Below are 72,089 nucleotides of genomic sequence, written 5' to 3' on the forward strand. Positions count from 1 at the left end.
CAACGAGATCACCCCGTCGACACCATCCTCGGCGACATTCATAAGGGGGTAACCACTAGATCTCGTGTTGCACATTTTTGTGAGCATTACTCTTTTGTTTCCTCTATTGAGCCACACAGGGTAGAGGAAGCACTACAAGATTCGGATTGGGTGGTGGCGATGCAAGAGGAGCTCAACAACTTCACTAGGAACGAGGTATGGCATTTGGTTCCACGTCCTAATCAAAATGTTGTAGGAACCAAGTGGGTCTTCCGCAACAAGCAAGATGAGCATGGTGTGGTGACAAGGAACAAAGCCCGACTTGTGGCCAAGGGCTACTCACAAGTCGAAGGTTTGGATTTCGGTGAAACCTATGCACCCGTAGCTAGGCTTGAGACAATTTGTATATTACTTGCCTATGCTACTTACCATGGCTTTAAGCTCTACCAAATGGATGTGAAAAGAGCCTTCCTCAACGGACCAATCAAGGAAGAGGTCTATGTTGAGCAACCTCCCGGCTTTGAAGATAGTGAGTACCCTAACCATGTTTATAAACTCTCTAAGGCGCTTTATGGGCTCAAGCAAGCCCCAAGAGCATGGTATGAATGCCTAAGAGATTTTCTTATCACTAATGGCTTCAAAGTCGAAAAGGCCGATCCTACTTTATTTACTAAAACTCTTGACAATGATTTGTTTGTATGCCAAATTTATGTTGATGATATTATATTTGGGTCTACTAACGAATCTACATGTGAGGAATTTAGTAGGATCATGACATAAAAATTCGAGATGTCTATGATGGGGGAGTTGAAGTACTTCTTGGGATTTCAAGTGAAGCAACTCCAAGAAGGCACCTTCATTAACTAAACGAAGTATATTCAAGATATTTTAAACAAGTTTGGGATGAAGGATGCCAAGCCCATCAAGACACCCATGGGAACCAATGGGCATCTCGACCTCGACACTGGAGGTAAATCCGTCGATCGAAAGATATACCGGTCGATGATAGGCTCTTTACTCTATTTATGTGCATCTCGACCAGACATTATGCTTTCCGTATGCATGTGTGCAAGATTCCAAGCCGACCCTAAGGAAGCTCACCTTACGGCCGTAAAACGAATCTTGAGATATTTAGTTTATACTCCTAAGTTTGGGCTTTGGTACCCTCGAGGATCCACATTTGATTTAATTAGTTATTCGGATGCCGATTGGGCGGGGTGTAAGATCAATAGAAAGAGCACATCGGGGACTTGCCAGTTCTTGGGAAGATCCTTGGTGTCTTGGGCTTCAAAGAAGCAAAATTCTGTAGCTCTTTCTACCGCCGAAGTCGAGTATATTGCCACAGGTCATTGTTGCGCGTAACTACTTTGGATGAGGCAAACCCTTAGGGACTACGGTTACAAATTAACCAAAGTTCCTCTTCTATGTGATAATGAGAGTGCAATCCGCATGGCGGATAATCCCGTTGAGCATAGCCGCACTAAACACATAGCCATTCGGTATCATTTTCTAAGGGATCACCAACAAAAGGGAGATATCGAGATTGCATACATCAACACTAAAGATCAATTAGCCGATATCTTTACCAAGCCACTAGATGAACAAACTTTTAACAAACTTAGGCATGAGCTAAATATTCTTGATTCTAGGAATTTCTTTTGATGTTTTGCACACATAGCTCATTAATATACCTTTGATCATGTCTCTTTTATATGCTATGACTAATGTGTTTTCAAGTAAATTTCAAACCAAGTCATAGGTGTATTGAAAGGGAATTGGAGTCTTCGGCGAAGACAAAGGCTTCCACTCCAGTCCATAACTCATCCTTCGCCGTCACTCCGAGCAACTCTTCGTCTTTGGTATAATATTCACTCATATGTTATTTACCAAAGGGGGAGAAAGTAGTTTAAGAGGGCTCTAATGATTCCATTTTTGGCGATTTATGCCAAAGGGGGAGAGAGCATGAGCCCAAAGCAAAAGGACCGCACCTCCACCAAATTCAAAATTTTAGTCTTTCAATTTGGTTTTAAAGAAGTATTTTCAAATTGGTACCTTATTTGTGATATAATTGGTATACCCTCTTCAAAATTAACATCAAAACCCTCTTGAACACTAAGAGGAGGATTTCATTAAGGGGGAGTTTTGTTTTAGTCAAAGGAAAAGCATTTCAAATAGGAGGAGAAAATTTCAAATCTTGAAAATGCTTCTCAAAATCTTATTCATTTACCTTTGACTATTTGCAAAAGAACTTTGAAAAGAATTTACAAAAGAATTTGCAAAAACAAAACAAGTGGTGCAAGCGTGGTCCAAAATGATGAAAATATAAAGAAACAATCCATGCATATCTTATGAATTTATATTGGCTCAATTCTAAGTAACCTTTGCACTTACAATTATGCAAACTAGTTCAATTATGCACTTCTATATTTGCTTTGGTTTGTGTTGGCATCAATCACCAAAAAGGGGGAGATTGAAAGGGAATTAGGCTTACACCTATTTCCTAATTGATTTTGGTGGTTGAATTGCCCAACACAAATAATTGGACTAACTAGTTTGCTCTAGTCTATAAGTTCTACAGGTGCCAAAGGTTCACAATAAGCCAATAAAAAGACCAAGAAAAGGGTTCAAACAAGAGAGCAAGGGATAACCGAAGTGTGCCCTGGTCTGGCACACCGGACTGTCCGGTGCACCAGGGAACTCGACGCCCAACTCTTCACCTTCGGGAATTTTCAGAGGAGCTCCGCTATAATTCACCGGACTGTTCGGTGCACCACCGGACAGTGTCCGGTGCCCCAAGGAAGAGCAACTCTGAACTCGCCAGCTTCAGAAATCCGCTCTGCTAAAAGTCACCAGACAGTGTCCGGTGCACACCGGACTGTCCGGTGTGACAGCGGAGCAACGGCTACTTTGCGCGCAACGGTCGACTGCAAAGCATTAAATGCGCGCCTGCGCGCGCAGAGGAGCAGTGCACGAGCGGGTGGCACACCAGACAGCCTACAGGGCCTGTCTGGTGCTCCACCGGACAGCCAGGCGGGCCCACAAGACAGAGCTCCAACGGTCGAACCCCAACGGTCTGCTGACGTGGCTGGCGCACCAGACTGTCCGGTGCGCCATGCGACTGTAGCCTTCCAGTGGCCACTTTGTGGTGGTTGGGGCTATAAATACCCCAACCACCCCACATTCATTGGCATCCAAGTTTTCCACCTTCCAACTACTTACAAGAGCTCTAGCATTCAATTCTAGACACAACCAAATAGATCAAATCCTCTCCCAACTCCACACAAAGCTTTAGTGATTAGAGAGAGTGATTTGTTGTGTTCATTTGAGCTCTTGTGCTTGGATTGCTTCTTTTCTTTCTCATTCTTTCTTGTGATCAAAACTCAATTGTAACCGAGGCAAGAGACACCAATTGTGTGGTGGTCCTTGCGGGAACTTTGTGTTCCGATTGATTGAGAAGAGAAGCTCACTCGGTCTAGGTGACCGTTTGAGAGAGGGAAAGGGTTGAAAGAGACCCGGTCTTTGTGACCACCTCAACGGGGAGTAGGTTTGCAAGAACCGAACCTCGGTAAAACAAATCATCGTGTCTCGCTCTTTATTCGCTCACGATTTGTTTTGCGCCCTCTCTCTCTCGGACTCGTTTATATTTCTAACGCTAACCCGGCTTGTAGTTGTGATTAAGTTTGTAAATTTCAGATTCGCCCTATTCACCCCCCCTCTAGGTGACTTTCAGTAACGGCGTGGAGCAGGCGACGGAGGGGGGGCAAACCGGTCGGGCTCGACCATCGGTGAGGTTCACGACGGTTCTCTGCTGGGAGCCCGGTTTTGCGATGGAGGAGTGGTGGCGAGGCATGGGCGGGGGTAGGGGATCATGGGGGTAGGGCCAATTTGGCCGGAGGGTGCCTGGGGTGGCCGGTCCATGGCACGGTGGTGGGCGCTCGCGGCGGTGAGGTCGCCGGCGAGGCTGCCGAGCGCAATAGGAGGTGGGGATGGGTGCATTGTTTTTGTGAGGGAATGGCGAAGCTCAAGAACTATATGAATTAGACTGGAACTTAGCAGAGGGAGAAGGGCGAGGCTCACCGGAGCAGGGGAAGGACACGGCGACGCTGGCTCAATCAAGCTCGGGGAAGAAGGAAGAGGGTGGCCGAGGCTGGTGTGAGGGATTGGGGAGCTTGGGGTGGTCCTTTTATAGGCGCCCAGGGTGGGGAAGGGGCGAGAGGTGGCGTGCACCGGCGAGCTCGCCACGGCGGGGATGGTGGCGCACAGTGGTGACGACGAGACGACTCGGGCAGGGGGGTGACGAGATGGCTCGGCTGGCGCAAGGGGACAGAGGCGCAAGGCGCCAACCGGGCAGGCGAGCGAGTAATGGCGAGACGACGGGGCGGTGGCGACCGACGACGATCGCGTCGCTAGCCCCGATCACGGGCGAGAGGAAGGCGCGGACAGGCGGGGCCCGCTTGCCAGGGAGGGAGAGATCGCGAGGGAGGGGAGCGCGGGCTGATGGGTGGGGCTGAGCCGACAGCGGGAGAGCGACGAGAGAGGGAGAGGGGGGCAGCTGACGGGTGGGGGCGGGATGTCAGTGGCGGCACGGGCGCGCGGCGATGGGCCGCTTGGGCCGCGGAGGGTAGAGGAGTGCGGGCGCGCGCGCGAGGGAGGGAGAGGCCTGGGCCGGAAGCAGCCCAGCCGGGGGGGGGGGGTTTCCTTTTTTTCTTTTTCTATTTCTTATTTCTATTTTCTATTTCTATTTCTTTTATCTCCTTTTCTTTTGAACAAATAAATAGCTAAATAATCTTGGGTGCTAGAAAAATAATAATCTATGTGAGGTGCTTCTAACAATCAAGTGTATGCATATGATGAGATGACCTATGGGGTGGAATTTAGGGAGAGATAAAAAAGGGGGGTTAGGAGATTAGGGTTCCAAACCTCGGGTTGAAATTTTGGGATGTTAGAAACCTACCCCACTTAAAGGAATCTTGCCCTTTAGATTCAGATGGGGCTCGAGAAAAGGTAAGGGTATTCCCTCCTCAAAGAGTCCTCACTTTCCCAGGTAGCTTCCTCTTCTCCTTCTCTGCTCCACTGAACTTTACAGAGTCTCACTTCTGAGTTGCGGGTCTTTCGGACTGCTGAGTCAAGAATCTTTATTGGCTTTTCTCGGTACTGAAGATCTTTCTGAATCTGGATTGTCTCTTCTTCGATGTGACTTTCTGGTACTTGCAGGCATTTGCGGAGTTGGGACACATGAAACACATTGTGGATATCAGACATGGATTCTGGTAATTCAAGACGGTATGTTGTGGGTCCCACTCTGCCAATGATGGGATAGGGGTCGACGAATCGTGGTGCTAGATTTCCTTTCACTTGGAACCTTTTGACACCACGCATCGGGGAGACCTTGAGGTAGACGAAGTCTCCTTCCTCAAATCTGAGTTCTCTCCGCCTGTTGTCCGCAAAACTTTTCTGCCGACTCTGAGCTTCAAGTAATCTTTTGCGGATCAGGGCAACTTTCTCTTCAGCCTCTTTAACAAAGGCAGGTCCTTCCAGTGTCTTTTCCCCTACGTTGGACCAAATGAGAGGGGTCTGGCACTTTCGTCCATACAATGCTTCGAACGGTGACATCTTGATACTGGCCTGATGGCTGTTGTTATATGAGAACTCTACATAAGGCAAACTGGACTCCCAGTTTCTGTCGAACGTTAACACACAGGCTCTTAATAAATCTTCGAGGACCTTGTTGACCCTTTCTGTCTGACCATCTGACTGGGGGTGATAGGCGGTGCTGAAGTCTAGCTTGGTGCCCATAGCTTGCTGAAGGCTCATCCAAAATTTGGAGGTGAACTGGGTTCCCCTATCTGACACTATCTTCCTTGGAATACCATGGAGTCTGACTATCTCTTTAAGATAAATCCGGGCAAGGGTGGCTCCTCCAAAGGTAGTTTTCACTGGAATGAAGTGGGCTACCTTGGTAAGACGGTCTATTATTACCCAGATAGAGTCGTTCCCTTTTTGTGTCCGGGGTAGTCCGGTTACAAAATCCATGCCTATTTCTTCCCACTTCCATTCGGGCACTGGAAGGGGTTGCAATAGGCCTGCGGGCTTCTGGTGCTCGGCTTTCGTTCGCTGGCAAGTGTCACACTGGGCCACATACTATGCTATCTCTTTCTTCATCCCTCTCCACTAATATCTGGTTTTGAGGTCTAGATACATCTTGGTGGTTCCTGGGTGGATGGAGTAGGCTGAGTTGTGAGCTTCATCGAGCAGGACTTCTCGTGCCTCTCCTTTTGGTACACACAGACGGTTCTTGAACCAAAGGACTCCTTCATCTGTCCTGAGGTCCGGAAGTTATCCTTTGCGAGCTTTTTCCATAAATCTTGCTGTCTCCGTGTCCAAGTGTTGAGCCTTGCATATGAGGTCTTCTAGCATTGGCTTGACTTCTAGGCTGCCGTTGTTTCCCAGACATGCGTTCAGCTGAGCTGATTCCTTCTTCCAATCTTCTAAAAAGTTGATCCCCTTCATCCCGAAAGGTTTTCGGCTGAGGGCGTCTGCTACTACGTTGGCCTTTCCGGGGTGATAATGGATCTCAAGGTCATAATCTTTGATCAGTTCCAGCCATCTTCTCTGACGAAGGTTGAGGTCTGGATGAGTGAAGATATACTTCAGACTCTTGTGATCAGTGAAGATGTGACATTTGTTCCCAATTAGGTAGTGCCTCCATATTTTTAGGGCATGCACTATGGCTGCCAATTCCAAATCGTGGGTGGGATAATTCTGCTCATGCGGCTTGAGTAAGCGTGATGCATAAGCAATGACTTTCTCATTTTGCATCAGAACACACCCTAAGCCTTGCCTTGAAGCATCACAGAAGACGACGAAATCCTGGTGTATATCCGGTAGTGTCAAAACGGGCGCGGTCGTGAGCTTCTTCTTTATGATCTGGAAACTTTCCTCACACTTCGGGGTCCACACGAACTTATTGTCTTTCTTGAGGAGCTCGGTCATATGTCTTGCTATGCTGGAGAATCCCTTGATAAAGCGGCGATAATATCCTGCCATTCCCAGAAAGCTTCGAACTTCACTAACGTTGGATGGCTGCTTCCATTTTGATACTGCTTCTACCTTGGACGGGTCTACTTATATACCTTCTGCAGTCAAGATATGTCTAAGGAAAGCTATCTTTTCTAACCAGAATTCACATTTGCTGAGCTTAGCATAGAGTTGATGTGCCCTAAGTCTTCCGAGGACGATCAGGAGGTGACGCTCATGATCTTCGCGATTCTTGGAGTAGATAAGTATGTCGTCAATGAAGACTACAACAAACTTATACAGTTCTTCCATGAATACCTTATTCATGAGGTTCATGAAAAAGGCGGGTGCGTTCGTTAGTCCGAAAGGCATTACTGTGAACTCATATTGTCCGTACCGGGTGACAAATGCAGTCTTCTGAATATCTGCTTCCTTGATTCTCAGCTGGTGATAACCAGACCTTAGGTCTATCTTGGAGAAATATTTGGCCCCTTGAAGCTGGTCGAAGAGGTCGTCGATTCGAGGGAGTGGATACTTGTTTTTTATTGTAACTTTATTTAAAGATCGGTAATCAATACACATCCTCATACTTCCATCCTTTTTGGTGACGAAAAGGACTGGTGCTCCCCAAGGAGATGAGCTGGGACGGATGTACCCTTTTTGTTGAAGCTCTACGATTTGGAGTTTTAATTCTGCTAACTCGGTAGGAGCCATGCGGTATGGTCTCTTTGCGATAGGTGACATGCCAGGGATCAGATCTATGTAGAACTCCACTTCTCTTTCTGGCGGCATTCCTAGCAACTCTTCTGGGAATACATCCATGAATTCTTCTACGACTGACATGCTTTCTGTTGCTAGATTACACACCATTGGATCATTGGCGGGTGGCTGAGCCTGACAAGAGTCTAACTTTCCTTGGTGGTCCGTGAGAAGGACTATCTTGTTTGCGCAACTTATGATGCCTTTGTTCTTGGTTAACCAATCCATTCCTAAGATCACATCAATCCCTTAGGATGGCAAGACGGTTAAGTCTACCAAGAACACTACCCCACTTAAAAGAATTCTGACTTGGGAGCATTTGAGCTGGCATAGAAGGTCTGACCCTAGGTTTGGGTGACATTTCTAGATGGGTAGAGGGGATGCCATGCTTTTCCACAAAACTAGTGGCTATAAAAGAATGGGATGCTCCTGAATCAAAAAGTATAGTAGCGGGAGTAAATTCAACAAGGAACTCACCGAGCACTACCCCCGGAGCTTGTTGAGCCTCCTGAGCATCGACGTGGTTTACTCGTGCCCTTCCTTGATACTGGGTCTTGTTCTGCTGGCTGATGGAGGAGGGTGCCTTGGGGGCGGGTGCTGAGGTATTCTTGGGGCCATTCACCGAGTTGGAGTAAGCAAGTCCTGATGCCTTCAACTGGGGGCAGTTGTTCTTGAAGTGACTGGGGTCTCCGCAGTGCCAACAGGCATTTGCTGGTGGTTGGTTGCTTGCAACTGAGGGGGCCTGAAAGGAGCTATGACTCCGCTGGCTGAAACGTGACGGAGTGGGTCCAGCTGGTCTATTGAAGCTTGGTCCCTTGGGTGGAAACCCAAAGGATCGAGTTCTCTGGTGCTGGTCTTGCTGCTGAGCTCGGAGGACTTGGAATTTCCTCTTGAGGTGATCTTTTCTTCTTCCCTTGCCCTTTCCACTTGTATGGCTTTGTTTGAGAGGTGCGAGAAGTTGAGGAAATCTTGGCTAGCTAGGATGGTCTTGAGTTCTGGTCTGAGCCCTTTTAGAAAGCGGGCCATCTTCTTGGCTTCTGTGCTGACGTCATCAGGCGCGTAGCGAGCCAATTCTGTGAATTTGTGCACGTACTCACTGACAGATCTTTCACCTTGAGTTAGTTCCCGAAATTCATCTTCCTTGAGTTGAACGATTCCTTGGGGCACATGGTGCTCTCAGAAAGCAGTTTCAAACTCTGTCCAGGTAGCATCTCTGACGGCAGTGCTGAAGGTATCCCACCATGCTAGGGCCATCCCGGAAAGTTGATGAGCAGCCAAATGAACACGCTGATTCTCTGGGCATCCGATGGCTTCTAACTTCCTTTTAATCGTGTGTATCCAGTCATCAACATCGAGGGGATTGCTGGATCCAGCGAATGTGGGAGGCTTGAGTCTCAGAAAATCTCCCATCCTGTCCTATGGTCTTCCACCATTCGGGCGCTGATTCTCCAGATTTCTAGTGAGGACCTCAATGAGTTGGGTTTGGTTGGCTAGAACTTGGGCTAAATCTAATGGTAGCTCCGGAGGTGCGGGGAGGTGGGTCTCACTCCCTTCTCCACCGGCTTCTCCTTAAGCTCCTAGGGGAAACCCTGCTCCAATCCCGGAGGCGGTAGGCGTGGTTTTATCCGAAGCCATCTGCCAGGGGGAGAGAGTTACTACTATATATATACGCATATGCCAATTTTTTGCAACCAAGTTATTTTATTCATTACACTAGTTCATTACAAGCATACAGTTACCACAAGTCGCACTACACGTGAGCGCTTTCTAAGGTACTTCCGAACTCCTTTTTCTAAGGTGTCCCCAAATTCCTTGAGAAGGTCATCAAGGCTAGCTAGGGACATATCCTCGACGTCGAACAAATTTTCTATCCTGGAGAGAGGTGGTGCTGGGGGGACTTTCTTTTTCCACTCAGTCTAGCATCCTTGGCTCTCGGTCTTCTTTTGGATTTTCTTTGTGGGGGCGAGCTTCTTTAGCTTCTTATCGTAATCCATCTTCAGGGTTCTGTAGGCTTCACGAGTGTTGGCCTCTTCGCCTTCTGCTATATTGAGACTCTCTTGGAGGGATGCCTTCTCCTTTTTAAGTTCCTTGACCTGCTACTCTAAGCTTTCCACCCAGGAGTTTAGGTGGGTGCAGTGGGAGGAAAGGTCATCATAGTGGTTATCGAGAGTGTGGAGATATCCGGCCATGTAGACGATGGTGGGGTCATCCTCAGTAGGATCTCTTCCTGACAGGGCCTGAAGTCTTTTCCTCCAGGTAGGGGTATTTTTGTTGCTAGGTGGGAAGTAACGAAGGGGGGTTTCAAAAACTTCTTTGCTGTAGTTTTGGCATAGCTGACGGAGGGCTTTTCGAGCAACATTTTGGCGCGTGTCTAGAAAGTGGTGTCCAGTGAAGGTAACTTGGAAAGGAGGGTGGTTTGGGTAACTTCGGCTTTCTCCCAGGTAGACTGCCATAGAGCACTTCTCAATTCTGTTGTCGCGGTATTCTTTCCAGACACACTCTGGCTTCTTGCGGATCCCCATGCGAAGCACGCAACTCTGCAAGAGATGAAGGAATCCTTCCTCCTCTGAGCAGTAGGATGTCCTAATGACCCAAGAGCCTTCCATCTGGTAGAAGAAAAGAAGGGTCTGTTAATATCGGAGGAAAGGAGAGGAGATTTTTCTTAGGGGTAAGAGGTGTTTTCTTGTTAAGGCAAACTTTTAAGGTCGGGGCTGCGATCTACGGCCAGTCCTATGGCTCCGATACCACCTGAAGCGTCCCGATCCTTTGGGACTCAAATGTGATACAATTACTAGTCCCAGGAGGCTAGTAACCACATTTCTTACTTCAAATAGTACAGAGTTCGAATACAAGTTATTACAATACCAGAGTACAAGCTCGAGAGAGAGCCAGAAATACAAAGTGCAGTAGGAGATAAACTAGCCCAAGCCACAGGCAGAACTAGGTGCAGACACAGCCCCCTCAATCAAGCATAGCAGAAAGAAGTCTTCAGCTGCTAAAAACATAAATAAATCTGGGTGAATACACTAGGTATTCCGCAAGCCCATCCCGCTCCCGTAAAGAGAAAGGGACCTATATCATACATGCTTTATATGGTGGAGTTGAAGTCACTCTTCTTTTTCTCAGAGAAAGGCAATACTTTTAGGGTTTTTCCCAAAGAAATAGAAGTAACACATTACTCAACCACCACTGAGCTTCCCGCTCCCGTGGCATCGTTTTCATTTCCAAAAAAACACACTCACACACACATTTCCCTGCTCACGGAGGTTGTAAAACACTAATTATCATACCACACCAGACTCGTCCATTCAAGTGGACACGAACTATTCGAATAGGTTTGAACTCTGCGCAGAGGGGTACACTTTACCCACTAGTCTGGTTTCTGCGATCTCATGGCCAATGAGATTCGAATCCGAATCTCTTTCTTTCCTCGCACGTCCTAACCTTAACGGTTATACCAGAAGGAGTCAGGCCACCGCCATGTCCAAACCGGACAAAACATTCCCCCTCCTTATCCTCCTGGTGCTCCCTAGCCTTCATAACCCTAGGGTTTGGACCGTACGAGTTCAGATTGAGTGATTGCCCATACAGTCTCAAGTGGTTGTACTTATCATGAGTACATGTAGTGAAGGATGACAAATCGGTCCTTATATGAGGGGACAATCCTTCTGCTCACACCTAAACCAGTTGAGCCATCACCTTAGGCCCTCCCCTAAACTAGGGAGTCCCTGATTATCCCACTCACAAGGTGATGAGGGTGAATACCCTTCATCATACACTTTTTGAAAACATCGCTTAGTCAAAACACTGCCCTTTTCCCATCCCACATTTTGTACTCAAAAGATGTTTGTTAATGCGGGCTATCTCTTTGCTCACAATGCAAATGTTCCATCCCTTAATCCTGGCTTAGGTAGTGGTAGAAAGAATAGGTAAATTATGCATCAAGGGAAGGATGGACTTGCCTTCGTCGAAGCTTTCCTGGCACAAAAGATTTATTTCAGAGGGGTCGGGTTCCTGCCCTTCTTCTGGAGCTACAGATTCTGGAGGATCGGATCCCTCTTCCGCTAACAAACACAGATAAAGAACAATACATCATTCATGGTGACTTGGTGGGGTGTGCCAATTATTACACATTATTATTTTTGTGCCCTATAATTTATTTAAACTATTTTTGGTGCATAAAATATCAATATATAAATATATATATGAAATTAGGAAAAAGAAATGGAAAAAGGAAAAAGAAAGGGAATTCTCAGCTAACTGGGCCGAGGGGGAGGATTTCGGCCCAGCGAGCGCGGGCGCGGGCAGGCGACCCAGCCGGCCCACGGAGAAGCAGAGCGACGCGGGCGGACACCGTGGGTGCGGGCCCATGCGTCAGCGAGAGGAGGGGGTAACGACGTGGAGCGAGCGACGGAGGGGGGCGAACCGGTCGGGCTCGACCACCGGTGAGGTTTGCGGCGGTTCTCCGCCGGGAGCCCGGTTTTGCGACAGAGGAGTGGTGGCGAGGCACGGGCGGGGGTAGGGGATCATGGGGGTAGGGCCAATTTGGCCGGAGGGTGCCTGGGGTGGCCGGTCCACGGTGCGGTGGTGGGCGCTCGTGGCAGTGAGGTCGCCGGCGAGGCTGCCGAGCGCAATAGGAGGCGAGGATGGGTGCATTGTGTTTGTGAGGGAATGGCGAAGCTCAAGAACTATATGAATTAGACTGGAACTTAGCAGAGGGAGAAGGGAAAGGCTCACCGGAGCAGGGGAAGGACGCGGCGGCGCTGGCTCAATCGAGCTCGGGGAAGGAGGAAGAGGGCGGTCGAGGCTGGTGTGAGGGATTAGGGAGCTCGGGGTGGTCCTTTTATAGGCGCTCAGGGCGGGGAAGGGGCGAGAGGTGGCGTGTACTAGCGAGCTCGCCACGGCAGGGATGGTGGCGCACAGTGGCGACGACGAGACGGCTCGGGCAGGGGGTGACGGGATGGCTCGGCTGGCGCAAGGGGACAGAGGCGCAAGGCGCCAACCGGGCAGGCGAGCGAGTAATGGCAAGACGACGGGGCGGTGGCGACGGCGGCGATCGCGTCGCTAGCCCCAGTCACGGGCGCAAGGAAGGCGCTGACGGGCGGGGCCCGCTTGCCAGGGAGGGAGAGATCGCGAGGGAGGGGAGCGCGGGCTGATGGGTGGGGTCGAGCCGACAGCGGGAGAGCGATGAGAGAGGGAGAGGGGGCAGCTGATGGGTGGGGGGATGTCAGTGGCAGGCGCGGGCGCGCGGTGATGGGCCGCTTGGGCCGCGGAGGGGAGACGAGTGCGGGCACGCGCGTGAGGGAGGGAGAGGCCTGGGCTGGAAGCGGCCCAGCCGGGGGGATTTCCTTTTCCTTTTTTTCTTTTTCTATTTCTTATTCCTATTTTTATTTATTTTATCTCCTTTTCTTATGAACAAATAAATAGCTAAATAATCTTGGGTGCTAGAAAAATAATAATCTATGTGAGGTGCTTCTAACAATCAAGTGTATGCATATGATGAGATGACCTATCGGGTGGAATTTAGGGAGAGATAAAAAGGGGAGGTTAGGAGATTAGGGTTCCAAACCTCGGGTTGAAATTTTGGGATGTTACATCCGCTCCCTACACACCACAGCAAAACAGTGTTGTAGAGAGGAAGAACAGTACGCTTATCGACATGGCGAGAACGATGCTTGGAGAATTCAAGACGCCCGAGCGGTTTTGGTCGAAAGCTGTGAACATAGCTTGTCATGCCATAAACCGGCTCTACCTACATCGCCTTCTCAAGAAGACCTCGTATGAACTCCTTACCGGTAACAAACCCAATGTTTCTTATTTTCGTGTATTTGGGAGCAAATGTTACATTTTGGTGAAGAAAGGTAGACATTCCAAATTTGCTCCCAAGGCAGTAGAAGGGTTTTTACTAGGGTATGACTCAAATACAAAGGCGTATAGAGTCTTCAACAAATCATCGGGTTTGGTTGAAGTCTCTAGCGACGTTGTATTTGGTGAGACTAATGGCTCTCCAAGAGAGCAAGTTGATCTTGATGACATAGATGAAGATGATGTTCCGACGGCCGCAATGCGCACGATGGCGATAGGTGATGTGCGACCACAGGAACAACAAGAGCAAGATCAGCCATCTTCCTCCACAATGGTGCATCCTCCAACTCAAGACGGTGAACAGGTACGTCAAGAAGAGGGACAAGGTCAAGGGGGAGCACAGGAAGAACAAATAATGGAGAAAGAAGCACCACGGGTGAAGGTGATCTTTTTGTGTGCCAAATTTATGTCGATGACATAATATTTGGTTCTACTAATCAAAAGTATTGTGAGGAGTTTAGCAGGGTGATGACACAAAAGTTCGAGATGTCGATGATGGGCGAGTTGACCTACTTCCTTGGGTTCCAAGTGAAGCAACTCAAGGACGGCACCTTCCTCTCCCAAACGAAGTACACTCAAGATCTTCTCAAGAGGTTTGGGATGAAGGATGCCAAGCCCGCAAAGACACCGATGGGAACCGACGGGCATGTCGACCTCAACAAAGGAGGTAAGTCCGTTGATCAAAAGGCATACCGCTCTATGATAGGGTCATTACTTTATTTATGTGCTAGTAGACCGGACATTATGCTAAGCGTATGCATGTGTGCTAGATATCAATCCGACCCAAGGAATGTCACCTTGTGGCTGTTAAGCGAATTCTTAGATATTTAGTTGCTACGCCTTGCTTCGGGATCTGGTATCCAAAGGGGTCTACCTTTGACTTGATTGGATATTCAGACTCCGATTATGCCGGGTGCAAGGTTGATAGGAAGAGTACATCAGGGACGTGCCAATTTCTAGGAAGGTCCCTAGTGTCCTGGAGTTCAAAGAAACAAACATCCGTTGCCCTATCCACCGTTGAGGCCGAGTATGTTGCCGCAGGACAGTGTTGCGCGCAACTACTTTGGATGAGGCAAACCCTCCAAGACTTTGGCTACAATCTGAGCAAAATCCCACTCCTATGTGGCAATGAGAGTGCAATCCGCATGGCGGATAATCCTGTTGAACACAGCCGCACTAAGCACATAGACATCCGGTATCACTTCCTGAGAGACCACCAGCAAAAGGGAGATATCGAGGTGTACCATATTAGCACCAAGAACCAGCTAGCCGATATCTTTACCAAGCCGTTCGATGAGAAAACTTTTTGCAGGTTGCGTAGTGAGCTAAATGTCTTAGATTCGCGTAACTTGGATTGATCTATAGCATACATGTGTTCTATGCCTTTGATCATGTTACTTTATGCATTTAAATCTCTTATTGGTTATTTGTGGTGCTCAAGTTGTACAAGACCTCCCCGGACCTCACAAGTCCATATGCGAATGATGCACATATTTAGGGGGAGATGTGCTACAACTTGACCCTTTGAGACTAACCTTTGTGTTTGAGTATACATGATTGTCGGGAACCATAATTAGGGGTACCCTCAAAGCTCCTAATTCTCAGCTGGTAACCCCCATCAGCACGAAACTGCAAAGGCCTGATGGGTGCGATTAAGTCAGGGATCAGTCCATTCGAGGGACTCGATCACGCCTCGCCCGAGCCTAGCCTCGGGCAAGGGCAGCCGACCCCGGAGGATCTCCGCCTCGCCCGAGGCCCCCCTCCAGCGACGAACATACTTCCGGCTTGCCCGAGGCCCTGTCTTCGCCAAGAAGCAACCCTGACCAAATCGTCGCACCGACCGACCAAATCGCAGGAGCATTTAATGCAAAGGTGGCCTGACACCTTTATCCTGACGCGCGCCCTTCAGTCAACAGAGCCGAAGTGACCGCAGTCACTTTGCGGCTCCACTGATCGACCTGACAGAAGGACAGGCCACCTGACAGAGTGAGGCTGATAGGCAGTCAGGCCCGACCTCAGGCACCATAGGAAGCTCCGCTCCGCCCGACCCAGGGCTCGGACTCGGGCTAAGCCCCGGAAGATGGCGAACTCCGCTCCGCCCGACCCAGGGCTCGGACTTGGGCTAAGCCCCGGAAGACGGCGAACTCCGCTCCGCCTGACCCAGGGCTCGGACTTGGGCTCAGCCCCAGAAGACAACGAACTCCGCTCCGCCCGACCCAGGGCTCGGACTTCGGCTAAGCCCCGGAAGACGGCGAACTCCGCTCCGCCCGACCCAGGGCTCGGACTTGGGCACAACCCCAGAAGACGACGAACTCCGCTTCGCCCGACCCCAGGGCTCGGACTCAGCCCTGGCCTCAGCCGACGGTCTCCGCCTCGCCCGACCCAGGGGCTCGGACTCGACCACGACCACGGAAGACAGACTCGACCTCAACTTCGGAGGAGCCTCCACATCGCCCAACCTAGGGCGCGGATCGACCACGTCGACAGGAAGCGCCATCATTACCCTACCCCAAGCTGACTCAGGCTACGGGGAACAAGACCGGCGTCCCATCTGGCTCGCTCCGCCAGATAGGCAATGATGGCGCCCTGCACGCTCTGTGACGACGGCGGCTCTCAGCCCCCTTACGGAAGCAAGAGGACGTCAGCAAGGACTCGACAGCCCCGACAGCTGTCCTTCCGCCAGGCTCCAGCGCTCTCCGACGGCCACGACACCACACGAACCGGGTGCCAAAACAAATCCGGCTGCCACGACGGCATGTACTTAGGGCGCTAGCTCTCCTCCGCTAGATACGTAGCACTCTGCTACACCCCCCATTGTACACCTAGATCCTCTCCTTACGCCTATAAAAGGAAGGACCAGGGCCCTCTTATAGAAGGTTGGCCGCGCGGGGACGAGGACGAGACAGGCGCTCGCTTGAAGCCGCTCGCTCCCTCTCCCGCGTGGACGCTTGTAATCCCCTACTGCAAGCGCACCCGACCTGGGCGCGGGACGAACACGAAGGCCGCGGGATTTCCACCTCTCTCACGCCTGTCTCCGACCACCTTTCTCCCCCCTTCGCGCTCGGCCTCGCGCCGACCCATTTGGGCTGGGGCACGCGACGACATTTCACTCACCGGCCCAAGGACCCCCCGGTCTCGAAACGCTGACAGTTGGCGCGCCAGATAGGGGCCTGCTGCGTGTTGACGAACAGCTTCTTGTCAAGCTCCAGATGGGCAGTCTCCAGCAACCTCTCCGGCCCGGGACGGTGCTCCGTTTCGGGAGTCTTGAGTTCATGTCCCTCGATGGCAGCTACGACATGATACTCCTTCCCCCGCCGTGCGACAGCGACAATGGCGGCCGACAGCCCGCCCGCCGGTGGCGGAATCGACGACGTCTTCCCCGCGTGGTGGAAGAACAACATTCGAGCTCACCCCGTCCTCTCCCCCGCCGACGGAGGAGAAGGCGGGGCAACCAAGGCCAAGCAGGAGGCAGCACCTCGTCGGCTGTCGAGCGAGTCGACGGCGCCAGCGCCCCAACGGGGGGCGCGTCGGGCATCAACCTCGCGTTTGAGACGAAGACGAGCGTCGTCTCCCCGCAATACGCCGATTCTGAGCAAACGGACGACGCCAGCACGCTCGTGAAAGGCTTGCTGGATGTCACCCTCGTACCTGAGACGACGGAGCAGTCAGTCCCCGACGCGACTTCATCACCGCCCGTCGACCAAGAGGTACCGACCGATTCCCATCTCATGCCCCTTGGATTCAGCCTCGACCCGCCAAGCGGCTTCGCTTTGGCGGATGCTCTCGTAGAGGCGAGTCCAAACCCTCTAGGGTTTCGTGTGCGGTCATCCTGGGACCGACTAACGGACGGCTCGACCTACGGGCCCTCGGGGTTCGAGGAAGATGACGAGCCCGACTCCTGTTGGGATTTCTCTGGACTTGGCGACCCCAGTGCCACGCGGGACTTCATGACCGCATGCGATTGCTGCCTTTCCGGCTGTTCCGATGGAAGCCGCAGCCTCGGCGACGAGGACTGTGGCCCAAGCCGCGAATGTTTCCACGTCGATCTAGGGGGTCCCTCCGAAGGCAACCATCTCGGTATGCCAGAGGACGGTGATCTCCCTAGGCCGGTGCCTCGCGTTGACATCCTACGGGAGCTAGCTGTGGTCCCCGTTCAGGCGGGGGGGCATGACCCACAGCTCGAGCAAGTCCGCGGGGTGTGGGCCAGGCTCGACAAGGGAGCAGGAGCGCTTGAGCCGATCCGCCGGGACGTCGGGCAGGAATGGGTGGGCCAACCTCCGGCCGGAGAAATGCGTCATCTACCCCAGGGCTTCCAGCACCGCATCGCTGACGATGCCAGGATGAGGCCGCCACCCGCTTCCAGTGGGGTCGGCCAGAACCTGGCTGCAGCAGCAATGCTTCTCCGTGCGATGCCAGAGCCATCAACCACCGAGGGGCAGCGAATCCAGGGAGAACTCAAGAATCTCCTGGAGGGCGCCGCGGTACAGCGGGCCGAAAGCTCCGCCTCCCGAAGGCAGGGGCACCCCTCGGAACATCGCGCTGCGACTTCCCGATTCATGCGGGAAGCCTCGATCTACACCGGGCGCACGCGCAACACAGCGCCTGTGGCCCCGGGACGCCTCGGCAACGAGCACCATCACCACGACCGTCGGGCCCGCCTCGACGAGAGGGTGCGTCGAGGCTACCACCCCAGGCGTGGGGGACGCTACGACAGCGGGGAGGATCGGAGTTCCTCGCCCGAACCACCCGTTCCGCAGGCCTTCAGCCGGGCCATACGACGGGCGCCGTTCCCGACCCGGTTCCGACCCCCGGCTACTATCACAAAGTACTTGGGGGAGACGAGACCGGAGCTGTGGCTCGCGAACTACCGGCTGGCCTGCCAACTGGGTGGAACGGACGATGACAACCTCATCATCCGCAACCTCCCCCTGTTCCTCTCCGACACCGCTCGCGCCTGGTTGGAGCACCTGCCTCCGAGGCAGATCTCCAACTGGGACGACCTGGTCCAAGACTTCGCCGGCAATTTCCAGGGCACGTACGTGCGCCCTGGGAATTCCTGGGACCTCCGAAGCTGCCAACAGCAGCCGGGAGAGTCTCTTCGGGACTAAATCCGGCGATTCTCGAAGCAGCGCACCGAGCTACCCAACATCACCGACTCGGATGTCATCGGCGCGTTCCTCGCCGGCACCACCTGTCGCGACCTGGTGAGCAAGCTGGGTCGCAAGACCCCCACCAGGGCGAGCGAGCTGATGGACATCGCCACGAAGTTCGCCTGTGGCCAGGAGGCGGTCGAGGCTATCTTCCGGACGGAAAAGTAGCCCCAGGGCCGCCCACCGGAAGATGCCCCCGAGGCGTCAACTCAGCGCGGCGCCAAGAAGAAGGGCAAGAAGAAGTCGCAAGCGAAACGCGACGCCGCCGACGCGGACCTTGTTGCCGCCGCCGAGTACAAGAACCCTCGGAAACCCCCCGAAGGTGCCAACCTCTTCGACAAGATGCTCAAGGAGCCGTGCCCCTATCACCAGGGGCCCGTCAAGCACACCCTTGAGGAGTGCGCCATGCTTCGGCGCCACTTCCACAGGGCCGGGCCACCCGCGGAGGGTGGCAGGGCTCGCGACGATGACAAGAAGGAAGATCACCAGGCAGGAGAGTTCCCCGAGGTTCGCGACTGCTTCATGATCTACGGTGGGCAAGCGGCGAACGCCTCGGCTCGGCACCGTAAGCAAGAGCGTCGGGAGGTCTGTTCGGTGAAGGTGGCGGCGCCAGTCTACCTAGACTGGTCTGACAAGCCCATCACCTTCGACCAAGCCGACCACCCCGACCATGTGCCGAGCCCGGGGAAATACCCGCTCGTTGTCGACCCCATCATCGGCGACGTCAGGCTCACCAAGGTCCTCATGGACGGAGGCAGCAGCCTCAACATCATCTACGCCGAGACCCTCGGGCTCCTGCGTGTCGATCTGTCCTCGGTCCGGGCAGGCGCTGCGCCTTTCCATGGGATCATCCCCGGGAAGCGCGTCCAGCCCCTCAGACAACTCGACCTCCCCGTCTGCTTCAGAACGCCCTCCAACTTCCGAAGGGAGACCCTGACGTTCGAGGTGGTCGGGTTCCGAGGAACCTACCACGCGGTACTGGGAAGGCCATGCTACGCGAAGTTCATGGCTGTCCCCGACTACACCTACCTCAAGCTTAAGATGTCGGGCCCCAACAGGGTCATCACCGTCCGCCCCACGTACAAACACGCGTTCGAATGCGACGTGGAGTGCGTGGAGTACGCCGAGGCCCTCGCCGAGTCTGAGGCCCTCATCGCCGACCTGGAGAGCCTCTCTAAGGAGGTGCCAGACGTGAAGCGTCATGCCGGCAACTTCGAGCCAGCGGAGACGGTTAAGTCCGTCCCCCTCGACCCCAGCAGCGACGCCTCCAAGCAAGTCCGGATCGGCTCCGAGCTCGATCCCAAATAGGAAGCAGTGCTCGTCGACTTTCTCTACGCGAACGCCGACGTCTTCGGGTGGAGTCCCTCGGACATGCCCGGCATACCGAGGGATGTCGCCGAGCACTCGCTAGACATCCGAGCCGGAGCCCGACCCGTCAAGCAGCCTCTGCGCCGATTCGACGAAGAGAAGCGCAGAGCCATAGGCGAGGAGATCCACAAGCTAATGGCGGCAGGGTTCATCAAAGAGGTATTCCATCCCGAATGGCTTGCCAACCCTGTGCTTGTGAGAAAGAAAGGAGGGAAATGGCGGATGTGTGTAGACTACACTGGTCTAAACAAAGCATGTCCGAAGGTTCCCTACCCTCTGCCTCGCATCAATCAAATCGTGGATTCCACTGCTGGGTGCGAAACCCTGTCTTTCCTCGATGCCTACTCAGGGTATCACCAAATCAGGATGAAAGAGTCCGACCAGCTCGCGACTTCTTTCATCACACCCTTCGGCATGTACTGCTATGTCACCATGTCGTTCGGCTTGAGGAATGCGGGCGCGACGTACCAGCGGTGCATGAACCATGTGTTCGGCGAACACATTGGCCGGACGGTCGAGGCCTACGTCGATGACATCATAGTCAAGACGAGGAAGGCCTCCGACCTCCTTTCCGACCTTGAAGTGACATTCCGATGTCTCAAGGCGAAAGGTGTGAAGCTTAATCCCGAAAAGTGTGTCTTCGGGGTACCCCGAGGCATGCTCTTGGGGTTCATCGTCTCCGAGCGGGGCATCGAAGCCAACCCGGAGAAGATCGCCGCCATCACCAGCATGGGGCCCATCAAGGACTTGAAGGACGTACAGAGGGTCATGGGATGTCTCGCGGCTCTGAGCCGCTTCATCTCACGCCTCGGCGAAAGAGGTCTGCCTCTGTACCGCCTCTTAAGGAAGGCCGAGAGCTTCACTTGGACCCCTGAGGCCGAGGAAGCCCTCGGGAACCTGAAGGCGCTCCTCACGAATGCGCCTATCTTGGTGCCCCCAACTGCTGGAGAAGCCCTCTTGATCTACGTCGCCGCGACCACTCAGGTGGTTAGCGCCACGATTGTGGTCGAGAGACGAGAAGAGGGGCATGCATTGCCCGTTCAGAGGCCAGTCTACTTCATCAGCGAGGTACTGTCCGAAACCAAGATCCGCTACCCACAAGTTCAGAAGCTGTTATACGCGGTGATCCTGACACGACGGAACCTGCGACACTACTTCGAGTCTCATCCGGTAACTGTGGTGTCATCCTTCCCCCTGGGAGATCATCCAGTGTCGAGAGGCCTCGGGTAGGATTGCAAAGTGGGCGGTGGAAATTATGGGCGAAGCAATCTCGTTCGCCCCTCGGAAGGCCATCAAGTCCAAGGTCTTGGTGGACTTCGTGGCTGAATGGGTCGACACCGAGCTCCCAACAGCTCCGATCCAGCCGAAGCTCTGGACCATGTTCTTCGACGGGTCGCTGATGAAGACGGGAGTCGGCGCAGGTCTACTCTTCATCTCGCCCCTCGGGAAGAACCTACGCTACGTGCTACGCCTCCATTTCCCGGTGTCCAACAATGTGGCTGAGTACGAGGCTCTGGTCAACGGGTTGCGGATCGCCATCGAGCTGGGGGTCCGACGCCTCGACGCTCGCGGTGACTCGCAGCTCGTCATCGACCAAGTCATGAAGAACTCCCACTGACGTGACCCAAAGATGGAGGCCTACTGCGATGAGGTTCGGCGCCTGGAAGACAAGTTCTACGGGCTCGAGCTCAACCACATCGCCCGGCGCTACAACGAGACTGCGGACGAGCTGGCCAAAATAGCCTCGGGGCGAACAACGGTTCCCCTGGACGTCTTCTCCCGAGACCTGCATCAACCCTCCATCAAGACCGACGACACACCCGAGCCCGAGGCGCCCTCGGCTCAGTCTGAGGCACCCTCGGCTCGGCCCGAGGCATCCCCGGTTCAGCCCGAGGTACCCTCGGTCCCTGAGGGCGAGACACTGCACGTCGAGGAGGAGCGAAGCGGGGTCACGCCTAATCAAAACTGGCAGACCCCGTACCTGAAATATCTCCACCAAGGAGAGCTACCCCTTGACTGAGCCGAGGCTCGGCGGTTGGCGCGACGCGCCAAGTCGTTCGTCTTGCTGGGAGATGGGAAGGAGCTCTACCACCGATGCCCCTCAGGCATCCTCCAGCGATGCATCTCCATCGCCGAAGGTCAGGAACTCCTACGAGAGATACACTCGGGGGGCTTGCGGCCATCACGCAGCACCTCGAGCCCTTGTTGGAAACGCCTTCCGACAAGGTTTCTACTGGCCGACGGCGGTGGCCGACGCCACTGGAATTGTCCGCACTTGTGAAGGGTGTCAATTCTATGCAAGGCAGACCCACCTGCCTGCCCAGGCTCTACAGACGATACCCATCACTTGGCCTTTTGCCGTGTGGGGTCTGGACCTCGTCGGCCCCTTGCAGAAGGCACCCGGGGGCTACACGCACCTGTTGGTCGCCATCGACAAATTCTCCAAGTGGATCGAGGTCCGACCCCTAAACAGCATCAGGTCCGAGCAGGCGGTGGCGTTCTTCACCAACATCATCCATCGTTTCGGGGTCCCGAACTCCATCATCACCGACAACGGCACCCAGTTCACCGGCAGAAAGTTCCTGGACTTCTGCGAGGATCACCACATCCGGGTGGACTGGGCCGCCGTGGCTCACCCCATGACGAATGGGCAAGTAGAGCGTGCCAACGGCATGATTCTACAAGGACTCAAGCCTCGGATCTACAACGACCTCAACAAGTTCGGCAAGCGATGGATGAAGGAACTCCCCTCGGTGGTCTGGAGCCTGAGGACAACGCCGAGCCGAGCCACGGGCTTCACGCCGTTCTTTCTAGTCTATGGGGCCGAGGCCATCTTGCCCATAGACTTAGAATACGGTTCCCCGAGGACGAGGGCCTATGCTGACCAAAGCAACCAAGTTAATCGAGAAGACTCGCTGGACCAGCTGGAAGAGGCTCGGGACAAGGCCTTGCTGCACTCGGCGTGGTACCAGCAGTCCCTGCGACGCTACCATGCCCGAGGGGTCCGGTCCCGAGACCTCCAGGTGGGCAACCTGGTGCTTCAGCTGCGACAAGACGCCCGAGGGAGGCACAAGCTCACGCCCCCCTGGGAGGGGCCGTTCGTCATCGCCAAAGTTCTGAAGCCCGGAACGTACAAGCTGGCCAACAGTCAAGGCGAGGTCTACAGCAACGCTTGGAACATCCAACAGCTACGTCGCTTCTACCCTTAAGATGTTTTCAAGTTGTTCATATACCTCCCTCCCACGCAAAGTTTAGTCATCAAGGAAGGGTCGGCTTGCCTCGGCAAAGCCCGACCCTCCCTCGGGGGCTAGAAGGGGGGAACCCCCTCTGCGTCGAATTTTTTCCTCGAAAAAAGATCCTTTCTGCCAGAATGTCTTTCGTGCTTTTCGACTACTTCGAAAGTGGATCCCGAAAACGACGGAGTACACGTAAGCAGCCAAGGTTGACCGAGCCGAGGGACTCCTACGCCTCCGGGATACGGATACCTCACTCATCACCTTCTGCGATAAGTAACTCACGTTCAGATAAGTGATTCCGCGGACCGAACAAGTCTTCACGTTCGAAAGCTCCTCTGCCGAAGCGATTCTTCGAGCCTTCTCGACTACGTCGGTGACAGAACCCTATGGACGGGTAAGAGTGCGCGTAAGCGGCAAGGCCGACCGAGCCGAGGGACTCCTACGCCTCCGGGATATGGATACCTCACTCATCACCTTCCGCGAGAAGCAACTCTCGCTCACACAGACAATTCTGTTACCGACGAAAAAGTCCAGATACTCGAAACAAGAGGAAAAGAAACGCAACTTTACAACACGGCGAGGGTGTGTTTGGGCCTCGGCGGCCGCAGAAAACACACACTACAAGATAATCCGATCCTACAGGCTCGGATCTTGACGGTTGAAGGGAGCAGCAGCACCCTCGGCGTCAGCTACACCTTCGGCGAGGTCCGACCTGGCCTCGGACGGCGACGCAGTCCGAGGGTCTCCACTCTAAAAGATGACTTCGTCATCACGCCCGGGCCATCGCCGACCGGGTCTTCTCCGAGAATCCGGCCCGAGCAGGCGGCTCGGCTGGTCACCCCAAGGCCTTGGCCAGCTGTCCCTCGAAGACATCAGCCCGACCCGAGGCCTCGGCAGATCAACTCCGGCGTCGGTCCCGCTAACGGACGACCCAGCTAGGCTCCGGCCGACCAAGTCTTCTTTTCGAGCCAACTCTGCCTCTGCCCGTGCTGACACCACTACCCCTGGCCTCGGCTCATCGAAGAGCGGCCGAGGGGTTCCTTTAACTAAGCAAGAGAAGCCTCGGACAGCAAGGCCGACCGAGCCGAGGGACTCCTACGCCTCCGGGATACGGATACCTCACTCGTCACCTTTACACAGGGCAACTCACGCTTGGTGAAGCGGTTCAGACAACCAACAGGCGAGTCTTAGTGCTCGAAAATGAGGAAAAACACAGCTCCGTGCCCAAAATTACATACATGTTCAGGCCTCGGCAGCCACAATGAACAAAAACACTGGCATTCAAAGTGCCATTACAAACGGAACTCCGGTTCCACCTCCGCAGGTACGAGCAACCCCGCTCGATGGGGGGGCCTGCGGAGCAACAGAAGACCGACGAACGACACGCCGTCACCCGCTCCAGCAGCGACGACGACGACGACTTCTGCTCCGGGGGGCCAAACAGCGGCAGCGATGACCTCAGGGCGGATGCTGCTGCCAGGAGGCCCCCGCCCATGCCCAAACTCGTGAGGCAAGGACGGGCAGAAGGCCGTAGAGTTGGAGGTCGGTCCGTAGGCGGCCCCGGCTATCTCGTCGGCGAAAGAACCTCTTCCAGCTGCCGTGGCGGGAGCCGGCGCCGAGAGCGGCTCCGAAGCCACTCGGGTCTGAGAGCCAGGCACGCGGCAGCTGCCAGCGCCACGGACGACAACCGCCCTTCCACCCGATCACTGAGGGAAGGAGCGGGCCACCGCCCACGCAGGGGCCGACCCCAACTCGGTACACTCCCCTCCCCAGCACTGGTGATGAAAATCCTTGAGGCTGAGGGAGGGGCAGAGGCCGCAGCCCGGCTTGCTTTCCCCCCGCCATCGAACTGGAGGTCACCATCTTGGGTGACCGCCGGCGGAGGGATGCAGCCGGGCTGCATGATGAAAATCCTTGAAGCCGAACGATGGCTGAAAGGTACCAACTCCCATGGAGTTGCGTTCCCCCCCCCCCACGACAAGGCGGAAGGACTGCGGGCATCCCCCATCCGGGGGCTCGGAAGGTGGAAAGACACAATGCATAAGGGAGCACGAAGACATGGTCGCCTTTCGAGGGGGTCACCCTCCTTTTAAAGGTGACTCTCCCTACTTGCGTCCCCAGCCATCACGGGCCGAGTCTTCTCCAACACGCTCCAAGGTCCTCCCCCTGCGGCGCGGGGGCTGGGTCTCACGCGTCATGCAAGCTGGCCCAGAGCAGAAGAAGCCAAACCGCCGCGCGCGGTGCATGCAACCGCCCAGCGGTTACAAGCGGCCCTCCACTTTTGCCCAGACCAACGGGCGAAAGGGCGGGCAGCCATGCAGGCGGCATGCAAACCGCGCCAAGTGGGCACACTTCTCCGACTTCCAACACGCCCAGCATGGAGGCCCAGGCCCACGCGTCATGCAACCGGCGCGCCGGATGCTGCGTGCGAGCGACTGCACCGCCACCCGCGCCACTACCGCGCCTCCTCGACTGCGGAACCAATGCCGCGACTCGAGGCGACCCAGCAGCGCCAGCCTGGCGCGACGGTCAATGCGGCCAAAAATGGGCCGGCAGTAATAGCGGTGGCAGGCAGGCAGCAGCAGCGGTCACGTCGTCAGCCAGGCTTACATCCTATCCAGGGGCAGCGAGAGAACCCTCTCTCACGGCGTGAAGACGACGCGCCCGTGTTCCGTTCCTCGAATGGCCCGCGCACGCGCAACGGCCGCCCCGCGAACCACCCGCCCCGTCGCATTAACTCCGCGGCGGGACAGGCGGCGCCTCTGGCAGGAGAAGCAAGCGACGCTTCGCCTTCGCCATAATGACCGCGTCAAAAAAGGTACGCCGCGTCGTTCGATTTCGTATCCTTTTCCTTTTTTTCCTCTTTCTCTCTCTTACAACAGGGACCGGGAAAGGGGGATACCCCGAAAAGGATCCTTCTCCGTGAAGGAACCAGGCTCCGAGCCTCCCTACTGATCAGAGGTTCGAAGGCTGGCCCCTCGGAAAGGCTCAATAGCCGCCTCAGAGCGCGTGGGCTCCACACCCACTACTGGTCAGAGGTTCGAAGGCCGGCACCTCGGAAGGGTTCAACGACCGCCTCAGGCTACTCGGGCTCCGCGCCCACTACTGATTAGGGGTTCGAAGGCTGGCCCTCGGAGGGTTCACAACTGCCTCAGACACAGAGCGAGGGATGACCATGGGTACGTTCGATACATAACCAAGGCTCGGGCTGCGCTCCCGAGGTACCCTAGGACATTTCCGAGACCAGCGGGAACGATCTTGTAACAGAATCCCATCAGAGGGAGGCATCGAGCCCTCGGACCCCGTCGACAGGGGACCGGGTCCGGCAGATCACCCGCAGGTACTTTTGGGCGCGCCTCTGGGCCTCTAGCCGACCCCTAGCAAATGGGGCACGGACGTCCGCTCGGATTACCCGCCAGCAGCTCACCGGAGACACCATGTTCGGCGCCCCCCGAGGGCAACATGGCGCTTCCCCCCTCCTCCTCCTTGCGGAAAGGCGACACAGGGGCGTATGTAAAAAAGTCGAGTCTGTCCCTGATCGTCCTCTCGCCCTGTGTAGAGGCTCGGGGGCTGCTCTCGCAAACCCAGCTCCGGCCAAACCGTTGACAGCGTCAACATACCAGCCCGAGAACTTGGGACCCGACCGTGCACCCGGGCTACGGCCAGCTCGCATGAGGGAACGACCAGACCAGCCGAAGCATTACGCGAGGCATTAAGACCTCGGAGGAGTCAAACCACTCCTCCGAGGCCTCGGGGGCTACACCCGGCGGGTGCGCTCGCGCGCACTCACCGGAACAAAACGCAACCGAGAAAGGCTGGTCCCCTTGCAAAAAAGTGCGACAAAAGCCTCCAAGCGAATGTTAACACTCCCTTCGAGGCTCGGGGGCTACTGTCGGGGACCATAATTAGGGGTACCCTCAAAGCTCCTAATTCTCAGCTGGTAACCCCCATCAGCACGAAGCTGCAAAGGCCTGATGGGTGCGATTAAGTCAGGGATCGGTCCATTCGAGGGACTCGATCACGCCTCGCCCGAGCCTAGCCTCGGGCAAGGGCAGCCGACCCCGGAGGATCTCCGCCTCCCCCGAGGCCCCCCTCCAGCGACGAACATACTTCCGGCTTGCCCGAGGCCCTGTCTTCGCCAAGAAGCAACCCTGACCAAATCGCCGCACCGACCGACCAAATCGCAGGAGCATTTAATGCAAAGGTGGCCTGACACCTTTATCCTGACGCGCGCCCTTCAGTCAACAGAGCCGAAGTGACCGCAGTCACTTCGCCGCTCCACTGACCGACCTGACAGAAGGACAGCGCCGCCTGCGCCGCACCGACTGCAGTGCCACTTGACAGAGTGAGGCTGACAGGCAGTCAGGCCCGACCTCAGGCACCATAGGAAGCTCCGCTCCGCCCGACCCAGGGCTCGGACTCGGGCTAAGCCCCGAAAGACGGCGAACTCCGCTCCGCCCGACCCAGGGCTCGGACTTGGGCTAAGCCCCGGAAGACGGCGAACTCCGCTCCGCCCGACCCAGGGCTCGGACTTGGGCTCAGCCCCAGAAGACGACGAACTCCGCTCCGCCCGACCCAGGGCTCGGACTTGGGCTAAGCCCCGAAAGACGGAGAACTCCGCTCCGCCCGACCCAGGGCTCGGACTTGGGCACAACCCCAGAAGACGACGAACTCCGCTTCGCCCGACCCCAGGGCTCGGACTCAGCCCTGGCCTCAGCCGACGGTCTCCGCCTCGCCTGACCTAGGGGCTCGGACTCGACCACGGCCACGGAAGATAGACTCGACCTCGACCTCGGAGGAGCCTCCACATCGCCCAACCTAGGGCGCGGACCGACCACGTCGACAGAAAGCGCCATCATTACCCTACCCCAAGCTGACTCAGGCTACGGGGAACAAGACCGGCGTCCCATCTGGCTCGCTCCGCTAGATAGGCAATGATGGCGCCCCGCACGCTTTGTGACGACGGCGGCTCTCAGCCCCCTTATGGAAGCAAGAGGATGTCAGCAAGGACTCGACAGCCCCGACAGCTGTCCTTCCGCCAGGCTCCAGCGCTCCTCCGACGGCCACGACACCACACGAACCGGGTGCCAAAACCTCTCCGGCTGCCACGACGGCATGTACTTAGGGCGCTAGCTCTCCTCCGCTAGACACGTAGCACTCTGCTACACCCCCCATTGTACACCTGGATCCTCTCCTTACGCCTATAAAAGGAAGGACTAGGGCCCTCTTACAGAAGGTTGGCCACGCGGGGACGGGGACGAGACATGCGCTCACTTGAAGTCGCTCGCTCCCTCTCCCGCGTGGACGCTTGTAATCCCCTACTGCAAGCGCACCCGACCTGGGCGCGGGATGAACACGAAGGCCGCGGGATTTCCACCTCTCTCACGCCTGTCTCCGGCCACCTTTCTCCCCCCTTCGCGCTCGGCCTCGCGCCGACCCATCTGGGCTGGGGCACGCGGCGACATTTCACTCGTCGGCCCAGGGACCCCCCCGGTCTCGAAATGCCGACAATGATGTAGTCTCAAAAGTGCATTGAAAGGGAAAGGTGAACTTGGACACTGCAAAGACTTCCACTGCACTTCGGTATTAGTGTACTCACCTCCAAGTTCATACTTATGCTCTCATTGCCTTTTTGCTCTAAATTGACATTTTTGGTGAGGCAATGGGGTTAAAGGGCCAAGAATGATCCTGTTTTGGTGCTTAATGCCAAAGGGGGAGAAATTAAGGCAAAAGCAAATGGATCAGCTACCACTTGTGAATTTTGAAAACAATAGAGTTAGAACTTTTGATTTGTCAAAAATGCTCTTATTGCAAAATTTGGTCTCTTGTGGGGGAGAATTTTTTATCATGGGAAAAGGGGGAGTTTTTGGTACTTGATCAATTTTTCTCTTGGAACATCTCTTGATTTGCCCAAACAAGTGAGTTTGACTTAGAGATAGGAAAATGAATTTGATTTGCAAAAATAAACCAAGTGGTGGCAAAGAATGATCCAAATATGCCAAATTATAGTCTAAAACAATTTGGTCCTCATTTGCATTGATGTTGCACTTGTTTTGGTTGCTTTTTGATGTGTTGGCATAAATCACCAAAAAGGGGGAGATTGAAAGGAAAATGTGTCATTGGGCCATTTCTATAATGTTTTGGTGATTAAGTGTCCAACACATAGTAAGTGAGTTGCTATGTGTCAAACAAGCAAGAAGTGCAAATCATATAACAAGGTATGTTTCTAGACTTAGTAATTGGTTTTTGTATACTAATGTATTTGTCTAAGTGTTAGAAACAGAGCAGAGAAGAAAAGAAACGAATTGCAAAAGACTTGGCTGTGTGCAGCCAAAGTCCAGCTCGGCCTAGCACACCGGACTGTCTGGTGCGCCAGGCTGGTCTCCGGCGAAATGGCTGCTCTCGGGAATCGACAGTGGTGTACGGCTATAATTCACCGGACTGTCCGGTGAGTCATCCGCGGCGAACTCGTCGCCCTCGGGAAAAGCAAAGGGGCGACGTGGCTATAATTCACCGGATTGTCCGGTGGTGCACCGGACTGTCCGGTGAGCCAACGGTCGCCTGCGCCAACGGTCGACCGCACAATCTTCGCGCGACACGTGGACTGCTCCAACGGTCAGCTGGTGCACCGGACTGTCCGGTGGGCACCAGACAATGTCCGGTGCGCCAATCAGCCTAGAGGAGCAACGGTCGGATATGCCATTTTTGAAAGGAGATCACGCACCGGACTGTCTACAGGACCTGTCTGGTGCGCCACTCGACAGAAGGCAAGGATGGCCTTCCAAGTTTGTCTTCAACGGCTCCTAGCTGCTTTGGGGATATAAAAGGGACCCCTAGGCGCATGGAGGAGTCATCCAAGCATTCACTAAGTATTCTAAGGCATCCAGACTCTGCTCCCGTGCATTCGCTTTGTTGTGTTAGAGATTTGAGCTCCATTCGAGTCGTGAACTCCCTGTGTTGTCATTTGAGCTCGAGTCTTCACTTGTGTGCGTGGGTGTGCTGCGTATTTGAGTCTTGTGTGCGTTGCTCTTCCCAACCTTACTCTATGCTTTCTTTGTGATATCTATTGTAAGGGCGAGAGGCTCCAAATTGTGGAGATTCCTCGCAAACGGGAAAACACTTGAAAGGAAAAGACCGTGGTATTCAAGTTGATCATCGGATCACTTGAAAGGGGTTGAGTGCAACCCTCGTCCATTAGGACACCACAACATGGAAGTAGGCAAGTGTTACTTGGCCGAACCACGGGATAAAAATCGTGTGTCTCTTGTGTTGCTCCTCTCTGTGATTGTTTGTGTTCGCAAGAGCTCGCCTCATAGACTTGATTAACTTGCACTAATATCTCTTTAATCAAGCTTGTTGGAATTTAGTGTTGAATTTTACTGGATCACCTATTCACCCCCCCTCTAGGTGCTCTCAACATCTTGTGCAGAGAAAAGCACCTTTTGGGCTTGAGTTGAGCCATATTGCACACCCTGCAGAAACTATAAGAAAAAGGTATGTTTTCTACACTTAGTCAATTGGATTAAGTGCTAACTAAGTTTGTCTAAATCTTAGGGAAGCTACCAAGGACAACCAAAAAGTTTTGGAAGAGTTTGGCTTAAACTAACCAAAGTTGGCCTGGTCTGGGTTGCAGCGGACTGTTCCGGTGGTGCACCGCACCGAGTCCATGCGACCTGGCTGTACTGATCACTCTTAGGAATTTTATTATAAAATTCACTGGACCATGAATAATATCGGTCTGGTGTGCACCGGACCTGTCGGGTACCATAATTAGGGGTACCCCCAACACTCCTAAACTCGGCTGGTAATCACCATCAGCGCAAACTGCAGAGACTGATGGGCGCAATTCAGGTCAAGGCCTCGTCTACTCAAGGGACGCAATCTCGCCTCCCCCGAGCCCGGCCTCGGGCGAGAACAGTAGTCCCAGGCGAATTCACGCCTCGCCCGAGGGCCTCCTCAGCAACGGGCGCACCCTTTACTCGCCCGAAGCCCAGCTCGGGCAGGCTTCGTAGTGAAGCAACCTTGGCCAAATCGCCTCACCAACCGACCGTATCGCAGGCGCATTCAATGCAAGGATCGCCTGGCGCCTTATCCTGACACGCGTGCCTCAGTCGGCAAGGTCGAAGTGACCGCAGTCACTTCGCCCTCCCACTGACTGACCTGACAGGAAAACAGCGCCACTCGCCCCTCTCCGACTGTTGTGTCACCCGCCAGGGTGAGGCTGACAGCAGCTGAGTCCAGCCTCAGGCGCCACAGGAAGCTCCGCCTCGCCCGATCTTGGGCCTCAGCCTCAGGAGAAGTCTCCGCCTCGCTCGACCCCAGGGCTCGGCCCCCGCTTCGGCCTCGGAAGGTGGACTCTGCCTCGCTCGACCCCAGGGCTCGGCCTCGACCTCGACCTCGGAAGGTGGTCTCCGCCTCGCCCGACCCTAGGGCCCGACCTCGACCTCGGGCGGAATCGTGTCCTCGCCCGACCCCGGCCTCATCCTCAGGAGGAGTCTCCGCCTCGCCCGACCTTGGGCTCGGACCGACCACACCGCAGGAGGTACATCATTACCCTACCCCTAGCTAGCTCAGGCTACGGGGGAACAAGACCGGCGTCCCATCCAGGCTTGCCCCGGTAACAGGTAATGATGGCTCCCCGCGTGCGTCCGTGACGACGGTGGCTCTCAGCCCCTTACGAAACCAAGGAGACGTCAGCAAGGTCCCAACAGCCCCGACAGCTATGCTTCTACAGGGCTCAAACGCTCCTCCGACGGCCACGACACCGCGTACACAGGGCTCTAGTACCTCTCCGACAGCCACGTTGGCATGTACATAGGGCTCTGGCTCCTCTCTGCCGGACACGTTAGCATATTGCTACACCCCCATTATACACCTGGACCCTCTCCTTGCATCTATAAAAGGAAGGGCCAGGGCCCTCATACAGGAGGGTGGTCGCGCGGGACTCCCTCTCTCCCTCGCGAACGCTTGTAACCCCTACTGCAAGCGCACCCACTCTGGCGCAGGATAACACGGAGCCGAGGTTTTCCCCCCTTCGTGTCCCGTCTCGCGCCAACCCATCTGGGCTGGGGCACGCAGCGACAATTTACTCGTCGGTTTAGGGACCCCCCGGGGCCGAAACGCCGATAGTTGGCGCGCTAGATAGGGGCCTGCTGCGTGTTGACGAACAACTTCCCATCGAGTTCTAGATGGGTAGTCTCCAGCAACCTCTTCAGCCCGGGACGCTGCTCCGTTTCGGGAGTCTCGAGTTCATGTCCCTCGACGGCAGCTACGACATGGTACTCCTTCCCCCGCAGCGCGACAGCGACAACAACGGTCGTCAGTGTAACACCCCAGGTGTTACCATGGCTAGAGCACATCTTGGCACTAAGGACTGTGAATTATATGGGGTAAAGGCTTAGGGCAACACATAAGAACTTTGAAGATCATGTGCTAATCAAGTTGCCAATGACCTAAGAAGCATTACTCTAATCCTTGCTCACTTACTACCTTGGATAAGAGGGGAGAAGAACCCTAGACCTCTCTTAAACCCTATCTCCCAAAACCCTAGGTAAGAGGGGAAAGAGAATGAACAAGTGTGCAAAGCATGAGTAATTTTTTTACCCAAACCTTAACTAACCTTATAACCATCAATTAGGGGAGGGAAATATTGCAAAAAGACCCCTAGAGAAACCCCAATTCAAATCTCCAAGTGGAGAGAGAGCTAGAGCTCTCTATTTCCCTCTAAGTCAAATTCTAACCCTAATCCAAAGACCAACCGTGTTCACCTTGAAGATGGCACCAAAACCACTTAGGTTCTATACCAAAAATGTGGTATACCACCTAAGGCACCCCCTGGAAAAAGTGGAAACCGAGACTTGGACGTTTGACAGGTTTTGGCATCAGTTTTGTCGCGGTGTGGGCAGTGAGACAAGCCAGATTTGGCGCCCATCTATCTCCTGATCTAGGGCATATCCTCCATTGGAACTCACACATGTGAGATAGCCCTAGGTGCCAGGAAGAGGTCTGCGCCGGATTCATGGCAAGATTCGCACGTTTGCGATCTCTGGAGACGTTTGAACAATGGAAGAAACACACCTCCACGTGTTCGACGCTTCCTGCCCGCGCCAGAGCACGCTCACGCGCGCCCCCGCATGCCCAGCGCCGCGCCCGAGCCAAGCCAGCGCCATGGCCCGCGCCCGCGCCTATAAAACCCTCCCAGACTTCGGCTGCACTCTTCCGCGCACCCTCAAACCTCACCGGAGTCTAGCTCGCCGCCGTTTGCCCGTGTGCAACGTGTCCGCGGCCGCCCAATCCCTCTGTCACCGTAGACCGGCCAATAGAGCCATTCCCAACCCCGTCCAGCCCTCGGAGAAGACTGTGCACACCTCCGTGAAGCTCCCCGAGCGAGGAATCGGAGTTTGCTTCGCCAGAGAGGCCAGTCCACGCTCGCCGGAGCTCTCAACCCCGCCGGAGTACGTGGACCGGGTAATCCACTCAACCATCCTTCGATTCCTTGTGCACACGGTCCCTACGTTACCCCGTGAAGCTCACCGTGCCCTTGGATTGAACCAGTTCGCCGTGGTTTGGCCGGTACACTCGCCGCCGACGAGAACACCCGCCTGCGCGCGTGGACCGGGCGATTCCGGCCATCCCCGACGTCAAGCCGTACCTCGACGTGACCGCCAGAGCCTCCCCGAGCCAACCCCACCCTTCGTCGGACCTCCCTCGCCGCCGGTAAGCCGCGCCACCCTTTTCTTTCCCGCGGTTACTGTTTGCATAGGGGGAAGGACTGCGGGTGAGAGGGAGAGAAGGTCAGGGGGTTTTGTGAAATGTCAGAGGCACAGGGGAATAGTGGCGCGAGGGTAGATTTGCGAAGGTTGATTTAGTTTAAACCCAGGGACCTCAGTGTAAACTGTTTTTCCAGAAAACCTTTATTAAATCTGTTTTTAAATTGAACAGAAACTTTGAAAATCCATAACTTTTGTTTAGTTCATCCAAATTTGGTCAAACCAATTTTGTCAGGCTCTAAATAATGTAACCTACGTAAGAAAAATATAAAACCCCCTATGTACTATAGAAAACATTAAAGCTCTGATTTAATTATAGTTTTGACCAAAAGCTCAATAATAGGGCAAAAATTAGTTGCACTATTTGACTGGGGTTAGAAAAATTTTGAGAAGTTTATATCTACCTACTAACCCAAATAAAAATGTTAAATCTCTCTGTCCACTCCATTAAGTTAGTTTTTACCCCTTATTCTATAATATGCTTAAGGATAAGGAAAATAGAAAATGTAATTTAAATAATGAACTAGAGAGTACCTCTATTTTTGTTAGGATACTTATTCAATATAGTTCACTGGAAAAATATATCATACCCTGTTTTAGTATAAAATAAGTAGGATCCCTTTTGTTTTAATAAAACAAGTGAAACTTAGAAAAACCCTACAAAAATAACCCCAAGGTAAAAACACCCCCACCCTTGGGATAACTAATGTTTTATTAATGAGAACTTAGGAAAAATATGAAATCTGCTGTTTGACATTTTTCAAATAATAATGTAGTAGAAAGTGCCTTTTTGACATTAAACTTAAGAAAATCATAACTAAATAACCACCCCTTAGTTTTCTGTGATTTTTAGCACAGAAGCCTATTGTTACTATTGGATGTCAGCAAAAATAACCTTTAGGACAGAACCCACCCCTAACTAAGAGATGTAGTGTAAAGTGGCCCATTTTGCATAACTATTGTTATTTTTGTTTAAAGCCTAGCCTTTGTACTTTAAGCCTCAAATTCTTAAAACCAGCTAGAACAGCAAAGGGCAACCCACTGTACTTTATACAGAATTTTTGGAAAATATTAAACCCCTGTCATAGTTCAAACCTACCCTAGAAACCCTAAGTAGAAATTAAGAAAAGGGAAATGAATAGTGGTAATTAATGTCATCTTAAAACCCTTGTAAATTTGTCCACTGAAATCTATAAAGACAATACAAATCCACTATGTTATCCTAAAAGAAAACCTAAGCCTAAAAGGTAATAAGTATATGTATATATACCACTAGAAGCCCCACATAACCAAGAAACCCTAAGTTACTTCTTGACTTAAATTCTTTTAGCTTAATGTTATTAAATCTTGCATAATCATGACATACATGTTCATTGCATCTCGATAGACTGTAACCTTGCTGACGGAGAGTACATCCTCGTGCCGGAGCAAGGAGCTGCTCAAGAGGTAGCCCCGGATCCAGCACCCGAGCCTGCACCAGAGGACCTGCCTGCCACTGCTTTGGAAGGCAAGCCCCGGTTTTATGCATAACCTGTTATTTATGCTATTTTACTTCACTTAATGATTGTAGGATTGATTGTGCACTTAGGTGTAGAAATTGTTTGAAACCCTAGTTGCATGATCTTAGGAATCCTTTTGAGATGGATACTAGTATGATAGGTCGAGTAGTTGCTTTATTTAATTAGGATCTCGGTAGAAGACGAGCGATTTTTCTAGCACTCGCGCGAGATCAGGAAATTGATTGTACCCACTTTCACACTATCATGATACTAGTTGGTGGACAACAATCCATGGGGATTGGTTGTTTACGAGATGGGAAAATGGAATAAGGATTAACGTGCGGATACCTGTGTCAAGCGTTTGAACGTACTAAGCACATGCCGAGAAATATGGTAAATCGGTAAGCCTAGTACCTGAGTGAACCTGGCAGTGGACATATCCCCTCACGCGACCTGAGACGAGGTCTCCCATTCCGGTTATGGTGGGTACAAGTGCGGTCACTGCACGACGGCCAGTCGGGGTCAGTGAGGCATTGTACGCCAAGGCGGTGAGCCTGATCTGCTGATGGGGAATCGATGGGGACGGTTGATGTGTGTGGGGACGGAGTGCCCCTGCATGTCGTGTGTTTAGGTTTACCTTGCAAGGATAAAAACTCGATTCGAATCGTCTGCTTCTCGCAGCTAATGAGACTGCTTGATCCATTGTACTGCATTGAGTAACAAGTGGAATTATGATGAGTTGATATAAGATGCTAATTGCTAATAATGCTTGCTACTATGTATGAGTAGATAGTACACTTTTAGCCTTAAGAGAGTCACACTTAATTTTGACAAAGTTAAAAACTTGATTTAGAAACTCAGCTAGTGCTTTTGGCAACCAAACCCCACAGCCAAACAGCTGCATGTCTAGAGGTAGAGGAGTAGACTCCTCACACCGGGTAAGTCTAGCTGAGTATTAGTATACTCAGCCTTGCTTGTGGCATAATTTTTTACAGGTTCTCTGGAGGAAATGGTTGCTGGAATAACTTGGCCGTCCACCTTGCCACCGGGTTGGACTGTCGAGTGGGACCCTGCCTCGGCTGAGGAGGAGAATGAGGAGTGATGGGACAGGCTTCCCCATCTCTCTATTTATTTACCGTTAGTTTATTTCCGTTGCACTTCGAACAATGATGGTTACTTTTGCAAAAACTCCGATGATGATGATGATGATGATGTAATAATTTAATACTCTGACATGTATGGTTTTATGCTTTATTGTATTTGCTCTGTGACTCACCATCGAGTGAGATTGTGGTACTTGATCCTGTCAGTGGCCGTGTCGGACTAGATCCGAGGGATTGAGGGGTTATTCCCATTTAAGTGTGGTCTAGCCTCTAAGGCGGGGCTTAGGCACTTAAGTTGGAATAATTCGGGCAGTTCCGCCACAGCTGGTATCGGAGCTTGTACCACCACAGAGGAATCAATAAAATGTAAATACCATCAATTTTCCAAGTAAAACTTGATAGAAACAATATTGGATAGATAGTAGGACGAGCAGGATAGACCTAGGACGTGAAGCCTTAGGGTAATAGAAGGGTAGCTAGGTGGCTAAGTAACTAGGCCCTACAGGCCACATTTACAGGATGGGAGTTCTTCCCTATTCCTTTTATCTTGTTGTGAGGTCGTTTAGGACGAGCATGCATGCATTCTTAATTAAGCAAATGGATAACTGAGTAAAGGACTTAAAAACAAGATAACAACCAACTAGGTCCCCAGTGCCTTTTCATTTAACTAGAGAAAGGCTGAGTTTTATTTTTTTCCTTATTCTTTTTATAATTCTTTTTCTTTTACTTACGCTTGACCGTACACAGATGACTTCCCACAGATCCTCCGATGACGGGAATGCACTGTCCCACACTGACGGGCTTGCACGAGAGGGTTTTCCCCGCATTTTGTGGGAGGTACTTCAGGGGGCCGGATACATGACACCCCCTCAGTACGCGGTGCAGCAGTTTGAGAAGCACAGCGTGCCCCGCTGTAGGGTGAGGATGACCTTGGAGCCTCATCCCCTGCAGCCAGGCTGGCGCTCATTGGACTCCGAGTCTTTCGGATACCGAGCGGAGGACACGATCGAGGCGATCGCTCTGCATGGATTGACTACTTTCTGCGGATTCCATCCTTTGGAGCTGGCTACCCACCCCATTGGCTTGTTCCCCGCTGAGAGGGAGGACGACCCAATGTGGAAGGATCGGGTGGAGCATGCCAAGGATATCTGGGCCATCTACCTAGGACAGACCGCGCACTTGACCGTACGGTGCATGAATGCTCTGTACCGTCTACAGGTGATGCGCGGTGAGGCGATGTCCCATCTGATGGCACTGCTGGAGGCAACAAAGATTACGTTGGACAACAGAGAGGAACTCATGGTTGATTTGTCTCAAGAAATGGTGGAGAAGGACTTGCAGGTGGAGCAGCTATCCACGGATATCCAAGAGTTGGAGGAGCTAGTGGGCACCAGGGAGAACACCATCGAGGTTCTAGAGGATCAGCTCATTAACACTCAGCAGCAGCTTGCTGAGGCTAACGAGCACCTGGATATGCATCACCAGGAGATCCAGGACCTGGAGGCCAATGAGGACATCGACATCGAGGGAGGAGATGAGCCTGCCTCCAGTGTGGACACTGCTGGCTCGGGAAGACCACCTTCCCCCGAGTCAAGTGTTGCTTCGTTCGCTCACTAGGTGTTCAGGACAGGCTTAGAAGTTGGATAGTCGGACTACTCGCAGCTAGCTTAGCTTTTGCACCCTTGGGGTACTAGGCTAGATAGAGTTGAGTCATTTTGGGACAATTGATGTAATCATGCTAAACTCTCTTGAAAGCTTGTTTGATGGATGCTGTCATCAGTTTAAATTTGGAAGGAAGAATTTGTGCCTTTTAAAATCCTTTTGATTGAAGTCGGAGTCTATCTTGTTGTTTTAACTTTTTCTTCGCGATAAAATCTGAACTTGGAAATAAGGTGTTAAGTATGTGGTTTTTCAGATGGCCGGGAGGCAGCGTCGTGGCCAGAATGAGCACGTTCCTCCACCGCCACCGCCTCCCACTCTGCAGGAGCTCATGGCTCAGCAGAATGAGATCTTGAGACAGCTGGCTCAACGACAGCCACCACCTCAGCACTATGGTGGTGGAGACCATCAGCGTCACCCCGCAGCGGCTACCTATCAGGAGTTCCTCAGCACCCAGCCTCCATTGTTCACCAGGGCGGAGGACCCACTTGATGCAGATGTATGGTTGCGAGTGGTGGAATCCAAATTCCCGCTACTCCATGGAGCTTGCTCAGAGGTCACCAAAGTCAGGTTCGCCACCCAGCAGCTTCGCGGACCCGCAAGGACTTGGTGGGATCATTTTCTTGCTATGCAGCCAGAGGATCGAGAAGTAGAATGGAGGGAGTTCAAGGCAGCTTTCAGGGGACACCATATACCAGCCGGGATTATGGACCGGAAGCTCAATGAGTTTTTGGCACTCACTCAGGGCAACAGGACAGTGTTGCAATATGCCCAGGCTTTTAATGACCTATGCCAGTATGTTGGGTATCACGCAGATACGGATGAGAAGAAGAGAGACAGGTTCAGGAGGGGGCTCAGCACTAAGCTCCGTGACTGTCTCAACACCGTCAGGGCCAACAGTTACAATGAGTTGGTCAACATGGCTATCTCCCAAGAGGACTGCATTACAGCTAGACAGGCAGAGAAGAAGAGGAAGACCCCTGTGGCAGGACCCCCAGCTCAGCCACAGCGCTTCAGGATTGTGTCTGACACCCAGGGCAGGGGACCCCAGCAGCAGCAAGGGCGATGGGTGATCCGACCGCAGCAGCAGCAGCAGCAGGCACCCAACCGCACCCAATTTCCAGCTCAGAGGAGCAATCAGCAGCAGCAACAGTACCGCCAAGCAAATGACAACAGGTGCTTCACATGTGGCAACACCGGGCATTATGCCAAGAATTGCCCCCGGAACCAGCAGGGGCAGAATGTCAATCAGAACCAAGGCAAGAGACAAAGGGTGCAAGTGAGGCAGGGCAGGCTGAACTTCACCACCATGGCTGATATTCCAGAGGGAGCACCCGTCATGACTGGTATCTTTACAGTTTTGAATTATCCTGCTATTATTCTTTTTGATTCTGGTGCATCGCATAGTTTTATCAGTGCCAAGTTTAGTGCCAAGTGCCAATTACCTTTTCACCACACCAATGGAGGTATCACAATTTCAACCCTAGGAGGCAGGATTGCCACCTACCAAATTAACAAGAATGTGCCTATAAAGTTTTGTAGTCTGATAATTAAAACCAACCTCCTCATTTTGGGGTTGGATAGTGTGGATATCATATTGGGAACTGATTGGTTGACCAGAAATCAGGCTGTGATAGATATTGCAGCTAGAGCCATTGAGGTGCACTCACCAACTTGTGGTGGAACCACACTATATTTGTCTGACCAGGGTTGTACCCGATCTTGTGCCTTTGTTATGTTAGAATCCCCAGTGGACAAGATCCCAGTGGTCCGTGACTACCCGGATGTGTTTCCGAAAGAATTACCAGGAATGCCACCTGACCGAGACATTGAGTTCGCAATTGAGTTGCAACCCGGGACCGCTCCTATCTCCAAGAGACCCTATAGGATGCCTCCCGCAGAATTGGCAGAATTGAAGAAGCAATTGCAAGAATTGTTGGACAAGGGGTTCATTCGCCCAAGTACTTCACCATGGGGATGTCCAACATTGTTTGTGAAGAAAAAGGATGAGAGTTTGAGGATGTGTGTTGACTACCGCCCTCTTAATGCAGTGACTATCAAGAACAAATACCCACTGCCCCGTATTGATGTTCTGTTCGATCAGTTGGTAGGAGCCAAGGTATTCTCCAAGATAGACCTTCGCTTAGGGTACCATCAGATCAAGATCCGTGCCAGCAATATTCCTAAGACGGCTTTCTCTACCAGATATGGGTTGTATGAATTTTTGGTGATGTCTTTTGGGCTGACCAATGCCCCGGCTTATTTTATGTACCTGATGAACTCAGTGTTTATGCCAGAATTGGATAAGTTCGTGGTCGTTTTCATTGATGATATTCTGGTCTATTCCAAGAATGAAGACGAACATACTGAGCACCTGCACATCGTGCTTCAGCGGCTGCGCGATCATCATCTTTATGCTAAGTTGTCTAAATGTGAGTTTTGGCTGAAGGAAATCAAATTCTTGGGTCATACAATTTCTCAGGATGGGATATCAGTTGATCCTGAGAAGGTACAAGAAGTGATGGATTGGAAACCCCCGACTACAGTGAGACAGATTCGGAGTTTTCTGGGATTGGCAGGGTATTATCGACGATTTATTCCGGATTTCTCCAGGATTGCCAAACCAATGACTGAACTGTTAAAGAAGGGAGTCAAGTATAATTGGAGCCAAAAGTGTGAAGATGCCTTTCACACATTGAGGCAGCATTTGACAACAGCCCCAGTGTTGGCTCAACCTGACAACACCAAGCCATTTGAAGTTTATTGTGATGCTTCTGGTACCGGATTGGGATGTGTCTTGATGCAAGAGAACAGGGTCATTGCTTATGCTTCCCGAGCACTCAGGCCCCATGAGCAGAACTACCCCACTCATGATCTGGAATTGGCAGCTGTGGTTCATGCTCTTAAGATATGGAGACACTACTTGATGGGAGCTCACTGTAACATCTACACTGATCACAAGAGTCTCAAATACATCTTCACTCAGGCAGATCTGAACATGAGGCAAAGGAGATGGTTGGAATTAATCAAGGACTATGATTTGGAGGTGCATTACCACCCTGGTAAGGCCAATGTTGTGGCAGATGCTTTGAGCAGAAAGGCCCAGTGCAATTGTATGAGCATGGATGCAAGAGTCACCACCCTGTGCGATGAGTTGTGCAAGCTGAACCTGGAAGTTGTTTCTTCGGGTGACCTAAGCTATATCTCGGTAGAGCCCACATTGCAAGAATAGATAGTCAGGGCACAGGTTGAGGATAAGGGTGTTCAGGTTATCAAAGATATGATCAAGCAAAAGGCAGAAAAATACAAGTGTTTCCGACAGGACAGCAAGGGAATTCTATGGTTTGGAGATCGATTGGTTGTTCCCAAGGACCCTAAGCTCAGAAAGAAGATACTGGATGAAGCTCACCTTTCCAAATTCTCCATGCACCCTGGTAGCAACAAGATGTACCATGATCTCAGATCTCTATATTGGTGGACTAGAATGAAAAGGGAAATTGCCAAGTACATATCCGAGTGTGACACCTGCCAGAGAATCAAAGCTAGTCATTTGAAGGCAGCAGGCCCTTTGCAACCCCTTTCCATACCATCTTGGAAATGGGAGGACATTTGCATGGACTTCATAGTGGGATTACCCAATACCTCCAGGCACCATGATTCTATTTGGGTTATTGTGGACAGGTTGACCAAGACCGCTCATTTCTTGCCAGTGCACACCACCCACAAGACAGAAAAGTATGCAGAAATTTATGTTGATCAAATAGTGCGATTGCATGGTATTCCAAAGACCATCATATCTGACAGAGGAGCACTGTTTGTGGCACGCTTTTGGGAGAAACTGCAAGAATCACTTGGGACCCAAGTAATCCGAAGCTCAGCATATCACCCTCAAACAGATGGCCAGACAGAAAGGGTGAATCAGATTTTGGAAGACATGTTGCGAGCATGTGCACTACACTACGGGAAGGATTGGGACAAGTGTCTTTCCTTAGCAGAGTTTTCCTACAATAACAGCTATCAGTCCAGTCTGAAGATGGCACCTTTTGAAGCCTTATATGGGAGAAGGTGTAGGACCCCACTAAATTGGTCTCAAGCAGGAGAAAGGGAAATTTTTGGGCCAGACTTGGTACTCGAGGCAGAGGCAAAGGTCAGGGTTATTACCAAGAACTTAGAAGCTGCTCAGGCCAGGCAAAGGAGCTATCATGATAAGAGGCGGAAGCCTCTACAGTTTGAGGTGGGAGATCATGTCTATCTTAAGGTATCACCCACCAAGGGTGTCCAGAGATTCGGGATCAAGGGCAAGTTAGCTCCTCGCTACATTGGACCCTATGAGATCAAGGCAAGTTGTGGACCCGTAGCCTACCAATTGGAATTACCACCTCACCTGTCAGCAGTTCATAATGTGTTCCATGTATCTCAGCTACGGAAATGTGTTCGTCTACCCACTGAAGTACTACCGGAACCAGACCTTGTGATAGAACCAGATTTGTCCTACCAAGAGCACCCCGTCAAGGTATTAGATCAAAAGGAAAGATCAACTCGGGCAAGGTCGGTCAGAATGTATAAAGTTCAGTGGAGTCACCATTCAGCAGAAGAAGCTACATGGGAGACTGAGGATTTTCTACGCTCTCGCTTCCCCGACTTTCTGCCCAAAGGAGTCGGTACATAACCCCAAAACCCCACCCCCACCTGCCCTTTGAATTCAATTATAAGAAAAACTTAGATAACAAGGATAGTCTAAGTTGTGGATTTAACTTAAGAAGGGCTTCCTTCTGAAGTTGCAAAGAGGATGACATTCGAAGAGCAGTTAATAAGAGAAACTTAAGTATAAAGGAAGAACAACACCAGCACACCTTCAAGCACCCTCCAAGGGACTCTACCTAAAATCTCGGGACGAGATTCCTTTAAGGGGGGAGGGCTGTAACACCCCAGGTGTTACCATGGCTAGAGCACACCTTGGCACTAAGGACTGTGAATTATATGGGGTAAAGGCTTAGGGCAACACATAAGAACTTTGGAGATCATGTGCTAATCAAGTTGCCAATGACCTAAGAAGCATTACTCTAATCCTTGCTCACTTACTACCTTGGATAAGAGGGGAGAAGAACCCTAGACCTCTCTTAAACCCTATCTCCCAAAACCCTAGGTAAGAGGGGAAAGAGAATTAACAAGTGTGCAAAGCATGAGTAATTTTTTTTACCCAAACCTTAACTAACCTTATAACCATCAATTAGGGGAGGGAAATATTGCAAAAAGACCCCTAGAGAAACCCCAATTCAAATCTCCAAGTGGAGAGAGAGCTAGAGCTCTCTATTTCCCTCTAAGTCAAATTCTAACCCTAATCCAAAGACCAACCGTGTTCACCTTGAAGATGGCACCAAAACCACTTAGGTTCTATACCAAAAATGTGGTATACCACCTAAGGCACCCCCTGGAAAAAGTGGAAACCGAGACTTGGACGTTTGACAGGTTTTGGCATCAGTTTTGTCGTGGTGTGGGCAGTGAGACAAGCCAGATTTGGCGCCCGTCTATCTCCTGATCTAGGGCGTATCCTCCATTGGAACTCACACATGTGAGATAGCCCTAGGTGCCAGGAAGAGGTCTGCGCCGGATTCATGGCAAGATTCGCACGTTTGCGATCTCTGGAGACGTTTGAACAATGGAAGAAACACACCTCCACGTGTTCGACGCTTCCTGCCCGCGCCAGAGCACGCTCACGCGCGCCCCCGCATGCCCAGCGCCGCGCCCGAGCCAAGCCAGCGCCATGGCCCGCGCCCGCGCCTATAAAACCCTCCCAGACTTCGGCTGCACTCTTCCGCGCACCCTCAAACCTCACCGGAGTCTAGCTCGCCGCCGTTTGCCCGTGCGCAGCGTGTCCGCGGCCGCCCAATCCCTCTGTCACCGTAGACCGGCCAATAGAGCCATTCCCAACCCCGTCCAGCCCTCGGAGAAGACTGTGCACACCTCCGTGAAGCTCCCCGAGCGAGGAATCGGAGTTTGCTTCGCCGGAGACGCCAGTCCACGCTCGTCGGAGCTCTCAACCCCGCCGGAGTACGTGGACCGGGTAATCCACTCAACCATCCTTCGATTCCTTGTGCACACGGTCCCTACGTTACCCCGTGAAGCTTACCGTGCCCTTGGATTGAACCAGTTCGCCGTGGTTTGGCCGGTACACTCGCCGCCGACGAGAACACCCGCCTGCGCGCGTGGACCGGGCGATTCCGGCCATCCCCGACGTCAAGCCGTACCTCGACGTGACCGCCAGAGCCTCCCCGAGCCAACCCCACCCTTCGCCGGACCTCCCTCGCCGCCGGTAAGCCACGCCACCCTTTTCTTTCCCGCGGTTACTGTTTGCATAGGGGGAAGGACTGCGGGTGAGAGGGAGAGAAGGTCAGGGGGTTTTGTGAAATGTCAGAGGCACAGGGGAATAGTGGCGCGAGGGTAGATTTGCGAAGGTTGATTTAGTTTAAACCCAGGGACCTCGGTGTAAACTGTTTTTCCAGAAAACCTTTATTAAATCTGTTTTTAAATTGAACAGAAACTTTGAAAATCCATAACTTTTGTTTAGTTCATCCAAATTTGGTCAAACCAATTTTGTCAGGCTCTAAATAATGTAACCTACTTAAGAAAAATATAAAACCCCCTATGTACTATAGAAAACATTAAAGCTCTGATTTAATTATAGTTTTGACCAAAAGCTCAATAATAGGGCAAAAATTAGTTGCACTATTTGACTGGGGTTAGAAAAATTTTGAGAAGTTTATATCTATCTACTAACCCAAATAAAAATGTTAAATCTCTCTGTCCACTCCATTAAGTTAGTTTTTACCCCTTATTCTATAATATGCTTAAGGATAAGGAAAATAGAAAATGTAATTTAAATAATGAACCAGAGAGTACCTTTATTTTTGTTAGGATACTTATTCAATATAGTTCACTGGAAAAATATATCATACCCTGTTTTAGTATAAAATAAGTAGGATCCCTTTTGTTTTAATAAAACAAGTGAAACTTAGAAAAACCCTACAAAAATAACCCCAAGGTAAAAACACCCCCACCCTTGGGATAACTAATGTTTTATTAATGAGAACTTAGGAAAAATATGAAATCTGCTGTTTGACATTTTTCAAATAATAATGTAGTAGAAAGTGCCTTTTTGACATTAAACTTAAGAAAATCATAACTAAATAACCACCCCTTAGTTTTCTGTGATTTTTAGCACAGAAGCCTATTGTTACTATTGGATGTCAGCAAAAATAACCTTTAGGACAGAACCCACCCCTAACTAAGAGATGTAGTGTAAAGTGGCCCATTTTGCATAACTATTGTTATTTTTGTTTAAAGCCTAGCCTTTGTACTTTAAGCCTCAAATTCTTAAAACCAGCTAGAACAGCAAAGGGCAACCCACTGTACTTTATACAGAATTTTTGGAAAATATTAAACCCCTGTCATAGTTCAAACCTACCCTAGAAACCCTAAGTAGAAATTAAGAAAAGGGAAATGAATAGTGGTAATTAATGTCATCTTAAAACCCTTGTAAATTTGTCCACTGAAATCTATAAAGACAATACAAATCCACTATGTTATCCTAAAAGAAAACCTAAGCCTAAAAGGTAATAAGTATATGTATATATACCACTAGAAGCCCCACATAACCAAGAAACCCTAAGTTACTTCTTGACTTAAATTCTTTTAGCTTAATGTTATTAAATCTTGCATAATCATGACATACATGTTCATTGCATCTCGATAGACTGTAACCTTGCTGACGGAGAGTACATCCTCGTGCCGGAGCAAGGAGCTGCTCAAGAGGTAGCCCCGGATCCAGCACCCGAGCCTGCACCAGAGGACCTGCCTGCCACTGCTTTGGAAGGCAAGCCCCGGTTTTATGCATAACCTGTTATTTATGCTATTTTACTTCACTTAATGATTGTAGGATTGATTGTGCACTTAGGTGTAGGAATTGTTTGAAACCCTAGTTGCATGATCTCAGGAATCCTTTTGAGATGAATACTAGTATGATAGGTCGAGTAGTTGCTTTATTTAATTAGGATCTCGGTAGAAGACGAGTGATTTTTCTAGCACTCGCGCGAGATCAGGAAATTGATTGTACCCACTTTCACACTATCATGATACTAGTTGGTGGACAACAATCCATGGGGATTGGTTGTTTACGAGATGGGAAAATGGAATAAGGATTAACGTGCGGATACCTGTGTCAAGCGTTTGAACGTACTAAGCACATGCCGAGAAATATGGTAAATCGGTAAGCCTAGTACCTGAGTGAACCTGGCAGTGGACATATCCCCTCACGCGACCTGAGACGAGGTCTCCCATTCCGGTTATGGTGGGTACAAGTGCGGTCACTGCACGACGGCCAGTCGGGGTCAGTGAGGCATTGTACGCCAAGGCGGTGAGCCCTGATCTGCTGACGGGGAATCGATGGGGACGGTTGATGTGTGTGGGGACGGAGTGCCCCTGCATGTCGTGTGTTTAGGTTTACCTTGCAAGGATAAAAACTCGATTCGAATCGTCTGCTTCTCGCAGCTAATGAGACTGCTTGATCCATTGTACTGCATTGAGTAACAAGTGGAATTATGATGAGTTGATATAAGATGCTGATTGCTAATAATGTTTGCTACTATGTATGAGTAGATAGTACACTTTTAGCCTTAAGAGAGTCACACTTAATTTTGACAAAGTTAAAAACTTGATTTAGAAACTCAGCTAGTGCTTTTGGCAACCAAACCCCACAGCCAAACAGCTGCATGTCTAGAGGTAGAGGAGTAGACTCCTCACACCGGGTAAGTCTAGCTGAGTATTAGTATACTCAGCCTTGCTTGTGGCATAATTTTTTACAGGTTCTCTGGAGGAAATGGTTGCTGGAATAACTTGGCCGTCCACCTTGCCACCGGGTTGGACTGTCGAGTGGGACCCTGCCTCGGCTGAAGAGGAGCATGAGGAGTGATGGGACAGGCTTCCCCATCTCTCTATTTATTTACCGTTAGTTTATTTCCGCTGCACTTCGAACAATGATGGTTACTTTTGCAAAAACTCCGATGATGATGATGATGATGATGTAATAATTTAATACTCTGACATGTATGGTTTTATGCTTTATTGTATTTGCTCTGTGACTCACCATCGAGTGAGATTGTGGTACTTGATCCTGTCAGTGGCCGTGTCGGACTAGATCCGAGGGATTGACGGGTTATTCCCATTTAAGTGTGGTCTAGCCTCTAAGGCGGGGCTTAGGCACTTAAGTTGGAATAATTCGGGCAGTTCCGCCACAGTCAGCCCGCCCGGCGGCGGCGGACTCAGCGACGTCTTCCCCCCATGGCGGAAGAGCAGCATCCGGGTTTGTCTCATCACCTTCCTCGCCGCAGGAGGAGGAGGCGGGGCAACCGTGGCCAAGCAGGAGGCGGCACCTCGTCGGCTGTCGAGCGAGTCGACGACATCGGCACCCCAGCGGGCGACATGTCGGGCATTGACCTCGCGCCTGAGACGACGACGAGTGTTGTTTCCCCGCAACATGCCAACCCCAAGCAGACAGATGACGCCAGCACGCTCGCAAAGGGCCTGTTGGTGAAAGGGAAATGTGCCCTTGGGCCATTTCTAAATATTTTGGTGATTGAGTGTCAACACAAGTGCTTAAATGTGAATCAATGCCCATGGATGAACAAAGTGCAAATCTAGAGCAAAGGTATGTTTCTAAGTCTTAGTACATTGGTTTTGTGTACTAATATACTTGTCTAAGTATCAGAAACAGGAAGAAGAAGAAAAGAGGAGAGTTGGCTGTGTACAGCCTTTCGGTCTGGGGCACCGGACTGTCCGGTGGTGCACCGGACAGTGTCCGGTGCGCCAGGCTGCCTCGGTCGAACTGGCCGCTCTCGGGAATTGACTGGCGACGTACGGCTAAAATTCACCGGACTGTCCGGTGTGCACCGGACTGTCCGGTGAGCCAACGGTCGGCCGGGCCAACGGTCGGCCGCGCGATCTGCGCGCGACACGTGGCCAAGCCAACGGTCGGAAGGGGGCACCGGACTGTCCGGTGTGCACCGGACATGTCCGGTGCGCCAACGGCTCCCAGATCTGCAACGGTCGACTGCGCTGTTTAAGGAAGGAAATCGGGCACCGGACAGTGTCCGGTGTGCACCGGACTGTCCGGTGCGCCCGACGACAGAAGGCAAGGATGGCCTTCTGGATTTGTTCTCAACGGCTCCTAGCTGCCTTGGGGCTATAAAAGGGACCCCTAGGCGCATGGAGGAGAACACCAAGCATTCCTACAACATTCCTAAGCACCAAGACATCGATCTCACGCATTCGTTTCATTGTGATAGCATCTAGAGCTCTTGTTGAGTTGCGAACTCTTTGAGTTGTGTTGCGAGCTCTTGTTGCGACTTGTGTGCGTGTTGTTGCTCTGATCTTTTGAAGTCTTGTGTGCGTTGCTCATTCCCTCTTTGCTCTGTGTTCTTTGTGAACTTCAATTGTAAGGGCGAGAGGCTCCAAGTTGTGGAGATTCCTCGCAAACGGGATTGAGAAAAAGCAAGCAAAACACCGTGGTATTCAAGTGGGTCTTTGGACCGCTTGAGAGGGGTTGATTGCAACCCTCGTCCGTTGGGACGCCACAACGTGGAGTAGGCAAGCGTTGGTCTTGGCCGAACCACGGGATAAACCACTGTGTCATCTCTGTGATTGATCTCTTGTGGTATTGTGTTTTGTTGAGACTCCTTTCTAGCCACTTGGCATTTATTGTGCTAACACTTAACAAGTTTTTGTGGCTATAAGCTTAAGTTTTACAGGATCACCTATTCACCCCCCCCCTCTAGGTGCTCTCAATTGGTATCAAAGCCGTTCTCTTCAAGAAAGGGACTAACCGCCCGAAGAGATGGATCCTAAGGGGAAGGGAATCGTGATCAACGACAAGGAAAAGGAGTCCTTCGTCAACGAGCCAAAAGATGACAAATCCAACGACTCTGGCTCGGGCCACAGACGTAAAGATGGGAAGAAGAAGAAGACAAGACGTATCAAGGAGATCGTCTACTACGACAGCGACGAGTCTACTTCTTCCCACAAGGACGACGACTACGACAAACAAAAGACGGTTAACTCAAACTTTTCTTTTGATTATTCGCGCATCCCGCACAGCTCAAATGCTCATTTGCTCCCCATTCCACTTGGCAAGCCTCCTCACTTTGATGGAGAGGACTACGGATTTTGGAGTCACAAAATGCGTACACACCTATTTTCTCTCCATCCAAGCATTTGGGAAATTGTGGAAAGTGGAATGAAATTTGATAGCTCGGATAGTCCTTCGTTTATTAATGAACAGATCCATAAAAATGCACAAGCTACTACTGTGTTGCTAGCCTCTTTGTGCAGGGACGAGTATCACAAGGTGAGTGGCTTGGACAATGCCAAGCAGATTTGGGACACCCTCAAGATCTCTCATGAGGGGAATGATGTCACCTTACTCACCAAGATGGAGTTGGTGGAGGGCGAGCTCGGACGATTCGCGATGATAAGGGGCGAGGAGCCGACGCAAACATACAACCGGCTCAAGATCCTTATCAACAAAATAAGGAGCTACGGAAGCACGCGATGGACGGATCACGACGTCGTCCGCCTAATGCTAAGGTCATTTACCGTTCTTGATCCTCATCTCGTGAACAATATTCATGAGAATCCCAGGTACACGAAGATGACGCCCGAGGAGGTACTCGGAAAATTCATAAGCGGGCGGATGATGATCAAAGAGGCAAGATACGTGGACGACGCCTTGAATGGACCGATCAACGAGCCTCAACCCCTTGCTCTCAAGGCAACAAGAAGCAAGAAGGCGCTACCTAGCAGGGTGGCACAAATTGAGGCAGCCGGACTTAATGATGAAGAGATGGCCCTCATCATCAAAAGATTCAAGACGGCGCTTAAAGGTCGCAAGGGACAGCCAAGCAAGACCAAAGCCAAGGGGAAGCGTTCGTGCTTCAAATGCGGTAAGCTTGGTCATTTTATTGCTAACTGTCCCGACAATGATAGTGATCAGGACCAAGGGAACAAGAAGGAGAAGAAGAAGAATTATAAGAAGGCAAAGGGCGAGGCTCATCTTGGCAAGGAGTGGGATTCGGACTGCTCCTCGTCTGACTCCGACAATGAGGGACTCGCCGCCACTGCATTCAACAAGTCATCCCTCTTCCCCAACGAGCGTCACACTTGCCTCATGGCAAGAGAGAAGAAGGTAATCACTCGTAATGATGTCACTTATGATTCTTCTAGTGACGATGAGTCTAGTGATGATGAAATAGATTACTCTAGTTTGTTCAAGGGATTGGATAGAAATAAAATTGATAAAATCAATGAATTGATTGATGCCTTGAATGAAAAGGATAGGCTTTTAGAAAAGCAAGAGGATTTGTTGTATGATGAACATGATAAGTTTGTAGAGGCACAAAAATCCTATGCTTTAGAAGTTAAAAGAAATGAAGTGCTTTCTAGTGAATTATCTTCTTGTCATGAAAACATTGCTACTTTAAAGAGTGTTAATGATGACTTAAATGCTAAACTAGAAGTAGCTAGTAAATCAACATCTTGTGTAGAAATTGTTGAAACATGCACTAGGTGTAAAGATCTTAATGTTGATGCTTGTAGTAAACATCTAGTTTCAATTTCCAAATTGAATGATGAAGTGGCTAGTCTTAATGCTCAACTTAAGGCTAGCAAAAGCGAATTTGATAAGCTAAAATTTGCAAGGGATGCCTACACGATTGGTAGACACCCCTCAATTAAGGATGGACTTGGCTTCAAAAGGGAAGCCAAGAACTTAACAAGCCATAAGGCTCCCATTCCCGCTAAGGAGAAAGGGAAGGCCCCTATGGCTACTAGTGCTAAAAAGAACCATGCCTTTTTGTATCATGATAGGAAAAATTCTAGAAATGCTTTTAGAAGTTATGATGCTTTTGATTCACATGCTTATGATTCTTATGCTATGACTGCTTCTAGTTCTCATGTTGTGCATGATAGAAAGGTTGGTAGAAGAAATGTTATTCACAATATGCCTAGGAGAAATGTTGTTAATGCTCATAGGAAAGTTCATGGACCTTCTACAATTTATCATGCCCTAAATGCTTCCTTTGCTATTTGTAGAAAGGATAGGAAGATAGTTGCTAGGAAGTTAGGGGCAAAATGCAAGGGAGACAAAACTTGCATTTGGGTCCCTAAGGATATTTGCACTAACCTTGTAGGACCCAACAAGAGTTGGGTACCTAAGTCCCAAGCCTAAATTTGCCTTGCAGGTTTATGCATCCGGGGGTTCAAGCTGGATTATCGACAGCGGATGCACAAACCATATGACGGGGGAGAAGAAGATGTTCACCTCCTACGTCAAGAACAAGGATTCCCAAGATTCAATTATATTCGGTGATGGAAATCAAGGCAAGGTAAAAGGGTTAGGTAAAATTGCAATTTCTAATGAGCACTCTATCTCTAATGTGTTTTTAGTAGAGTCTCTTGGATATAATTTGCTATCGGTTAGTCAATTATGCAATATGGGATATAACTGTCTATTTACAAATATAGATGTGTCTGTCTTTAGAAGAAGTGATGGTTCACTAGCTTTTAAGGGTGTATTAGACGGCAAACTTTATTTAGTTGATTTTGCAAAAGAAGAGGCCGGTCTAGATGCATGCTTAATGGCTAAGACTTGCATGGGCTGGCTGTGGCATCGCCGCTTAGCACATGTGGGGATGAAGAACCTCCACAAGCTTCTAAAGGGAGAACACGTGATAGGTCTAACCAATGTTCATTTCGAAAAAGATAGACCTTGTGCAGCTTGTCAAATAGGGAAACAGGTGGGAGGCTCTCATCATACCAAAAATGTGATGACAACATCAAGACCCCTGGAGCTGCTACATATGGACCTCTTCGGACCCGTCGCCTATCTGAGCATAGGAGGAAGTAAGTATGGTTTAGTTATTGTTGATGACTTTTCCCGCTTCACTTGGGTGTTCTTTTTGCAGGATAAGTCTGAAACCCAAGGGACCCTCAAGCGCTTCCTCAGGAGAGCTCAAAATGAGTTTGAGCTCAAGGTGAAGAAGATAAGGAGCGACAACGGGTCCGAGTTCAAGAACCTTCAAGTGGAGGAGTTTCTTGAGAAGGAAGGGATCAAGCACGAGTTCTCCGCTCCCTACACACCACAGCAAAATGGTGTGGTAGAGAGGAAGAACAGGACGCTAATCGATATGGCGAGGACAATGCTTGGAGAATTCAAGACCCCCGAGTGTTTCTGGTCGGAAGCCGTGAACACGGCTTGCCACGCCATCAACAGGGTCTACCTTCATCGCCTCCTCAAGAAGACTTCGTATGAGCTGCTAACCGGTAACAAACCCAATGTATCTTACTTTCGTGTATTTGGGAGCAAGTGCTACATTCTAGTAAAGAAGGGTAGAAATTCTAAGTTTGCTCCCAAAGCTGTAGAAGGGTTTTTGTTAGGTTATGACTCAAATACAAAGGCGTATAGAGTCTTCAACAAATCATCGGGTTTGGTTGAAGTCTCTAGCGACGTTGTATTTGATGAGACTAATGGCTCTCCAAGAGAGCAAGTTGTTGATTGTGATGATGTAGATGAAGAAGATGTTCCGACGGCCGCTATACGAACCATGGCGATTGGAGAAGTGCGGCCACAGGAACATGATGTACGAGATCAACCTTCTTCCTCAACAACGGTGCTTCCCCCACCCCAAGACGATGAACAGGTTCATCAAAAGGAGGCGTGTGATCAAGGGGGAGCACAAGATGATCACGTGATGGAGGAAGAAGCACAACCAGCACCTCCAACCCAAGTTCGAGCGATGATTCAAAGGGATCATCCCGTCGACCAAATTTTGGGTGACATTAGCAAGGGAGTAACTACTCGATCTCGATTAGTTAATTTTTGTGAGCATTACTCCTTTGTCTCTTCTATTGAGCCTTTCAGGGTAGAGGAGGCCTTGCTAGATCCGGACTGGGTGTTGGCCATGCAGGAGGAACTCAACAATTTCAAGCGCAATGAAGTTTGGACACTGGTGCCTCGTCCCAAGCAAAATGTTGTGGGAACCAAGTGGGTGTTCCGCAACAAACAGGACGAGCACGGGGTGGTGACGAGGAACAAGGCTCGACTTGTGGCAAAAGGTTATGCCCAAGTCGCAGGTTTGGACTTTGAGGAGACATTTGCTCCTGTGGCTAGGCTAGAATCAATTCGTATCCTGCTAGCATATGCCGCTCACCATTCTTTCAGGTTGTTCCAAATGGATGTGAAGAGCGCTTTCCTCAACGGGGCAATCAAGGAGGAGGTGTACGTGGAGCAACCCCCTGGCTTCGAGGATGAACGGTACCCCGACCATGTGTGTAAGCTCTCTAAGGCGCTCTATGGACTTAAGCAAGCCCCAAGAGCATGGTATGAATGCCTTAGAGACTTTCTACTTGCTAATGCTTTCAAGGTTGGGAAAGCCGATCCAACTCTGTTCACTAAGACATGTGATGGTGATTTGTTTGTATGCCAAATTTATGTCGATGACATAATATTTGGTTCTACTAACCAAAAGTCTTGTGAAGAGTTTAGCAGGGTAATGACGCAGAAATTCGAGATGTCGATGATGGGCGAGTTGAACTACTTCCTTGGGTTCCAAGTGAAGCAACTCAAGGACGGCACCTTCATCTCCCAAACGAAGTACACGCAAGATCTGCTAAAGCGGTTTGGGATGAAGGACGCCAAGCCCGCAAAGACCCCGATGGGGACCGACGGACACACCGACCTCAACAAAGGAGGTAAGTCCGTTGATCAAAAAGCATACCGGTCAATGATAGGGTCTTTACTTTATTTATGTGCTAGTAGACCGGATATTATGCTTAGCGTATGCATGTGTGCTAGATTTCAATCCGATCCTAAGGAGTGTCACTTAGTGGCGGTGAAGCGAATTCTTAGATATTTGGTTGCTACGCCTTGCTTCGGGCTCTGGTATCCAAAGGGGTCTACCTTTGACTTGGTTGGATACTCAGACTCCGACTATGCTGGATGTAAGGTCGATAGGAAGAGCACATCGGGGACGTGCCAATTCTTAGGAAGGTCCCTGGTGTCATGGAACTCTAAGAAACAAACTTCCGTTGCCCTATCCACCGCTGAGGCCGAGTACGTTGCCGCAGGACAGTGTTGCGCGCAACTGCTTTGGATGAGGCAAACCCTCAGGGACATTGTTCGAAGTGCGCGCAACTGCTATAATTTTTTATAGGTTCTCTGGAGGAAATGGTTGCTGGAATAACTTGGTCGTCCACCTTGCCACCGGGTTGGACTGTCGAGTGGGACCCTGCCTCGGCTGAGGAGGAGCATGAGGAGTGATGGGACAGGCTTCCCCATCTCTCTATTTATTTACCGTTAGTTTATTTCCGCTGCACTTCGGACAATGATGGTTACTTTTGCAAAAACTCCGATGATGATGATGATGATGATGTAATAATTTAATACTCTGACATGTATGGTTTTATGCTTTATTGTATTTGCTCTGTGACTCACCATCGAGTGAGATTGTGGTACTTGATCCTGTCAGTGGCCGTGTCGGACTAGATCCGAGGGATTGATGGGTTATTCCCATTTAAGTGTGGTCTAGCCTCTAAGGCGGGGCTTAGGCACTTAAGTTGGAATAATTCGGGCAGTTCCGCCACAGTCAGCCCGCCCGGCGGCGGCGGACTCAGCGACGTCTTCCCCCCATGGCGGAAGAGCAGCATCCGGGTTTGTCTCATCACCTTCCTCGCTGCAGGAGGAGGAGGCAGGGCAACCGTGGCCAAGCAGGAGGCGGCACCTCGTCGGCTGTCGAGCGAGTCGACGACATCGGCACCCCAGCGGGCGACATGTCGGGCGTTGACCTCGCGCCTGAGACGACGACGAGTGTTGTTTCCCCGCAACATGCCAACCCCAAGCAGACAGATGACGCCAGCACGCTCGCAAAGGGCCTGTTGGTGAAAGGGAAATGTGCCCTTGGGCCATTTCTAAATATTTTGGTGATTGAGTGTCAACACAAGTGCTTAAATGTGAATCAATGCCCATGGATGAACAAAGTGCAAATCTAGAGCAAAGGTATGTTTCTAAGTCTTAGTACATTGGTTTTGTGTACTAATATACTTGTCTAAGTATCAAAAACAGGAAGAAGAAGAAAAGAGGAGAGTTGGCTGTGTACAGCCTTTCGGTCTGGGGCACCGGACTGTCCGGTGGTGCACCGGACAGTGTCCGGTGCGCCAGGCTGCCTCGGTCGAACTGGCCGCTCTCGGGAATTGACTGGCGACGTACGGCTAAAATTCACCGGACTGTCCGGTGTGCACCGGACTGTCCGGTGAGCCAACGATCGGTTGGGCCAACGGTTGGCCGCGCGATCTGCGCGCGACACGTGGCCAAGCCAACGGTCGGAAGGGGGCACCGGACTGTCCGGTGTGCACCGGACATGTCCGGTGCGCCAACGGCTCCCAGATCTGCAACGGTCGACTGCGCTGTTTAAGGAAGGAAATCGGGCACCGGACAGTGTCCGGTGTGCACCGGACTGTCCGGTGCGCCCGACGACAGAAGGCAAGGATGGCCTTCTGGATTTGTTCTCAACGGCTCCTAGCTGCCTTGGGGCTATAAAAGGGACCCCTAGGCGCATGGAGGAGAACACCAAGCATTCCTACAACATTCCTAAGCACCAAGACATCGATCTCACGCATTCGTTTCATTGTGATAGCATCTAGAGCTCTTGTTGAGTTGCGAACTCTTTGAGTTGTGTTGCGAGCTCTTGTTGCGACTTGTGTGCGTGTTGTTGCTCTGATCTTTTGAAGTCTTGTGTGTGTTGCTCATTCCCCCTTTGCTCTGTGTTCTTTGTGAACTTCAATTGTAAGGGCGAGAGGCTCCAAGTTGTGGAGATTCCTCGCAAACGGGATTGAGAAAAAGCAAGCAAAACACCGTGGTATTCAAGTGGGTCTTTGGACCGCTTGAGAGGGGTTGATTGCAACCCTCGTCCGTTGGGACGCCACAACGTGGAGTAGGCAAGCGTTGGTCTTGGCCGAACCACGGGATAAACCACTGTGTCATCTCTGTGATTGATCTCTTGTGGTATTGTGTTTTGTTGAGACTCCTTTCTAGCCACTTGGCATTTATTGTGCTAACACTTAACAAGTTTTTGTGGCTATAAGCTTAAGTTTTACAGGATCACCTATTCACCCCCCCCCTCTAGGTGCTCTCAGTTGGGCGTCAGCCTTGTACCTGAGATAACGGTGCAGTCCGTCCCCGACGCGACTTCGTCACCGTCCATCGATCGAGAGGTACCATCCGTTTTCCACCCTGTGCCTTTTAGATTCAGCTTTGATCCACCAAGCGATCCCGCTTCGGTGAGCGCTTTCATAAAGGCATATCCTAACCTTTCGGGGTACCATATGTGGTCGACCTGGGACCGACTGACGGCCGTCTCGAACTATGGGCCCCCGGGTTCCGAGGAAGAAGACGAACCCGACTCTGGTTGGGATTTCTCCGGGCTCGGTAATCCTAGCGCCATGCGAGACTTCATGACCGCATGCGACTACTGCCTCTCTGATTGCTCCGATGATGGCCACATCCTTGACAACGAAGGTTGTGGCCCAGGTCGCGAATGTTTCCACGTCGATCTAGGGGGTCACGACGAAGGCAACCACCTTGGTATGCTGGAGGACGATGATCCCCCTGGGCCTGCGCCTCGCGTTGACATCCTGCGGGAGCTAGCTGTGGTCCCAGTCCCTGCGGGGGGTCAGGACACACAGCTCAAGCAAATCCGCGAGATGCAGGCCAAGCTCGACGAGGAAGCAGGACAACTTGTGCAGCTCCGGCAAAACATCGAGCAGGAGTGGGCAGGCCGAGCACTAGTCAGAGAAGCGTGTCATCAGGCCCAGGACGTCCAGCGCCGTATCGCTGACGATGCCAGGGCAAGGCTGCCCCCGGCTTCCAGTGGGGTCGGCCAGAACCTGGCTGTAGCGGCAATACTACTCCGAGCGATGCCGGAGCCATCCACCACCGAGGGGCGACGTATCCAGGGAGAACTCAAGAATCTCCTGGAGGATGCCGCGGTCCAACGGGCTGAGAGCTCTGCCTCCCGAAGGCAAGGGTACCCCCCGGAGCATCGTGCCGCGACTTCCTGATTCATGCGGGAAGCCTCGGTCCACACCGAGCGCACGCGGGACGCGACGCCTGCAGCCCTGGGTCGCCTCGACAACGAGCACCGCCGCCACGACCGTCAAGCCCGCCTCGACGAAAAGGTGTGCCGAGGCTACCACCCCAGGCGTGGGGGACGCTACGACAGTGGGGAGGATCGGAGCCCCTCGCCCGAACCACCTGGTCCGCAAGCCTTCAGCCGGGCCATACGACGGGCGCCGTTCCCGACCCGGTTCTGAGCCCCGACTACCATCACCAAGTACTCAGGGGAAACAAGGCCGGAACTGTGGCTTGTCGACTACCGGCTGGCCTGCCAGCTAGGTGGAACAGATGATGACAACCTCATCATCCGCAACCTCGCCCTGTTCCTCTTCGACGACGCCCGGGCCTGGCTGGAGCATCTGCCTCCTGCGCAGATCTCCAACTGGGACGATCTGGTCAAAGCCTTCGCTGGAAACTTCCAGGGCACATACGTGCGCCCTGGGAACTCCTCGGATCTCCGAAGCTGTCGCCAGCAGCCAGAGGAATCCCTGCGGGACTACATCCGGTGGTTTTCGAAGCAGCGCACCGAGCTGCCCAACATCACCAACTCGGATGTCATCAGCGCGTTCCTCGCCGGCACCACTTGCCGCGACCTGGTGAGCAAACTGGGTCGCAAGACTCCCACCAGGGTGAGCGAGTTGATGGACATCGCCACCAAGTTTGCCTCTGGTCAGAAGGCGGTCTAGGCCATCTTCCAGAAGGACAAGCAGCCTCAGGGATGCCAGCAGGAAGACGTCCCGGAGGCGTCCGCCTAGCGCGGCACGAAGAAGAAGGGCAAGAAGAAGTCACAAGCGAAACGCGACGCCGCCGACGCAGATCTTGTCGCTACCGCCGAGTGAAAGGGAATTAGGCTTACACCTATTTTCCTAATTGATTTTGGTGGTTGAATTGCCCAACACAAATAATTGGACTAACTAGTTTGCTCTAGTGTATAAGTTATACAGGTGCCAAAGGTTCACACTTAGCCAATAAAAAGACCAAGAATTGGGTTCAACAAAGAGAGCAAGGGATAACCGAAGTGTGCCCTGGTCTGGCACACCGGACTGTCCGGTGTGCCACCGGACTGTGTCCGGTGCACCAGGGGACTCCAAGCCAAACTTTGCACCTTCGGGAATTTTTAGACGCGCTTCGCTATAATTCACCGGACATGTCCGGTGCTCCAGAGGAGAGCGACTCTGAACTCGCCAGCTTCGGATTCCTGCTCCGCTATAATTCACCGGACATGTCCGGTGCACATCGGACTGTCCGGTGAGCCAGCGGAACAACGGCTACTTCGCGCCAACGGTCGATTGCAACGCATTAAATGTGCGCCAGCGCGCGCAGAGGATCAGTGCATGCGCGGGTGGCACACCGGACAGTCTACAGGACCTGTCCGGTGCACCACCGGACAGCCAGGTGGGCCCACAAGTCAGAGCTCCAACGGTCGGAACCCAACAGCCTGGTGACGTGGCTGGCGCACCGGACACTGTCCGGTGCGCCATGCGACAGCAGCCTCCACCAAACGGCTAGTTTGGTGGTTGGGGTTATAAATACCCCCAACCACCCCACATTCAAGTCATCCAAGTTTTCCACCTTCCAACTACTTACAAGAGCTCTAGCATTCAATTCTAGACACACCCAAGTGATCAAATCCTCTCCAATTCCACACAAAGCTTTAGTGACTAGTGAGAGAGATTTGTTGTGTTCTTTTGAGCTCTTGCGCTTGTATTGCTTTCTTCTTTCTCATTCTTTTCTTATGATCAAAACTCAATTGTAACCAAGGCAAGAGACACCAATTGTGTGGTGGTCCTTGCGGGGAAGTTTAAGTTCCCGGTTGATTTGAGAAGAGAAAGCTCACTCGGTCCGAGGGACCGTTTGAGAGAGGGAAAGGGTTGAAAAAGACCCGGCCTTTGTGGCCTCCTCAACGGGGAGTAGGTTTGCGAGAACCGAACCTTGGTAAAACAAATCCTTGTGTCTCACTTCCTTATTCGCTTGCGATTTGTTTTTATGCCCTCTCTCGGACTCGATTATATTTCTAACGCTAACCCGGCTTGTAGTTGTGATTAATTTTGTAAATTTCAGTTTCGCCCTATTCACCCCCACTCTAGGCGACTATCAATTGGTATCAGAACCAGGTGCTTCATTAGAGCCTAACCGCTCGAAGTGATGTCGGGAGAACACGCCAAGAAGGAGATGGAGACCGGCGACAAGCCCACTACAAGCCACGGGAAGGCTTCATCGGAAGACTCCCGCAAAAAGGGGAAAGGGAAGGAAAAGAAAGCCTCCTCCCACAAGTCGCATCGGAGTGGCGACAAGAAAAAGAAGATGAGGAAGGTGGTCTACTATGAGGCCGATACGTCATCACCTTCCACCTCCGGCTCCGACGCGCCCTCCGTAACTTCTAAGCGCCATGAGCGCAAGAAGTTTAGTAAGATCCCCTTACGCTATCCTCGCATTCCTAAACACATGCCTTTACTTTCCATCCCATTAGGCAAACCACCAACTTTTGATGGTGAAGATTATGCAAGGTGGAGTGATTTAATGCGATTTCACCTAACCTCACTCCACAAAAGTATATGGGATGTCGTTGAGTTTGGTGTACAGGTACCATCCGTGGGGGATGAAGATTATGATGAGGATGAAGTGGCCCAAATCGAGCACTTCAACTCACAAGCCACAACTATACTCCTCGCCTCTCTAAATCGAGAGGAGTATAACAAGGTGCAAGGGTTGAAGAGCGCCAAGGAAGTTTGGGACGTGCTCAAGACCGCGCACGAGGGAGATGAGCTAACCAAGATCACCAAGCGGGAAACGATCAAGGGGGAGCTCGGTCGCTTCCGGCTACGCAAAGGGGAAGAGCCACAAGACATGTACAACCGGCTCAAAACCTTGGTGAACCAAGTGCGCAACCTCGGGAGCAAAAAGTGGGATGACCACGAAATGGTTAAAGTTATTCTTAGATCACTTATTTTCCTTAACCCTACTCAAGTTCAATTAATTCGTGGTAATCCTAGATATACACTAATGACTCCCGAGGAAGTTATCGGGAATTTTGTAAGCTTTGAGTATATGATCAAGGGCTCAAAGAAAATCAATGAGCTAGATGATCCCTCCACATCCGAAGCACAACCTGTTGCATTCAAGGCAACGGAGGAGAAGGAGGAGGAGTCTACATCAAGTAGACAACCAATCGACGCCTCAAAGCTCGACAATGAGGAAATGGCGCTCGTCATCAAGAGCTTCCGCCAAATCCTCAAGCAAAGGAGGGGGAAAGATTACAAGCCCTGCTCCAAGAAGGTTTGCTACAAGTGTGGTAAGCCCGGTCACTTTATAGCAAAATGTCCTATTTCTAGTGACAGTGACAGGGGCGACGACAAGAAGGGGAGAAGAAAAGAGAAGAAGAAATACTACAAGAAGAAGGGTGGTGATGCCCACGTATGCCGCGAGTGGGACTCGGACGAGAGCTCCTCCGACTCCTCCGACGAGGACGCCGCCAACATCGCCATCAACAAAGGCCTTCTCTTCCCCAACGTCGGCCACAAGTGCCTCATGGCAAAGGACGGCAAAAAGAAGAAGGTTAAATCCAAATCCTCCACTAGATATGAGTCCTCTAGCGATGATAATGCTAGTGATGAGGAAGATAATTTGCGTACTCTTTTTGCCAACTTAAACATGCAACAAAAATAAAAATTAAATGAATTAATTAGTGCTATCCATGAGAAGGATGATCTCTTGGACTCTCAAGAGAACTTCCTTATTAAAGAAAACAAAAAGCATGTTAAAGTTAAAAATGCTTACGCTCTAGAAGTAGAAAAATGTGAAAAACTATCTAGTGAGCTAAGCACTTGCCATGAGACTATAGACAACCTTAGAAATGAGAATGCTAATTTGTTAGCTAAGGTTGATTCAAATGTTTGTGATGTTTCAATTCCCAATCTTAGAAATGACAATGATAATTTGCTTGCTAAGATTGAAGAATTAAACATTACTCTTGCTAGCCTTAGGAATGAAAATGAAAAATTGCTTGCTAAGGCTAAAGAACTTGATATTTGTAATATTACAATTTCCGACCTTAGAAGTAAAAATGATATATTGCATGCTAAAGTTGTAGAATTAAAATCTTGCAAACCCTCTACATCTACCATTGAACATACGTCTATTTGCACTAGATGTAGAGATGTTGATATTGATGCTATTAATGATCATATGGTATTAATTAAGCAACAAAATGATCATATAGCAAAATTAGATGCTAAAATTGCCGAGCATGAACTTGAAAATGAGAAATTTAAATTTGCTCGTAGTATGCTTTATAGTGGGAGACGCCCTGGCATTAAGGATGGTATTGGCTTCCAAAAGGGGGACAATGTCAAACTTAATGCCCCTCCTAAGAAATTGTCCAACTTTGTTAAGGGCAAGGCTCCCATGCCTCAGGATAACGAGGGTTACATTTTGTACCCTGACGGTTATCCCGAGAGCAAAATTAGGAGAATTCATTCTAGGAAGTCTCACTCTGGCCCTAACCATGCATTTATGTATAAGGGTGAGACATCTAGTTCTAGGCAACCAACCCGTGCTAAGTTGCCTAAGAAGAAAACTCCTAGTGCATCAAATGATCATGACATTTCATTTAAAACTTTTGATGCATCATATGTTTTAACTAACAAATCCGGCAAGGTAGTTGCCAAGTATGTTGGGGGCAAGCACAAGGGGACAAAGACTTGTGTTTGGGTACCCAAAGTTCTTGTGTCTAATCCCAAAGGACCCAAAACCATTTGGGTACCTAAAGTCAAGAACTAAACTTGTTTTGTAGGTTTATGCATCCGGGGGCTCAAGTTGGATCATCGATAGCGGGTGCACAAACCACATGACTGGGGAGAAGAAGATGTTCTCCTCCTACGAGAAAAACCAAGATCCCCAACGAGCTATCACATTCGGGGATGGAAATCAAGGTTTGGTCAAAGGATTGGGTAAAATTGCTATATCTCCTGACCATTTTATTTCCAATGTTTTTCTCGTAGATTCCTTAGATTACAATTTGCTTTCTGTCTCGCAATTATGTCAAATGGGCTACAACTGTCTTTTTACTGATGTAGGTGTCACTGTCTTTAGAAGAAGTGATGACTCAATAGCATTTAAGGGAGTGTTAGAGGGTCAGCTATACTTGGTAGATTTTGATAGAGCTGAACTTGACACTTGCTTAATTGCTAAGACTAACATGGGTTGGCTCTGGCACCACCGACTAGCTCATGTTGGGATGAAGAATCTTCATAAGCTTCTAAAGGGAGAACACATTTTAGGACTAACAAATGTCCATTTTGAGAAAGACATGATTTGTAGTGCATGCCAAGCAGGGAAGCAAGTTGGTGCTCATCATCTACATAAGAACATCATGACGACTGACAGGCCACTGGAGCTCCTACACATGGACCTATTCGGCCCGATTGCCTACATAAGCATCGGCGGGAGTAAGTACTGTCTAGTTATTGTGGATGATTATTCTCGCTTCACTTGGGTATTCTTTTTGCAGGAAAAATCTAATACCCAAGAGACCTTAAAGGGATTCTTGAGACGGGCTCAAAACGAGTTCGGCTTAAGGATCAAGAAAATTAGAAGCGACAACGGGACGGAGTTCAAGAACTCTCAAATTGAAGGCTTCCTTGAGGAGGAGGGCATCAAGCATGAGTTCTCTTCTCCCTACACCCCACAACAAAATGTTGTAGTGGAGAGGAAGAATAGAACTTTATTGGACATGGAAAGAACCATGCTTGATGAGTACAAGACTTCGGATCGGTTTTGGGCCGAGGCGGTCAACACCGCTTGCTATGCCATCAACCGGTTAAGTCCGTCCCTCTCGACCCCAGCAACGATGCCTCCAAGCAAGTCTGGATCGGCTCCGAGCTCGACCCCAAATAGGAAGCAGTGCTCGTCGACTTTCTCTGCGCGAACACCGAGGTTTTTGCGTGGAGTCCCTCGGACATGCCTAGCATACCGAGGGATGTCGCCGAGCACTCGTTGGATATCCGAGCTGGAGCCCGACCCATGAAGCAGCCTCTGCGCCGTTTCGACGAAGAAAAGCACAGAGCCATAGGCGAGGAGATCCACAAGCTGATGGCTGCAGGGTTCATCAAAGAGGTATTCCATCCCGAATGGTTAGCTAACCCTGTGCTTGTGAAAAAGAAAGGTGGGAAATGGAGGATGTGTGTAGACTACACTGGTCTAAACAAAGCATGTCCGAAGGTTCCCTACCCTCTGCCTCGTATCGATCAAATCGTGGATTCCACTGCTGGGTGCGAAACCCTGTCATTCCTCGACGCCTACTCAGGGTATCACCAAATCAAGATGAAAGAGTCCGACCAGCTCGCGACTTCTTTCACCACACCTTTTGGCATGTACTGCTATATTACTATGCCATTTGGTTTGAGGAATACAGACGCGACATACCAAAGGTGCATGAACCACGTGTTCGAAGAGCACATCGGCCGAACGGTCGAGGCTTACGTCAATGACATCGTAGTCAAGACGAGAAAAGCCTCCGACCTCCTCTCTGACCTTGAAACAACATTCAAGTTTCTGAGGGTGAAGGGCGTGAAACTCAACCCCGAGAAATGTGTCTTCGGAGTCCCCCGAGGCATGCTCCTGGGGTTCATATGTCACACCCGGCTTTAAGGAACAAAGCCAGGTGCATCTCATACATGCGCCAAGAAGACAACATATATAATAACAGAGTGCATAGAGATAAATGTCACAATAATCAGAGTATTTATTACATAGCGGAAGACTTACAAAAATAAAAGATAAATATAACACGAACTAAGGATCGTCGGCGCCAATGTCAACTGAGAAACGCCACCTAGATCAAGTCGGATGCCTCGGTACTTGACTCCACTTGAAACCACCTGTTCTTCTCCTGTGGGGGGGTGTGAGACAGCAAGGGTGAGCTCACACATGTTCATCGCTCAACAAGTTGTGGGGAATAATGTGACACGAACTCGCCAAAGGTGGGAGTTCATGAAGTGTAAGGCTGATCAACAATAGAGGTTAAAGCTGAGCATTGCTTTTAAGTAGTTGGTCAAACTTTTATTAGCAGTTACTAAGTGTAAGTAAATACCAAACCATAATAAAATAATAGAACAAAATTAATAATAATCCCATGCAAATGCAAATGACAAATTGAGTTTAGGTTCCATAATTTAATCATCGGAGAGTCCTGAGCCGCTCATGACCGTGAGCTCGGCTAGTATACCAGTTTTACACTCTGCAGAGGTTGTACCCTTTACCCACAAGTCGTGTTTCCCATGTCGCCAGGGTTAGCTAGGCCCTTAGACACTACCAAGGTGAATGGCTAGGGATCCACTACGAGGCCTTTACAAAGTTCCACTAGCTTCCGAAAACCCGCTACAGTTTATGGGAAGCTCCAATGCAGGGTTCTTGTCTGACCGTCATCGCAGCAAAATCAACCAAGGACCTCCCTACACTGACCACTCCCCTACTGCCCTTGCCCCTTTCGGGTAAGGTAGTCTTCCACTAGCTTTCCTAGTTAGTTGGCCAAGGGCGTCCCATTAAACCCTTGTGGTGGCACGTGTTTCTCAAGTTAAGCTCCATGTTCCAATTAACAATAATATAATGATCTTGGCATGAACATAAATAGAATAACAAATAACTGGAACATGAATATAATGAAATATTAACCCCAAAACCATATAAAGCAATAGCACAACTACCCATATGATTCAGGGGTAATCAAGGTAAAATGGATAAACAATCTAGGGTGACCTATTGGGTCCCATCAAAATTAAACCTATGCATGGTAAGTGATTATAAAGAACATTATTGGGTAACAAAAGTGAATCAAGGGCACAACTTGCCTGGCACTTGAGATCCAGTTACCAGGGTGATCTTCAGGTGACTCGAAACCTCGCTGCTAGTCGTAGCAATACAAACAAACATGGTATAGATAAAATTAACATCATACCAAACATAAGAATATACTGCATAATAATGATCTACGCGACGTTACGAGATCGTAGAAACAAGAACCACTAAATTCGGAGTTGCGGTTACCAAGTTATGAATTTCGGAAATTATTTAGCGCTTAGAATAGATTAATCCAAATGAATAATTTTAATTCAAGTTTCATGGCTAAACAGTGTTACTAGTTGGTAGACAATATTAATACAAAATTATTGCAACTGGAATGACTCAATTTGGAGCTAAAATGGATTATATATGAATTATACAAGTTTCTAGTATTGTTTTTGTATTAAAAATCATTTTCTATACTTAATTTTCTATTTTTATTGTTCTCTGGACTTGGCGCATTATTATCAGAAACTCCAGGGGCTAGAGCGCAAAAAGATCCAAGGCTCAGTGGTGCACCTGAGTGGACCGCGGGTTAGTTACTGAAAAAGTAAGGGTCTCTTTAGCTAATATACCACGCGAAGGGGTAAGTTCTAATCTGGACCGTCCGATCAACAATGTGTGGCGCAGATTAGGTATAACTCAAACGAAACGGTAAGCGCTATTAGCCGTGGGATCCGAGATCCACGGCCATGATTTAATGAAGCTAGATCTAGTCTGAGCCTTGGGATGGCAGATCTACGGTGCCTGTTGATCGCGCGAACGGGTAAGGGAATACCTAATCTCGGCCGCCCACGCCCGATCCGACGGCCAGGGTTTCCTAGAGCAAAGCGGTATGAAGAGATTTAATCTGGATAGCACGCCCAGAATCCAACGGCCAGGGAGGTCGTCTTCCACCTAAGGACCTTTCCCCAAACCCGACGGCCAACCCCGCGCTAGACTAAGCCTCCCCGGCAGTGGTTCGTCGGAGCGCCCCAACCCCAAACCCAAACGACTTTACACGATGCGGGAACGTAAGCGAATGCGTTGGAGGGAACCATACCGAGGATGAAGCACGCAAGCGGGCGGTCCACGGGGCGATGTCGATCTGCGGCAGCGTGCCCGCCGACAAGAAATTGCGGAGGCAACAATGCCAATCGCTACGCGATGAAGCCACGACAGGCATGCCCACGCGCAGGCAATCCTCCATAACCCAACCGAGCGCACCGCGGGATGGTGGTGGCGCGGCATCGCTGCAGCAGCAATCCTCTCACCAGAACCAGTCACGGAGGCCGAGCACGAGATTCAGACGGGGATCGCCCTGGGCGGTGGCCACGGGCGGACGGAGACCGACACGAAGGGCGCCGCGAGCGCGTTCAAGAATTAGACCCCGTGGAAGCTGTCTTCACCACAGCGGACCACCGATTCGGCAACGGGAGGCAAGGACGCTGGCTACGGCATTGGATTTCCTAGTGATGGCTTCAGGAAGGCGCGGCGTGGGAGGTTGGGTTCTAAGGAAAGGAGAAGAGGAGCACCAGGCACGTAGATTTGTAGTCCGATCAGGTCGGACGTTTCTGGCCGCCTGGCACTGCGCGGGCCACGAAGTCTTCCCCGTCGTTCGGCCGGGAATTCGCTTGGTTGTTACGGGGAAGAAGATGATTACGGCTGGTGGGGGACCCACGCGACCGTGACACAGAGCACCCATAGGCGACGCGGTCAGGCGGGTCAGCCAACAGGGTCCACAGGCCAGAAGGAGTTGGGTGGCGGCACGGCGGACTGAGGGACTGACGAGATAGGCCCACGCCACAGTGACCTGTGTATACAGGGGATCGGCCAAGGTGCATTGGATGACGTGTGGGGCCGGTTGGTTGGTGACGCAGTGGGCAGGCTGCGCAGGGAGAAAAGCTTAGATGGGCCAGATTTGGTGCCCAGGGCCCAATACAGAGGTTTTCCTCTTCCTTTTTCTTTTTTCTGTTTTCTTTCCTTATTTTTAAATCTCAATTTGAATTTCAAGTTTGTGGTGAACTTGTACTCAAATTTCTGAGTATTTTGAATAAATTATTGTGGAATAAATTTATTCTTATTATCATTACCACTGTAAACACATGCAAAAACCAATAAACACCAGCATGATGATGATTTAATGGTATATCTTTGTATTATTATTCATTTGTTGTTGAATAGGGTGTTCACATGCGATGATAAGTAGATTCAACACACACCTACAATATAGGAAATGACTTTTCTCCTTTCATATGATTTCTTATTATAAATTGCAAATTGGGTATTACAAATCCTACCCCCCTTAAAAAGAATCTCGTCCTCGAGATTTAGGAAGGACTAGGGAAAAAGATGGAGAAAATCTATGTGAAGCTCTTCTTCTCTTTTCCAAGTTGCTTCATCTTCGCCGTGGTAGCTCCATTGAACTTTGCACCTCTTTACCACTTTATTCCTTGTAAATCGAGTCAATGTGTTAAGAATCTTGATCAGATACTCCGTGTAAATCAAATCACCCTGAACACTGAGCTCTTCCATTGGTAACTGTTCCTCAGGGACACGGAGACACTTCTTTAGTTGAGATACGTGGAACACATTATGCACATCCGATAGACTATCAGGTAACTCGAGTTGATAGGCCATCTCTCCAACTTGCCTAAAAACTCAAAAGGGTCCAATAAAGCGAGGTGACAATTTGCCCTTAACTTTGAATCTCCTCGTTCCATGAAGTGGTGACATCTTGTGGTACACATGATCGCCTTCCTCAAACTCCAGTGGTCTTCTTCTATTATCAGCATAGCTCTTTACCTGGTCTGAGCTACTCTCAAACTCTCTCGAATTATACAAACTTGTTCTTCTGCCACTTGAATAAGTTCAGGTCCAAAGAACTGTCTTCCTCTAGTCTGATCCAATATAGAGGAGTCCTACATTTCCTGCCATATAGAGTTTCGAACGGTAACATCTTCAGACTGGCCTGTTAACTATTATATGAAAACTCAGCATAAGGTAGACTCTTGTCCCAACTACTACCATGCTGAAGGGCACAAGCTCTCAACAAGTCTTCTAACACTTGATTAGTCCTTTTAGTCTGAGGTAGGCCGAACTAGCATTCAACTTCGTATCCACATTCTCATGAAAACTTTTCCAAAATCTGGAGGTAAACTATGATCCTCTTATCCAAAACGATCTTCTTTGGTACTCCATGTAAACACACAATCCGAGTCATGGGCTTCCTTTAAAATAGTCTCACGAAGGCTTTCAATCTCGAGGACACATATCTTGTCCTTGAACCATACGGTGCCTTGCTCATCTTCCGTGAACTCTGGACCTCGACCTTCAGTAATCAAATCCTTAATCTCTTGTATCTTAGCATCACCAACCTGTTCTTTGCAGATTTTTCTTGCTCCAAGGTAGGTTCTACATCAATAGTAACTCCTATAGTGTGAGCAACTATCCCCAGGTTAAGTCTCCTGAAATCCTCAACAATCTCATTGGGTAGCTGGGCAACAACAGCTGAATGAACATGCTCCTTTCGACTCAAGGCATCTGTAACCAAATTTGCCTTGCCCGGGTGATAGTGAGTCTCCAAATCATAATTCTTATTAAGCTCCAACCAACGACGTTGCCTAAGGTTGAGATCCCTCCGAGTGAATATATACTTCAAACTCTTATGATCCGTGCATACTTGACACTTGTTTCCCATAATATAATGTCTCCAAATCTTAAGCGCATGCACTACGGCTGCCAGTTCTAAGTCATGAGTGGGGTAGTTTAACTCTTGTTTCCGCAACTGACGAGACGCGTAGGCGATCACATGTCCTTCTTGCATGAGCACATATCCCAAGCCTTGGCCACATGCATCATAATTAAATGTCAAATCCCTTCTGCAGATCTGGCATAATCAATACTGGTGGTGACATCAATCTCTTCTTTAATTGATCGAAGCTATCTTAGCACTTCTCATCCCACTTAACTCTCTTCCCTTCTCAAGAAGTGAGGTGATAGACTCAGCAATCTTAGAAAACCCTTCAATAAATCTCCGATAGTATCCTGCAAGTCCCAAGAAACTTCGGACTTCAGTAACTATAGTGGGTACGCTCCACGCCATTATCTCCTTGACTTTAGCAGGATCCACTGATACTCCTCCATTAGAAATGATATGTCCAAGAAATGGCACCTCGCCAATCCAAAACTCGCATTTGCTATACTTGGCGTAGAGTTGATTATCTCGTAGCTTCTATAGCACCAATCTCAGACGTTCCTCATGATCACTATCACTCTTGGAATAAATAAGAGTATCGTCGATGAATACCACGACGAATCTGTCCAAATACTCCATAAACACCTTGTTCATCAAATTCATAAAATAAGCTGGGGCATTGGTCAATCCAAACGACATAACAGTAAACTCATATAATCCATATCGAGTCGAGAAAGCCGCCTTGGGAATATCCGATGGTCTAATCCTCATCTGATGGTAACCGGATCGGAGATCAATCTTCGAGAATACTCTAGCACCTCTCACCCGATTAAATAAATCTTCAATGTGGGGTAATGGATACTTGTTCTTCATAGTGACACCATTAAGGGACCTTTAATCCACACACATCCCTTGCAATCCATCTTTCTTCTGTACAAACAAAACCGATGCTCTCCAAGGTGAAGACTCGGACGAATGTACCCAGCCTCTTGTAATTCCGTTAATTGCTTCTTAAGTTCCTTTAATTCTTCTACGGACATCATGTATGGCCGTTTGAAAGTAGGGGCAGCCTAGGTAAGGGATCAATGACAAACTCCACTTCCATATATGGTGGCATCCCTGGTAACTCCTCTGGAAAGACATCCGGAAAATCTCTAACCACCCGGATGTTGACACCACAAACTTCCCATCTACTAAGAATGCCGCTAGTCTGGTGGCGATAGTTACTGCAATTCCAACTTCAAATCTTTCTCCTTTGGAACTAGTGAGTTCTATGATTCCTTTAGCACAGTGTATAAACTGTCTTTGCCTTTCTTAACCATCACATACCAAGGATCAAGTCTATACTACTTTCTTCTAACACTATAGGGGTAGTCCATCAGGGTTAGAAAATACAGGGTAAGAAAGAAAGAATTGTAGACAAGGCGAATAATTACGAGGAATGTTACTGCGGGGGATTTATTAGCTAAGTAGATTAGTGTGTTATCCACTAAAGCTAATACATTACCTTATAGTGGTACATGCTAAGATGCCCAACTATAATGTTTCAATCAATCAAAGAAGCAAATCAGACATTGATCATCAGAACAATCAACCAACATTTTTAATAGAGAAAATATTTTTTTTGTCTTTGGTCTCCTATCTCTTAAAAAGTTCGTAAATGTAGGATTCCAAGGTATGAAATCCATCTTGTCTTAGAAGAGAAAAGATAAGAGTAATCAGAGTATGACAGCAAAAGGTGAGACAGAATCAAGATAAGTATAGAATGAATCAGAGTAAGGTAAGTATAGAATGAATCAGAATAAGATAAGTAGGTAAGGATTTATCCATTTCTATCTAGGTTTCGTCCTACAGTCAACATTTGCTCTGATACCACTTCTGTCACACCCGGCTTTAAGGAACAAAGCCAGGTGCATCTCATACATGCGCCAAGAAGACAACATATATAATAACAGAGTGCATAGAGATAAATGTCACAATAATCAGAGTATTTATTACATAGCGGAAGACTTACAAAAATAAAAGATAAATATAACACGAACTAAGGATCGTCGGCGCCAATGTCAACTGAGAAACGTCACCTAGATCAAGTCGGATGCCTCGATACTTGACTCCACTTGAAACCACCTGTTCTTCTCCTGTGGGGGGGTGTGAGACAGCAAGGGTGAGCTCACACATGTTCATCGCTCAACAAGTTGTGGGGAATAATGTGACACGAACTCGCCAAAGGTGGGAGTTCATGAAGTGTAAGGCTGATCAACAATAGAGGTTAAAGCTGAGCATTGCTTTTAAGTAGTTGGTCAAACTTTTATTAGCAGTTACTAAGTGTAAGTAAATACCAAACCATAATAAAATAATAGAACAAAATTAATAATAATCCCATGCAAATGCAAATGACAAATTGAGTTTAGGTTCCATAATTTAATCATCGGAGAGTCCTGAGCCGCTCATGACCGTGAGCTCGGCTAGTATACCAGTTTTACACTCTGCAGAGGTTGTACCCTTTACCCACAAGTCGTGTTTCCCATGTCGCCAGGGTTAGCTAGGCCCTTAGACACTACCAAGGTGAATGGCTAGGGATCCACTACGAGGCCTTTACAAAGTTCCACTAGCTTCCGAAAACCCGCTACAGTTTATGGGAAGCTCCAATGCAGGGTTCTTGTCTGACCGTCATCGCAGCAAAATCAACCAAGGACCTCCCTACACTGACCACTCCCCTACTGCCCTTGCCCCTTTCGGGTAAGGTAGTCTTCCACTAGCTTTCCTAGTTAGTTGGCCAAGGGCGTCCCATTAAACCCTTGTGGTGGCACGTGTTTCTCAAGTTAAGCTCCATGTTCCAATTAACAATAATATAATGATCTTGGCATGAACATAAATAGAATAACAAATAACTGGAACATGAATATAATGAAATATTAACCCCAAAACCATATAAAGCAATAGCACAACTACCC

Source organism: Zea mays, chromosome 9 (genome assembly GCF_902167145.1).
Source record: "Zea mays cultivar B73 chromosome 9, Zm-B73-REFERENCE-NAM-5.0, whole genome shotgun sequence".
NCBI classification, from domain to species: domain Eukaryota; kingdom Viridiplantae; phylum Streptophyta; class Magnoliopsida; order Poales; family Poaceae; genus Zea; species Zea mays.